Source organism: Solanum stenotomum, chromosome 10 (assembly GCF_019186545.1).
Source record: "Solanum stenotomum isolate F172 chromosome 10, ASM1918654v1, whole genome shotgun sequence".
Taxonomy (NCBI): domain Eukaryota; kingdom Viridiplantae; phylum Streptophyta; class Magnoliopsida; order Solanales; family Solanaceae; genus Solanum; species Solanum stenotomum.
Window position 1 is genome coordinate 25,263,203 of NC_064291.1, and position 60,948 is coordinate 25,324,150.

The 60,948-nt window shown below is 37.6% G+C and overlaps 1 protein-coding gene across 1 annotated transcript; it reads right to left on the reverse strand.

The window, feature by feature from the left end:
- Nucleotides 1-54,732: 54,732 nt before the first annotated feature.
- On the reverse strand, nucleotides 54,733-58,444 carry LOC125878296 (uncharacterized). The gene is made up of 2 exons (XM_049559522.1): nucleotides 58,343-58,444; nucleotides 54,733-55,421 (listed from the first exon to the last, which is right to left on the reverse strand). Exon 2 carries the CDS (start codon nucleotides 55,410-55,412, stop codon nucleotides 54,963-54,965), a length of 450 nt encoding a protein of 149 aa, XP_049415479.1. The 5' UTR covers nucleotides 55,413-55,421; nucleotides 58,343-58,444; the 3' UTR covers nucleotides 54,733-54,962.
- Nucleotides 58,445-60,948: the final 2,504 nt, after the last annotated feature.

Genomic DNA, 60,948 nt, shown 5'->3' on the forward strand with positions numbered 1-60,948 from the left:
TCCAAAGAATCAATTTTGAACATACACCTAGGTGAAATCCCTTTCCTCCCATATCCCTTGATCAACTCATGGCTCAATATAACATTATCTGTTAACATTCTACCAGGTACAAATGCTACTTGGCTTTGGTCTACTAGAAAATTCATTACTCCTTGGAGTCTCTTTGTGAGAATTTTGGATATGATCTTATACATTGTTGTACTACAAGAAATAGGTCTATATTCTTTGATGGAGCTAGGATGTTGTACTTTAGGAATGAGAGTAACTAATGTTCTGTTAATAGGAGCATACATCTGGTTAATGCTAAAGAATTGAAGAACAATGGTAGTTACCTCATCACCTATAATAGGCCAGGCTTGCTTAAAAAAATAGGAGTTGAAACCATCTCCACCTGGTGCCTTAGTATCCTCAATACTTTTAAGAGCAAGAACAACATCCTCTTTTGTAAAAGGTTGGATATCTGTTGAGCTCTTGAAAGTACAGGGCCATCTTTTAAAACTGCTGGCTGGGCTGCTGGCATGAGTGCAGTTGCTTGTCCTAAAAGAGTTTGATAGAACTTCACTGCTTCTCTGGTGATATCTTCTGGATCCCTGATGATTGTGCCATCTTCCCTTGTAAGCATAGTTATTTGATCTTGGGACTTCCTGCTCTTCATACTAGCACAAAAATATGATGTGTTGGAATCCCTAAGCTTAAGCCATTGCACTCTGGATGTTTGTTTATATATTGCCTCTTCAATTATGCTTCATTTGTTCAATTGTGCCCTTAGTTCATTTTCTTCATCTAGCATACATTGAGGAATAGGGACAGTTCTCATGTGGCTTTGCTAATCCATCAGTTCTTTCCTGAGATTGCAGACTTTTCTGATACTCTCATATATTCTCTTTGATTTAATTGCTTCATTTTTCTCCTTACCTCATCAAATTTTTCCAGACCCCTTGCATACCTTTTCCTATTATCTGCCAGCTTGCATTTATTATATTCTTGAACTCGGAATGTTGTGCCAAACAATTGTAATATGCAGTACCCATTCACATTAATCAGTGCTCTATCAATTCTACTAAACACATGTCCATTTGTCCAAGTGAATTTCCTGCCAACTGTAGGTAACTCAGTTAAGTGACAGTCATTGATGCATTCTTAGAAATCTCGTCTCTGCTAGTTGCACTTGACTTCCAATAGGTCTGTCCTCTGCTGTCAAAATGGAATTAAAATCTCCCATGATCAACCATGATTTAGTGATTTGTGTACTTAGCTGTTGGATTGTTGTCCTTATAGAAGTTCTGACAGTTATTGAATGCAAGCTATACACTGCTGTAAACCGAAATTTTGCTTTTCTCACTTGTAATTCCACTTGTCCATGAATGTGTTGTGCATAAATTTCTTTAGTAGTGAAATTAATTATACTTGGATTCCAAACCACCCAAATTCTTCCTCTCACATTAGTAGCAGCATTAGTACACCATTTCCAGCTTGTCATGACTTTATTTATAATACTACTAACGCTATCCTCTCTAACTCTATGTTCACTGACTGCTATTATATTAACTTTATTCCTCCTCAGAAACAACTTCATCTCTTTTTTCTTCACTTCCTGATTAAACCCTTTTACATTCCATGTGACTAACATATTTTATTTGGGGGTTCAAGTTCAATGTTGGATTCCTCTCTTACTCTACTTTGCTGCCCATTTTCAAAAATATGCATCCCTTCCTGCTCAGTATTTTCATTCCTTGTAGATTGCACTACCATTCTCTTACTAGCTAATCTATATCTCACTATTTGCCAGTTCTCCTGCGCTTGTGCATCGTCATTTTGCTTTTGTGCTACCACTTCAAGACCAGGATCATGCTGTTGTTCTGCTTGATTTTCATGATGCTTATCTCCCAATGTTGTTGGCCTCCATTTTTTCCTCTGCCCCTGTCCTTGATCTCTTTTTGGTGGTATTACTTTTGGCTTGTCTACACATGAATGACCCACTTGTAAGCACTTTTGACAAAACATTGGCTTCACTCATACAAGATTTGTTGCTCCAATACCCTTCCCTTAGGATCTTGAATCTTAATCATCTTAGGAAGCGGTCTAGTCACATCCATTTCAATGAGTATCCTCGCAAATGATATTCTACTAGCTAGTGTTGTACACTCATCAACATATAGTGGTTTTACCAAGCTACTGCCTATTTTACTTAATACCACAGAATTCCAGCAGTTAAGGGGAAGATTAGGAAGCTTAATCCATAACGGAATAGTTGTTAGGATTTCCTCTTTGAAGTTAAATTCTGGGAGTCAAGGCTTAATTATAACAGGCCTTTTAAGCAAATAATGAGGTCCTGCACATACCACCTTATCCCTTTCCTCTTCGTTTGCAAATCGAACTACAAAATATCCATCAGAATGGTATAACACCATTGGTTTACCAATAGATGGTGTTACTCCTACAACATATACAACCACCGAAGGTGCCCATTTCATATCATCTTTGGCTACATCTTCAGGCATAATTTCTACTACTTTCTCCCCCTCAGCAATTATTGGAGCTATATAGTTTAAATTCATACCTCTCGCAGCCAATCGATTTGTAGCAAACAAGTTCGCCTAAGAGCTCATTAAAATTGATACTACACAAGTTCAACAATTCTCAACCAATGGGCGAGCTACGACTTAAATGTTGATTCATTGAATCACCTTGGCAAGCTTGATGAAGCTCACCGAACAAGTAATTTATTATCCTTCACCCATTTTTTTCAAAATTCGACTCAATTTTCAACCAATGGTCAATGCACACACACAATTTGGATGATATAAAAGCTACCCAACACATCAATAAACTCTGGGTACTCACACTCCCCCAATTTCGACATTAAACAACAAGCTAACGATCTGCCCTTGAGAATGACATCACTCAATTTATCGTTGGGAAAATTCAAGCCATTTTGTTGTCAATGGATCAATCAGACTTTGCCCACATAATACAAAAGCGATACCCATAAGCAAAGCATAATCAACTTCAATTAAAAACCTCCAATACCCACAAAATTCAACATAAAAACAAGATTTGACATTTATGAACATTGGGCAATCGAACATTCAAATACAATCAATGACCTAATATGATTAAGCACTAAACTAAGCAACAAAATATCAAGAACAAAACAAACAAGTTCATTAAGCATGAAATACTAGAGGTTGCAAAGTTTGAATGGAAGACCAACCTCTATAACCAAGAAAGAGTAGATAAGGGGGCAAGGGTTTGGGCACTACTAATTCCTTACAAATACGCAATCCACATGAGAAAATTGAAGATTAAAATGCAAAGGCCTATTTAGAACAATGTATTAAAGAGTGAGAAAGAAGAAAAGTTATGGAATTTTAAAAGACTTGGCATTTAAACAGTCAAAGACCCTTGGCCTTTCAACTGACGGTCATTTGGCGAGTTGCGACTAACATCGCCGAGCAGATTCAGCAACCCGCTAAAGGATCTCAAGCTCACCAACCTAGCTTGTTCAAATCATCTAACATGAATTTCAATTCGGAGAACACGGTTTATCCCAACAAAGTGGATTGTTGACTCACCGAATGAGATTTTGTCCACCAAAGTTGACAGAACCATTTTCAATTTTTTAAGCTGGCAATGCAAGAAAAGAAAGGCTTGGAAAATCTAATCGATGACTCGCTAATTAGGCGTGCATCTCGCCAGTCTTTCCTGAGCTTGGGGACTTTACTTCCACCAACCCATTCAAGTCACTTTATTGAAAAATACTCAAAACTTGGGTTGCCTCCAAGGAAGTTCCTTATTTAACGTCGTGGCACAATGTGGACATGCCTTCAAGCATCATTCTTCGGGTTGGAAATCGTGTCACTTGGTAAACTCTCTCTTTGCCTTGGATTTAAATGAGTTGAAATCTGGCACATTTGAGCCTCAAATCGCTTAATTGACAGTGTGTGAGAAGTGATAGTTTAGGTCAAAGTGGAGAAATTAGTTTTTAGTTCTTTCCACACCTTGTCCGACCCCTCTACCTTGTTAAAGATTTTTTCCAACATATCTTTGGTCTAAAAATTCTCCGGATCCGCTTTTTGTTCTTTTTTCTTGGGACGATCATGAGGTGGCACGTATCTATCTTTGTTGCCTTCACACTCTGTCCAGTTTATGCCTCTATCATGTCAATCACGTTCACGTTCTCTCTATCCATTATCACGATCTTTGCTCCAACCTTGATTTCCTCTCCACCTTAGGATAGCTTGGTGAGAACCCCCCACTTGGTTGCCTAAAAACTAGACCTCTTCATCATACATAACTTCAAATTTTGCCTCCTCCGGTCGCCACCCACTACTAGCACCAACAACATTCAGAATTGAATCCACCTCCAATGACATGCTTTGACAGCAAGTCAAGTTGGGTCATCATTTATCCATGTTCTTATCACGCTCTTCGTTCTTTCCTAATTTCTCTTTAGTCAAACCCAGATTGAGAGGAGTTATGATGAGTCCAAGATTTAGACTCATTTAGGAATTTGTTTACAATGATTTAGTGTCCTCAAATGCTTATTTTATGTCAATAACTGATGTAAAACCATTGATTTCCAGGTATATGGATTGAGGAACAAAGCGAGCGGAAAGAACGAAGAAATGAAAGTCTGGTGATCGCCAAGTCCACTTGGTGAGTCACCGAATGGCCACTTGACCGCCTAAAGTTCCAGTGTGCCAAGCCCTGAAGGAAAGAACCAAGTTGGCGAGAGAAAGGAGCAGTCAGCGGATCGCCGAGTGGTTCCGCGATGCACTGTTGGATCGCCCAAAGTTACAGACCTTGAGAATGCTGAAAACCAAGGCACAAAGGCGATGGGATTGACCAAAGGGCAGATCAGCGAGTGGATCGGCGAGCCCGACCTACTTCGCCAAGTGACTCTTTGCAACACATTTTTGGCGACTATAAATACATTTTTAAACATTTAGTTTAGAATCAATGAATCATTATTCATTCTGCATCGTATTTGAGTTTATTTTTTATGGTTTTGAACTGAGAGATAAGTTTTCCTTAGCTTTGAAGAATTGAAGTTTTTCACTTTTGAGAAATTGGAAGTGGATCTTTGAGATTCTTCGACTTGGAACATTGTAAAGACGAAATTAATCTTACCCATTTAATGAAAACTCAATTTGGTAACAATTTTTATCTTTTTTATGATGTCTAGCTAAAATCTCAATTCTTGGGGTGTGATTGTTGACACCCAATTTTTGCCTAACATTTTTAAAATTCGTAACTTTTAAGTTTTATTTATTTAATAGTTCAAAATATTTTTTTATAATTTTAAATAAGTTTATCGATAACTATCCTTACTTATCAAAATTTAGGATTATTTATTAGTTAATTTTAATTACGTTATTTCTTGTCATAGCAGATTAAATATGTTCAAATATTTTTTCATTCTTGATTAAAGCATTGGTTCTGTTAAATTGCATTTTTTACATGTCATTAGTTACGTTCATTACATTTTTTTAATATTCATTTTTATTCATTACTTTTATTAATATTTATTTTTGGCGTTTTTAGCACAGCCTAGAAATACTATTAAATTAGGATAATAATTATATATACAGATATTTTATTTAACCAACAATTTTGGGTCATAATCTCAAGCCCACAATTTGAGCCATTGTAAAATTATTTTCCTATATAAGTTTTGATTAGGTTAAAAAATGATGGGGTGGTGAATATTTTTTTTAAATTGGAAGGAAGAATTCAAAATGTGTAAAAAACCCTAATTTATCTTTCTAGGGCTGCTGCCACCATCCAGCTCAAAATAGCAACCCAAACCACTTGTTACTCTCCTCTTCTCCACCGGAACACCACCCCAAAACTCCACTGGAAAGCAACACTCCAACAGTCCCTCACCCACACAACCAATGAAAAAACAACAAACGACCATCGTTCCTCCACCACCACCGGAGAAAAAACCTGAAACAGCCGGTAACAACAACAACACTACCAGATCTCCACCACCCAAACCCACAAAACCCCCTCTTGTTTTCCTGAAAACAGCCACCAAACGAGACCCCAAAACCACCAGTTAATCCACCACATCCCTCAAACCACAACTCCGACCACCGGAGCTTGCTGCTTCCCTTCCCCTCTCACCTTTCACGACTTTTTTTTCTCGCTGCACATCTCTAGCGAGCTTCAACCTCCACAGCCAACTGAACCCATTTCCTACTGTAAACCCATTTCACTCGTTTTCTCCAACGAACAAAGCTCACAATGAGCTATACCAAACCACCCTCGTCTCCGGTGAACTCCCTCAAATCAGTAGCTCCGAACAAACCCCAAACTAGACCCATTTCACATCTCCAACGGAGCTCGAACAACCAGATTCGCTGAGCTCTAAAACTCCAGCGAGCTCGTGAGAAACCAGTGACCACCAGGCGAGTTACAAGCTCCGGCGAAACACCCGTCAATAGTGAGCACCAGGATCTGTTAATAAGCAACAAATAACACCAATAGCTCCATTTACGGCGAGGTTCGCTACTCCAACGAGGTTCACTGTTAATTTATTTCTGATTATCATTGCCAATTAGGATTAACTTTATATTTTGTGTTTTTTTTTAACAATTGCTTTTACTGTTTTTTTAATTTATTTATACTGTCCTTGCGTTTATTTAACTTAATATTTTGTTACATTATTGTATCTCTTCAGTGGTGTTTGGTATGAGTATTTTAAACTTTATCTATAGTGTAATTTAGTTTTCAAAGCTGATTTGTGATAAGCTCTGTGTCCCTGTTTCTTGATTTAAAGTTATTCTAATTTTTATTAATACTTAAATTTGTCCCTGTTCTTAGTTTGATATTGTAGTTATTAAATTTATTATATATTTGGCAGATTAGTATTGCTTTGTTTATTATATTATAATGTTTAATATTGGAATTCATTTTTTTTTCTCTTATTCATTTGTAGTTGCTGAATTTAGTATATCTTTATTCATTTGTAGTAGCTAAATCTATTATATCTTTATTCCTTTGTTGTTTTGTTTTAATTCCTTACATTTCGCCACTTTTAATTTGTTGGGATGGTGGCATAAATTTTATATAAATTTTCAGAGGCTTACTGTTATCATTTGGTTACTGTTTGCACGTTAGTGCATAATTTTATATTGTCTTTAGTTAATTTTATGTGATTTTATGTTTGAAAAGTATTATGTTTATTTGGCAAATGAAAAAATTTCTCCATCGATTTTCGAGGCCTTCCCATTGTAAAAGATGAAAATTTAGTTTAAGTTTATATATTTTGTATGTTAATATTGACCAATGAAAAAATCTCTCCGTCAGTTTTCAAGGCCTGTAAAAGACGGAAATTTAGTTCAAGCTTATATATTTTGTATGTTAAGATTGACTGGTGAAGAAATTACCGTCGATTTCCAAGTCCTCCCATGTTCATAAGACAGATTTTTATTTTAGAGTCATTATTTGAGTTATTCATTTTTATTCTTATTTATTTATTATTAACACTTTTACTAAGTGTGTTTACAGGTACCCCAGAGTCGCTTTCCATTGAAGCTGTTCCAATGGAGTTCAAATATGTTTAATTGTGTATATTATCGATGTTAGACAAATCTTAGGTCATTTTTGATATTATTGTTTTGTTTTATTCCTTGTGTATATTGGATGTTTATTATACTTGTATATTATTTTATCTTTTCTTCAATTTGAAAAATGAATTCAGTCGGGAACCACATTAATGGATTTCGAAGGATGCTTAACACCTTCCCTTCGGAATCACTTAAAACTCTTACCTAGAATCTAATGGTTTCATAGACATTTTTAATTGGTTTTCTAGTTTTCCTAAAATTAGGTGGCGACTCCTTTAAAACTCTTTTTTCTTAAAATTCTTGTATAATTGAATTAATTAATTATTTTTGAGTTACTGTGACATTTCTTCTTATTTGAATAAAGTAGGAATGTAAACAGAATGACGACTCCGTTGGAGATATAGAGGTTCTAAGCATTATGAATTCATTGTTTCAAATTGAGGATGTCTTTCTTTTATTGTGTTATATCTTATGTGTTGTATATTGTACTTGTGGTTTATTCATTATTTGTTTAATTATATGTAAACTGTCATTGCATTCAGGACATTTTCCGACTTGTATGTATAGTATATTAAGAACCATTTCTGCATAATTGCAGTCGGGCTTTTTATACTCGACCCTTTTCCGGAATGATCGACAATTTATTGGTACATCAGACGTCCAATGATTGTTGTGAGTTCCAACTTAAGTTGTCTGCTTGGGTTCCCGGTCTTTCAGAAGCCACTCTTAGTCAACTAGCGTAGAGCGAAACCAAATCCCAAATTTAGCGCATTTTGAGCTAAGTCGACCCAACACCCAAGGCGTGTTGGGCCCATTGGAAGTCCACATTGTGTCTATTTGGTCTATTGGTTAATAAAAGACAATCATGCGTACGTGTTTAAATTTGAATAATCATCGAGCCATCCACCTCGTTACAGTTGAACAATCATTGGGACGAGTTACCATTTCATCCAAAAATGTGGACATCCGGAGATGACAAGAAATCAAATAGAAGGACCGTACATAAAGACATAGCTTAGGATGGTACCCCTGTGTGGGACTTATTATATGTATCCCATTTTCCCTACTATGTATCCTCATTCAGTTTTATTCATAAAGTTTGTATAAATTCAGGTTTTGGGACAATGTTGTCAAATGACGTAATACATCCTTTAGATCGGTAGGCCTATTCTTGGCACAAAAGGGTCACATATTTGTATAGGACGCGCAATAATTATTTGTATTTTATGTGATATAATTGAGTTTGTCTTCAATCAAAATAGCGCTTATGTGTTTAATTAATTCTTTGTGTGATATTTTGCATTATCTATTATGAACACGAACTAACACTTTTACCTTTTGAGTTTTTCTTCCCTTTAAGCTATAGGTTGATTTATGTTAGAATTTGGTGGTCATTGTTCGTCCGAAGTTGCAAGGGACAGGAAGACTCTCGAAATTTTAGTTTTTAGATTTCACAAGACATTAATATCAAGTCAAAAAGATAAATCAAGGGAGTATTTAACTATGAGTCGCACTCAATTTTTTTTTCATGTTGGTCCTGCTCTCACACAATTTCTCATATTTTTTCTGGAAAAATTATCCCCGACAACAGTCTAGGATGGTCATAATAATTTGTGGTTCTCGTAGATAATTGGGAGAAACATCCAAAAAAGAATACAAGAAGTGGTTACTGTAAAAAAAATAGGAGACCACATTCAACAGGCAGTACAAAGGTCGACAGTTAAGAGGATACAAGGAATCGCTCTGAGTTTGTCTAAATTTAAAAATTATTTTATGTCATATCTGAACGAACTATGCGAACCTGATTCTCATCTCGGTGAGATACATAGGCAACCCTTCTTGGGTTCGGTATCCATTTTTGTCAAATTTCAAAAAAATAAAAAGTAAAATAGTTTGTGCATATTTTCAAATCCATATCTGAATGAACTACACGAACCTCATTATCATCTCGGTGAGATACGTAGACAACCCTTCTTGGGTTCGGTATCCATTTTATTCAAATTTCAAAAAAATAAAAAGTAAAATAGTTTGTGAATATTTTCAAATCCATAACTGCACGAACTACGCGAACCTGATTCTCATTTCGGTGAGATACGTAGGCTGCCCTTCTTGGGTTCGTTATTTATTCTTTCAAATTAAAAAAAGTAAAATAGTTTGTGCATATTTTCAAAGTCATAACTACATGAACTACGCACACCTGATTCTCATCTTGATGAGTTACGTAGGCAGCCCTTCTCGGGTTCGATATTTATTCTTTAAAAAAAAACATTGTGTACATATTATAAGAGTTATGTCTTCAGCTCAAATGGGATCAATGCAGTTAGGAGCATGTAAAAATATGTGATTTAATGGAGATGATTGATTTTGTGGTAAACTATAGACTCTTTTGGTACCTCTCATTTGTACTTTCGTGATGCTTTAAAATTCTCTTGCAGGCATTCAAGATAAGAATAAAACCAACCTCATGATTTCATGTGCATGTTGTGGAGAGCTTTTAGATCAAAATTCAACTGCATTGCACTTTTGATCTAGAACTTGGCCTGAATGTGTTTCGAGGCAAAATTCTAAGTAATGTTTGGTTTGGGAAAGGATTGTAGGCATTCTTTGACCCGATTGTGCCTTTCAAAACCTACGAAATGACATTAATCCCTAATTTTCCCACTTCGAGCTTGAAGCCTTTTCTTTGGACGACCACATCTTAGCCTTACCTTTCTAAGTGCTTACATGCACTATTCCTCTCTTGGCCCAACCTTCTTGAGTGCACCAAGAATGCGCAAATTATAAGAGAAGATCCATGTTTGAAGTTGCCAAAGGCAAAATATGCAAATTCTCCCAAAGTCAAGGAAGCAAAAAAATGACTTCTAGAAAAAAAAAGAAAAAAGGGGAAGGCGGAAAAAAATAAAGAAAGACAAAAACACCCCTACCAGGTCAATGGAAGACGAGAAGGAAAAAACTCCAACAAAAGAGGAGAAAACTTCAAAACTAAGGGGTGTAAAAGGAAAAACAAATAAAAATTCAAAAGAAGTAAAAAAAAAAGGGGGACAATAAAGAGGATCAGACGCCAAAGGTGTATCAATCATTGAAAACACATATTCACTGTGACGCTCAAGAAGGAATTAAGTCACTCTTATCCCAAATATATATCCTACCCGTCCCTAAGCCTACATTACAAGCCAATGACAAGCCCTACATGATCTTATTCCAAATGTTCTCACATTAGTGGAGATTTACATAATGGCCAAGCATATAGTATCACAGTTGCATGCATTGAACATTCTTGTGAGTGTGAATGCACTTTAAAAAATGTCCTCAAATAATATGCTTCAAATATGTGTGAAATAAGACTTTTCTTGTTGTGAGGGCAATTGAGACATGAGGATTGGTACGATTCAAAACCTTTGTTTGAAGCAAGATGAACAAATCTTGTTGATCCTTAAGTATGTCTGAGGTACCACTTGAAGTTGTAGAAATTACCTTGAATTCAATCTTAGTTAGGAAAAGAGAAAAGAATTTGCCTTTCTATTTTGGGTTGTTCATTGTGAAAAGTGTCATTAGGCTAATCTTATCAGTATGAGAAGCCTATTTTACTTCATTGGATTGTTCGTCCCAATAATGTGACATATCTTTTTGTCTTTACGCTTTGAATATGACAAAGAATATCATTTTCCTATTTCATCATGTTCATATTGTACATTTTCTACTGATGATTTTGTCTCAGATTATTTGCAGTATTTATTGATAACGTTCAAATATACTTCTTGAAAAGAAGTATAAATGATCATATGCAATATATTTACCCAACTATGAGTCGGGATCGATCCCACAGAGAATAGAAGAATATTGTCAATAGCAAATATTTAACTCGATAGTCCTTATATAAAAATAAGGGGCGGGGGGTTAAATTGAAATAAAATAAAAATAATAAAAAGATAGCTTTGAACTAAGTATTTATTTATATTCAGATTATTAAAAGTAACTAGGAATGTGTTCCCCATAAGCTCATAACGCGGTAATCCTAATAATAATAATCCTTTTCTAGTGTATAACATGTAAAGTGATAAGTTAGGTATCTCTAAATCCTTGGTCCGGCATCTAGAGAATTTCACCCCGCACCTTGGTCCGGCTATGTGTGTATAATTTACTAACCTTACCTTTACCTCATATTAGACATCACATCGATGTTTGGCTTAGTTATTACTTCGCACCAATCGACACTAGACTATTAGATAGTATCACACTAAATCTATGTTGATAATTCTTTTCTTGTTGATTACCTCCTTGGTTCGGCAAGTAGCAACAAGGCGAGTTCTAATGTTTGCAACCACTAGAAAGACTTCTAAACGAAAGAATTATTAATGCATACTTCAACACTATTCAAGAATTACTTAGTTATTATTCATACTTTGTTAATCGCTTAGGGTTCCCACAACCCTAGTTATGAAATTTAGCTACTCATTATCTCAAAAATACAATTAAAATTTATTAAAATAAATATGCTTGTGTTAATCATAAAAAGTTAAGAACAATAGCTAAATTCTCTTTTATTAATCACGAATACAAATAAATAATAAAGAAAAAGAAATAATAAACCACAATTCTCCGGCCTCCACGTCGGCTCTTCCAAAGTTCCTAAGCTAGAAGAAAATTTATATTCTATATTGTATCTTGTTTCTACCCCTTAAATAATTATTTTTATGCACTATTTATAGATGTAGAAAATCCTAAATAAAATAATTGAGTCCACCTTAAATTAGGAATCCAAAACCAAAAAGAATAGAATTCCTTTTCCTTTTTCGCCGCGTGAACAGTAATACTGCTGCCTCAACATAATTCTGCACAATTCACTTGCTGCCACGTGGCAGCAGCAAGAAGCAAGCGTAAAAATTGAAATTCCACAATTTACAGCCACCATTTCCTTTTTTGTATAAATATATTATTTTATTAAATTTAATCCAATAAGATGCGAGCTTGATTTCCTTCTTCAACCTTCCATCTTTAATTCGTTTTAGCTCCAAACTTCTTTAGTTTTCCACCAATTTAATCCTACAAATAAAATATACCATTTAACACAATTCATAAAATTCATGCTAAAAAAGGACAAATATAAATAATAAATGTAAGGATATAATAATTAAAAATATGTATTTTTAGCCTCACATCAATTATCATTTACAAGTTTGGAACTATATTTGACCTGATTCCTATCTTAACAGGATATGTAGGCGCTACGATGGCTCGGTCATATACCCAGTGTGATTTTCTTTTCTCCTTGTAATATAAACTAGGACAAAATATCTCAAAAATTCTCAATAAAGGTACTATCTCCAGCAAGTCAAGATTGAAGATCATTTTGAGATTTGCCAAAAGTTCTAACTGGGATAGAATTTTTGAGAAAGACCTCAAAAATTTCAATAAGTACTGTCAGAAGCTTGATAGTCAACTTCAAATGATCCATCATTGCTTGAAGTTCAAAGTCAACTTGGAAATCTCCAGCATTGTCATGGCGAGCCAGCAACTCCTAGCACAAATCCCCAATAAGACATGAGTCACAATGAACGCAAAGTATTCAAGAGCAAAATGATGGTTGCTCACTTGTGTCAAGATGATCAGACACTTTATACACATTCTCTTGTGAATCTTTCCTTAAAGTTTCTTGATCATGTAACTAGCGAAAGCGATATTGTGTCTACTAATAGTTCCTTTCCTTGTACACGAACAAATGAAAGCATCAAGCGGATGACACTTTCAAGACATCGAGCAATCCACCTCATTACAGTGGACAATCATCGAGCCATCCACCTCGTTACAGTTGACAATCGTCGAGCTATCCACCTCGTTACAGTGGACAATCATCGATCCATCCACCTCGTTACAATTGGACAATCATCGAGCCATCCACCTCGTTACAGTTGGAAAATCATCGAGCCATCCACCTCGTTACAGTTGGATAGTCATCGAGTCATCCACCTCGTTACAGTTGAACAATCATCGGGACATCCACCTCGTTATAGTTGGATAATCATCGAGCCATCCACCTCGTTACAGTTGGACAATCATCGAGCCATCCACTTTGTTATGGTGGGAAATCTTACCCAGTTGATGGAAACTCAATTTGGTAACGATTTTTTATCTTTTTATGATGTCTAGCTAAAACCCCAATTCTTGGGGTGTGATTGTTGACACCTAATTTTGGCCTAACATTTTCAAAATTCGTAACTTTTAAGTTTTATTTATTTAATAGTTCAAAATATTTTTTTTTATAATTTTAGATAAGTTTATCGATAACTATCCTTACTTATCAAAATTTAGGATTCTTTATGAGTTAATTTTAATTATGCTATTTCTTGTCACATCCGATTGAATATGTTCAAATATTTTTTTCATTCTTGATTAAAGCATTGGTTCTGTTCAATTGCATTTTTTACATGTCATTAGTTACGTTCATTACATTTTTTAATATTCATTTTCATTCATTTCTTTTATTAATATCATTTTTTGGCATTTTTAGCACAGTCTAGAAAAACTATTAAGTTAGGATAATAATTATATACACAAATATTTTATTTAACCAACAATTTTGAGTCATAATCTCAAACCGACAATTTGAGCCCATTGTAAAATTATATTTCCTATATAAGTTTTGATTAGGTTAAAAAATGAAGGGGTGGTGAATATTCTTTTTTAGATTGGAAGGAAGAATTCAAAATGTGTAAGAAAACCCTAATTTATCTTTCTAGAGCTGCCGCCACCATCCAGCTCAAAATAGCAACCCAAACCACCTGTTACTCTTCTCTTCTCCACTGGAACACCACCCCAAAACCCCACCGAAAAGCAACACTCCAATAGTCCCTCACCACACAACCAGTGAACAAACAACAAACGGCCATCATTCCTCTACCACCGCCGGAGAAAAAACCTGAAACAGCTGGCAACAACAACAACACTACCAGATCTCCACCACCCAAACCCACAAAAACCCCTCTTGTTTTCCAGAAAATAGCCACCAAACGAGACCCCAAAACCACAAGTTAATTGACCACGTCCCTCAACCCGCAACTCCGACCACCATTGATCGCTTCTTCCCTTCCCCTCTCAACTTTCGTGATTTTTTTTCTCCATTTTTGCACATCTCTAGCGAGGTTCAAGCTCCACAGTCAACTGAGCCCATTTCACTCGTTTTCTCCAACGAACAAAGCTCACAACAAGCTATACCAAACCACCCTCGTCTCCGGTGAACTCCCTCAAATCAGTAGTTCCGAACAAACCCCAAACCAGACCCATTTCACATCTTCGGTGGAGCTCGAACAACTAGATTCGCCGAGCTCTAGAACTTCAATGAGCTCGTGAGAAACCAGAGACCACTAAGCGAGTTACAAGCTCTAGCAAAACACCCGTCAATAGTGAGCTCCAAGATCCGTTAATAAGCAACAAATGACACCAACAACTCCATTTACGGCGAGGTTCGCTACTCCAACGAGGTTCACTGTTTCTTTATTTCTGATTATCATTGCCAATTAGGATTAACTTTATATTTTGTTTTTTTTTTTAACAATTGCTTTTACTGTTTTTAAATTTATTTATTACTGTCCTTGCGTTTATTTAATTTAATATTTTGTTACATTATTGTATCTCTTCAATGGTATTTGGTATGAGTATTTTAAACTTTAGCTATAGTGTTATTTAGATTTCAAATCTGATTTGTGATAAGCTCTGTGTCCCTGTTTCTTGATTTAATGTTATTCTAATTTTTATTAATACTTAAATCCGTCCCAGTTAGTTTGATATTGTTGTTACTAAATTTATTATATCTTTGGAAGATTAGTATTACTTTGTTTATGATATTATAATGTTTAATATTGGAATTCATTTATATCTCTTATTCATTTGTAGTTGATAAATTTATTATATCTTTATTCATTTGTAGTAGCTAAATTTATTATATCTTTATTACTTTGTTGTTTTGTTTTAATTCTTACATTTCTCCACTTTTATTTTGTTGGGATGGTGTTTTCGAGGCTTTCCCATTGTAAAAGATGGAAATTTAATTTAAGTTTATATATTTTGTATGTTAAGATTGGCCAATGAAAAAATCTCTCCGTTCGTTTTTGAGGCCTTCCCATTGTAAAAGATGGAGATTTAGTTTAGGTTTATATATTTTGTATGTAAGATTGGCCGGTGAAGAAATTACCGTCGATTTCCAAGGCCTCTCATGTTCATAAGACAGATTTTTATTTTAGAGTCATTATTTGAGTTATTCATTTTTATTCTTATTTATTTATTACTAACACTTTTACGAAGTGTCTTTACAGGTACCCAAGAGTCGCTTTCCATTGAAGCTATTCCAATGTAGTTCTAATATGTTTAATTGTGTATATTATCGATGTTAGACAAATCTTAGGTCATTTTTGATAGTATTGTTTTGTTTTATTACTTGTGTATATTGCATGATTATTATACTTGTATATTATTTTATCTCTTCTTCAATTTATAAAAATGAATTCAGTCGGGAACCACATTTGTGGATCTTCCCTTCAGAATCACTTGAACCTCTTACCTAGAATCTAATGGTTTCGTAGATGTTTTTTAATTGGTTTCCTAGTTTTCCTAAAATTAGGTGGCAACTCCTTTAAAACTCTTTTTTCTTAAAATTCTTGTATAATTGAATTAATTCATTATTTTTGAGTTACCATGACATTTCTCCTTATTTGAATAAAGTAGGGATGTAAATAGTGATTATGTGATTATGGGTTGATTTAGTTTATGGATATTGCTAATTGTTAGTTTAAATGCTATTTAGAAGTGAGTTCAATCATTAATTGTGGTTTAATTGAAGAATTGTAGTTGCAAATGCAGTTCTACCCTTGTTGTTTTTTGCTTGCTCAAGAGTGGTTTTAAAACCAAGATTATTGATTGATGGTTTGTGGTTATTGAATTGATATTCGAGAGAAATTGACTTGATTCGGGGTAAATTGTTCAAGAGAAATTTTATTTCCTCTTTAGCTTAGCTTACTCACTAATATTTAGCTATTTTCTAAATAGTTGCAATTACCCATTTGTCTATATTAGCCAATAATCGAATCACTTCCCAAGAACTCGTCTCATTATTGTTATTTCGTATTGTTTACTGCTGTTGTAGTTGATAATTTCAAACCAAAACCCCCCATTTGACATTCATGTCACCCCGTAAGTTGAATAATGTTTTTATTCGATAATTTCTATTCCTATGACTGATTTGACCATGTTCATACTTCCTAATTTATTCTCAAACACGTACCGCTCCATGCAGGATTTAACCCCAACTCATTTAGTTGGGTTATATACAGAAATACGATCATTGAACACCTAGAATTGGATGAGGTGTGCTTGAAATGTTACTTCAAAATGGTGCCGCTACCGGAGAGTGGTGTTGATTGAGATTCTCTTTGTGAAGTTGAATTTTGTTCTTTTTAGTCATAATTGAATCTACTTATTTTTAGTTTTTATTTTTGTGTTGCTTGTTGAACAGAGAAAATGAGCATATCTTGTAGCAACGGTGACCCGATGAACCACCCTCCTTTGAGATTGATGATTCTTAGGGATATCATCCTAACTTTCAAGCAATTGAAGGGTGAGACTATTCATGAGTTGTGGCCAAGATTTAAGTCACTGTTGTAGCAGTGCCCAACTCATGGAATTCCATATGAGATGCTACTGGAATGCTTCTATAGAGGTCTTGGTCCTGAAAGTAGAAGAGTGACTGACCAACTTTCTTCGGGTTGTTTGATACGACAACCCTATGAAACAACAACCCAACTCCTTGATCGAATGGCTAAGACCAACAAGGAAACAGAGAAGGACCAAGAATTGGCTACATTGTTGAATCAACTAGATCTCTTGGCTAAAAAGATCATGGAATTGGAAGTAATGTACAAGAAAAATAATACGTACATTCCCTCTCATGAGCGCTGAAATGCCCAAGGAGTATGAGGGTGGGAAAATAAAAGAGGTACTCTTACTCATTCATCACAAAGTCAAAGAACACGACAGAGTGTTGAAAGAGATTAAAGAGAATGCCTCGATGCTAAATCAGATGACTGCCTCTCATTCCATGTCGATTCAGCTACTGGAGACCCAAATGGTCATATGTTGTCTCATCTCTACCCGAGACAAAAGAAGGGGTTGCCTAGTGGTCCTAGGGCAAACCCCAAAAATAAAGCTTGACTGAGGACTTGCGTCGTCCTACGACGTTAACTAAGGTGCTTCCTAGGAGGCAACCCAAGTTTTACTGCTTTCTTTTTGATTTTATAATAACGTGTGTTGATTGTGCAGGTGAAAGAGTGGAATGTTTTTGAAAAGTGCAAGTTGGCGAGCAAACAATCCAATCGGTGACTCGCTGAAGAGGTCGGCGATCCCGACTTGGACCGCCATTAGACTCAAGAAATTATTAGGTTAGAGTCTGTAAAACTCAGCGGCCCCATGAACAAGTCAGTGAATGGCCGAACAGGTTAGCGACCTCGACTTTGTCCGTCGTTTGGACCCCCACATTAACTGGAGGTCCTGTAAAACTCGGCGGGGTAAGGACCCACTCGGCGAGCAAAATTAATGTCGCTGAAAGGGCGAGAACTGGACGGTTTTTAAAGGCAAAAGGTTTAAAATTTCAAACTCTCACATTCCCTCACTTTTGAACTTCACAAAATCACACCCGCACTATATTTCCCACATTTTCGTGTTTTTACTACTTCCTAGTCCTCAATCTTGTGCTTGGAGTTGGAAATCTTTGCCGCCTAACATTTCAAACTATATATTCAACATTAAAGGTTGGTATTTCGAACCCCGAACTTGCATTTAGCGGTTTTACTCAATTGCAATTGTTTTGATCATAGTGATGTGTGCTGGGCCTCTCTGAATCCATGTTTGTGAGCTTGTTTGCCTGTTTTAAATTTGAAATCTTGCCTAAATTGCCTATATTGTTGATTTCCCGAATTTCGTGCTTTAAAATTGATCTAAATTATTGGGTTGTGCTAAATTGTTGTTGGGTCTAGTCAGGTGAAGTCTGAGCAACCCAAAGTTGTGCTAAATAATGCACTTTCCCTGATGATGGAGTGTTTGATGTCATTTCTTAATGGCGTAAATCGTCAAATGGCCAATTTTGGCCAAACTGGGAGAAGTCTGAGTACCCTAGGGGCATGGGTCTTATGGGTCTAATTCTAATTGACTTAGTGTATGTTTTGATTTTGTTTCCGGGGGATGCGGGGTTGATTTTGGAAATTGAGGTAGAAAGTAGGCACGTTGGGCAGTTTGGCGAGCTAGGTCGAACTCACTGGACCACTCGGTGGTTTGCCGAAGACCCCCTTGATTGCCTTTTATTTCTTTGTTTTTGATGCTTTTGGTTCTGTAACTCTTGGCGAGAAGCCTAAGTTCGCCGAGTGCATTCGGCTACTCGCCGATAGTCTTTTTTGATCGCCCTTTCTATGCCTCTAACCCTTAAAATACACTATAACTTTCGGGGGGCTTATCTGTGCTCGCTAAATGCTGTCGGCGATTCGCTAAAGGGTCCATCCAATCACCAACATGCCATTTTTCTAGAAATTTTTGAAGCCAATCCTTTTGGTGAGCCCGATCTAGCTCGCTAAAGTGATTCAACGACTCGCCGATCAGGTCGACGAGTCTGTCTGCAATATAATTTCTCTGATTTTTCCAGAACTCTTTCTAACCATTTTCAATTTTTGTTGCAGATACACCAAATATAGTAGGTCGAGACATGCCATCCCGCAAGAGGGCTAATGAAATCACAATTAATGAGGATGTAGGTGCATCCATGGCAAAGGCTACCAAGCTTCCTACCGCAGGTGGGAAGGGAAAACGGAAAGGCAGGGCACCTGCTCCTGCGTCACCAGAGGTCAGCTCTGATAGTGAAGGAATATATGCCATTCACCTCACCACTTTTGAGAGTGAGGGTGAGCACCAGGATCCTCGGGCTACCACTTCTGAGCCTGAGGATAATGAGTTATTGTCAGCCCAGAGAGGTGAGTTGCGTTCCAGGAGGATGAATGATCCATCTAGGATCAAGACTCCCCAGGTCACCACTCCTCCTGTCCTAGATCAGGCTGTGGTCTCAGCACCATCGGCACAGGGTCCTCCTTCCCGGTCTATGAACAAACTGAAGATTGAGGACCATCATCGAGGAGAAGAGGCTGTCTACTGATGGTGTTATAGACTGGTACCCAGAGATCTATCGCACTTTGAAGGCCCACAAGTTCCAGCTATTCACTCGACCCGGTGGCCCTTATGTTCCAAATCGGGTTTGGGAGTTTTACATGGTTTACGGAGCATTAGTGCCATAAGCGAAAAAGAATGCTGCTAAATTCAAGCTTGTAGATCATGTGGTTGTCAGGGGCAGAAAAGTGAAGTGTGATAGCGATGCTATCAATGTAGTTCTGGAGTGTTCAAAAGAAACTGAGGATGACTGTCAATACATGATTAGGACAAAAACATTGGAAAAAATGAAAAAGTGGTTGGCTCCTCTGATATCTGACGGCATTCCTAAGTGGCTCAAGGTTGGAGCACCCATTGAAAGAAGGACCTCAATGTAGCAGTAAGGTTCTGGTTTGGATTCATCAACAGTTCAATAATGCCATCCCAGAATGAGTCTATCCTCCGCCATGCAAAAGCCATTTTCCTTGGTTGCATCATTGATGGGACAAAGATGAACTTGGTATGATCATTGCATAAGAGATGGTCATGAGGGCCAAAAAGCGCCAAACCTCTCTTTCTTTTTTGGTGTTGATCAATGAGTTGTGCAGATGAGCTCGAGTGCCTGTAAATGAGAATGATGATGTAGAAGTGACTCCCACCTCTTATACTGGCATCTGGAGAATTGAAGTGGAGTACTTGAAGGATGAGGCCGAGAAGAAGAAGGAAGCTCGGTGGATACATCCCTGGTTGTGGATACTGATGCATTACCTGCAGAGGCACCTTTGCCTACTCCGGCCCTTGGGCCTTCAGGTATATCCAGCATTGCCCCTTCCATGATGCCTAGTTCCTCTACAGATCCCTTGCCTCCTAGGTCTGGTGCCTCTACTGCTGCTACTTCCCGACCTCCACTCACCTAGGCTGCATTACTATAGATGGGGCAGCTAGCCCATTCGACTTATAGACACACTTCTAGGCTTGAGGCCACCATTCCTAGCATGATCAAGAGGGATCTGGATAATTCTATGACACCCTTGAGTACATCTATTGATGCCCTTGCAACACAGATAACGGTGTGTAAGCAAGGCCAAGGGGCCACTGATGAGGTGACAGCTCTAAAGGCCACAATTGCTGAGCTTAGGAAGGATGTAGACCAGCTGAAGTCCACAAACATGTCTATGATTTTTAGGACTGTGGAGATCCCTGATATGTCAGCTGATACAGATGTGCCTCCCGCTACCACTGAAGATGAGATTCGAGCTGAGGAGGTAGATGCTGCCGAGTGTGAGGCTGAGACTGAGATTGATGAGGAGCAGCTTGGTGTCGATGATGAGACTTCTTTTGAGGGCCTTACAACAGTTTGAGGAGACCATGGTAGATTCAGCTGTGCAGATCTCATTGGTAGACACACCTATGGCTGACCCTAGTGGAGCCAGTGCAGCTGACGTGACACTGGGCACTGATTTCCCGAATGATAGAGCGACTACGTAGACAAGACTTTTCTTTAGCTCCCTCTCTATCACTTTTATTGATTTTTAGTATTTTGTTGCATTTAAGGACAAATTATTTTTTTATTTGTGGTGGGGTGAGGTATTTCCATACCTACCTTTTCAGATTATTATTTTTGTATATATTGTGTCTTTGTGCGGTAAATTGTGTTTTGACGTTGCTTTGTGGATGTTTGAGCTTGTGGCTCCGTATTATAAATGTAAATGGTTTTGACCCTTTATGAAAATTTTTGCCACCTCTTGTTGTGTTTGATTATGGCTGTTCTTGTGCAAATTTGAGTATCGGTTATGATCAATATTGGTGACTTGAATAGTGCTCTTAATCAAACAAAAATGAATGTACGGCTACAATGAGGCCAAATGAAGTTGCATAGATAATATGTGAACTTTTTGCATCTCATTGTGACTAGCCGGTTACCGAATGAGTCTCTTGTGATGAACATTGCATACTAGTGAAAGTGTGGAGTCTTGTTTGATATTGGTGCCAATTCTTTGTGTGATGAGCTTACAGTGAACCTTGTATGATGACACCTAGAATTTTCCCTGTTGGTCCGGTTGACTAAGTGATGCAAGCTCTTGAAATGATCTTAGGCAACAATTTTGAAGAGTGAAACAATTTAAGGTTATACCTCTTTTGTGGTCAACCTTGTGAGTGTGTGAACCTTTCTTGAACTCCTTTTTTGAGCCTTATCCTTTTCTTGGAAGAAACTTGATGCAATTGTAACCCCTCTTTATCAATTCACCCATAATCCTCATGAAGTGTGGTTTGTTTGAATAGCCAACTTAGGCCAAAAGCCTAAGGTTAGGGTGTGGTAAAAAGAGAAGGTAAATCAAGAAGTGCAAAAAAGCCCCCCTTGATCCATGGTTTTGAGAAAGATGGAACCCCTCCATACAAAATACAAAGAGAAAAATAAAAGAAGAATGAAAAAGAAAAAGAACGAAAAAGTTTTGAAATAAAGTTGTGAAAGTGCAAAAGAAATGGGGTGTCTGGTAGTCCATGAGAAGTGAATAATGGGGTGACTTTTGAGCATGGGTGAAAATGTTGAAGAAAAGGAAAAAAAGTGATGTTCATACAACATTTCATGAGGATAGCAACCATTGAACCTAAATGACCATACCTTTACACTCAGCCCAGTAATAAGCCTTGAAAAGACCTTATTGATCTTAAGTGAGCTGAAATGAATGTTGGTTGGAAAATAAGGGCAAACCTATGGGTAAAGTCATACACGTGTTCATCTTTGTGAGTGTGAGAGTTGTTTGTGATTCCGGAGCTATAAATTGTTGAAAAATAGTGTGTGAATATGGAATCATTTTTTGTGTGAGGGCATTTGAGTACCTTTGTTGAGCTTGAGCTTACATTTGAAGCAAGTATTGTGAACTTGAGAATTTTTGTTAATGGTGAGTCACAACTTGAACCTTTGAGTGCACAATTGACCCTTGCATGAGTAAGTTGAGTCTTGTTGTGTGCATTCATGATTGAGGATGCTGTAAACCAAGGCAGAAAGGCGATGGAATTGACCAAAGGGCGGATCGGCGAGCCCAACTTACTTCGCCGAGTGACTCTTCGCAGCACATTTTTAGCGACTATAAATACATTTTTAAACATTTAGTTTAGAATCAATGAATCATTATTCATTCTGCATAGAATCTGAGTTTATTTTTTTATGGTGTTGAACTGAGAGATAAGTTTTCCTTAGCTTTGAAGAATTGAATTTTTTTTACTTTTGAGAAATTGAAAGTGAGTCTTTGAGATTCTTAGACTTGGAACAAAGTAAAGACGAAATTAATCTTACCTAGTTGATGGAAACTCAATTTGGTAACAATTTTTATCTTTTTATGATGTCTAGCTAAAACCCCAATTCTTGGGGTGTGATTATGGGTTGATTTAGTCTATGGGTATTGCTAATTGTTAGCTTAAATGCTATTTAGAAGTGAGTTCAATCATTAATTGTGGTTTAGTTTAAGAATTGTAGTTGCAAATGCCGTTCTACCCTTGTGTTTTTGCCTTGCTCGAGAGAGAGGTTTTAAAACTAAGATTATTGATTGATGGTCTGTGGTTATTGGATTGACATGGGTTCAACTCGAGAGAGTGAATCCTAAACCCAATTCTTCACATTCAGCTCGAGAGAGTGAATGGACTAAGGTGTGGGCTGTTCTTATTTTGTATGCTTGTTTATGTTTGAGAGAAATCGACTTGATTCGGGGTAAATTGTTCGAGAGAAAGTTTATCTCCTCTTTAGCTTAGCTTACTCACTAATATTTTAGCTATTTTCTAATAGTTGCAATTACCTATTTGTCTATATTAGCCTATAATCGAATCACATCCCAAGAACCCGTCTCATTATTGTTATTTCGTTTTGTTAACTGCTGTTGTAGTTGATGATTTCAAACCAAAATCCCAATTTCACATTCGTTTCACCCCTTGATTTGAATAATATTTTTATTCGATAATTTCTATTCTATGACTGTTGACCATGTTCATACTTCCTAATTGATTCTCAAACATGTACCGCTCCCTGTGAGATTCGACCCCAACTCATTTAGTTGGGTTATATACTGACGTACGATCGTTGAAAACCTAGAATTGGATGAGGTGTGCTTGAAACGTTACTTCAAGAAACTTAATCTTCCCTTGTATGCCATGGACGGTTGATCTTGGTCATCTCATCAAGCAAAGCCGAAGCGACTTCAAATGGTTGTCTCATTATTGCACCTCAGATGAGTTGATCGACTATCCCTTTGCTCACGGTGTGAAGACTCTAGTAAAAGTGTTGCAACAATACTTTATCCGGTAACTCATGATTAGGAAATTGTAACACCAGCTTTTGGAACCTCAACCATGTCTCATGGATAGGTTCACCATCAACTCACTTGAATTTTCGGATGTTTTCTCTAAACATCACCATCCTCAAAGGAGGAAATTTATCTTTCAAAGAACACCTTGGTTAGCTCTTCCACGAAGTAATTGAGTCCCTTGGTAATTCTGCCAACCATTACGTTGCTTCACCCCATTAGAGAGAAAGGAAACAACCTTAACTAAATGGATTCTTAAGTGATATTCTTGAAAGTAAATGAAACACATACATCCACAAAGTTGCGAATGTCGTCATGGGGATCTTTATCAACTAGACCCCCAAATATTCCCTTCATTTGGAGTAATTAGAACATAGTTTTGGTCACATGAAATATAGCACTACCCATATTTGAGGGTAACTGGATATCTCCCCTACTCCCTATTATATTAAAGTTGACGTCGTCCAAATTCCCAACATCATCACTCTGTCCATTGTGATTAACGACATTGTTCCTAATGACCCTCATATCATCACCTATCAAGAGCAACAATAATAATACAAATGGTAGGAGTATTCTACTATGACTAAACCAGTTAACAAAATTACTCCACTACAAGAATTCTAAGCACCACTCACTAGAAGCGCTGCCATTTTTGATAACGCTCAAATTACTCATAAAACAATTTAAATAATAAGCAATCATTAGTAATATAATAACCCAATATACGAAGTTGGGGTTGAATCCCACAAGGAGTGGTATATGGAAGAATTCAATTACAAAGTCAAATTGTGATCCAATTGATTGTAGTAAGATGGTAACAAGTGTAGATAATTCCAAATATAAAATTAAGAAGATTTAGTATTCAATTTTAATAAAAGTAACTAAACTGAGTGTTTTGCAAGCGGAGTAACAATCTAGGAGTGCACGAAAGTGGGTATTGATTTCAAATTATGGATCAATGCAATTGCTCAATAACATTAGTTACCCATGGATAGGCTAGATTAATGTCAAAAGCATATTGCATTTCTCAATCACAACATGCTTATTATAGGAGCTCTTTTCAAGCCTCCCATGTAAAATCTACGAAACAATCCATTTCCTTAACATAGATCTTCTCTTTTAAGCAAATCTTGCATTTAGAAATGAAACTCCAAATTCCTTTACTAAAGAAAACAAACAATTCAAATCTAATATGTAAGCATCAAACTAATTACCCACTTGTTGTAACCTTTTTCAAGCAATACATGAAGATATACAGTAGAATCAAGTTTGCAACCTCAAATCATAAATTAACACATTACAATAAGTTTGAATCCATGGAAACTAATGTAAACCAGACCAATACACAAAATTCCATGAAATTATTCAATACCCAACTTCATTTGCACCATTCAAGAATCGGGGTTCTAGCTAATTGTTAACACTCAAATGTCCTCGTTAAAACTAATTAAGAGGGACATCGTTCGTAGTCAATAAAAATACCCAACAAATAGTCGGGATCAAATCCCACAGGGATTGGTATATCGTAGAGAATTCCTATGAAGAGATTTGGATTTTAAGATTTCTCATTTATAATAGTAAGAACAAGTGGGTGGATGATTCTACCAATTTAATAAAAATCTTTAGTTATCAATTATCACAATTAAACTAAAATATTGATGAATATAAGAGTTAACAAGCAATCTAGGGGTGAGGGGATTGGAAATCGATGTTGTATAGGGGTAATTGTGTTGCTTTATAGTGATGAACATTCATGAATAGGCTAAGTCATCTTCACTGATGCTAATCATCTTTAGATCTCAAAACATCTATGCATAGAATCTCCTTTCGGTCTCATCTAATTGCCAATCTAAATAACCCAATACCTTACTCTATTCTCTCTTTTGAAAGTAGGGCAAACAAATCCAACCCAAAACCTCTATTTTCAAGCAAGCTGCAAACATCAAGCCTAAATTGCTAGTATCAGACTAATTACCCACTCCAATAAATCTCTTTCGAGCATTGATGGGAGATTGAAAGTAGGAACTAAGTTTGTAACCTTAACCTTCAAATTAACCTTATGATAATTAGACTAAACTTATGTATGAACAACAAAAAAACAGAGCATAGCACAATACCCACTACATTAAATCAACACCCAACCCCATAATTACACCCTAGATCTTGGTGTTTTAGCCATCCATCACAAAGTGAAGAGATTATACCTTCCATGAAAGTAGACATAGGTAACATGAAATTAAGAAATTACAAGTAAATCAACTTTGGAATCAACTTCAATTTGTCAATTTCAAGCACAAAGTTGAAAACCCCAAAAGCTAGAAATTATTCTTCAGAAGAGGAAAGTGTTCTCTCTCTAAACTCTATTTTAGAACTCTTTTTTTGATACACACTCTAATATCCTCTTTTATTTCTCTCTCTTTTGGGATATTTATAATTTCCCAAAATTAGGCCTAAGCTCCAATACATGACTCAATCAGCGACATTAGTTGGTCCTGCCAAGCTCATCTGGTGAATCACCTCTTTCTCCTTAGCTGGCCTTTTCATGATCTAGGCTTTAGGTGTTTCAACCTCAGTTGGCAAACTCAAATGAGTCAGCTTTCACATTCAGTGAATTGCTGAGTACCATCTTGGTTCGCATTTGGAGCATTTACTATTTTCTTTTCATATTATTTTTTTGGGTGATGTTAATCAAGGCCGCCATTCTCATTTGGAGCATTACCTTGTCCACTGGAGGTCGCCGACTTGATTCGATAGACACAAGTGCTATGAATGTAAGATCCCGTACTTTTTCTCTAACCGTGCATAATATATGTGGTGTAATATGGCATGGTTATATGAGGTGTATATGACTTTGGATCGTACATTGGAGATTAAGATTGCAAGTAAGTGGCAATATAAGGGAACTAAACTAAAGTTTTAGGTCATAGGGACCCCTCAAACAAAGTTCATGGTAAAAGAAATGGCTCACGTAGAACTTCGCCCGTTTGAAAAGTTTAACTTGTCCCATACCTTGTGGATAAGCCTATGAGTGTAAAACATGCTAAGAATAGTGTGTTATAAGGTATTATAATAGCACAAGGGTATTATGTTAAGTTTGGAAGTCAACAAAATTAGTGAAACTAAAGTCGGCAAAAGTTATCGAAGTTTCTCTAATAATATTTTCTTATCTTTGGGTCAAATGTCTTGGATGTATTCACCCAATATACAAAGAGTTAGAAGGCCTATCACCCATTAAATCGAAGGTCTACGAGTCTGGTTTGTAACGCATAAAACCTCGTATCCAACCGACATCGGAGTATAAAGTTATGAGAGTTTATTACGGACTGACAGGGCAGAATCTGGGTTGGATCCGGGTCGGGTAAAAAATATGGTATGTCGGCTTACTCAACGTTTTAAGCCATGAAAACATTATTTTACTTCCAAACCAGAAAGAAAGCTTAAGAGAAGGTTTCTATGGAGTACTTGTATGATGAAGGTCAGTTTTCGACAATTTCTACCATTAAAGATTTCCCCCGTGCCTAGAAACGTGATCTTTACACGTGGTAATCATTTTCCCTTTCTATTAGCTGCGTTTGGAGCAAGTTTTTGAAGATATAAATTTGTAGTTATTGGTGTTTCTAGAAGGTTTACACTTGGTTAACTAGGGTAATCATCTCGGGACTCTTTTATGATTGCTTTTATGAAGTTCTACGGACATTTCGTCAAGTTGAGGCCATTTGGCAAACCTGCCGATTTAAGAACAATTATGAACTGTTTATAGGTGTGTACCAGCTGTGCATATATAGTGTTTGCGAAGTTTAGGTTGTAACGAACAACTTTCGTGAAAAAGCTACGGCCATTCAAGTGTCCATTGAAAATGTATGTTAAGGCGAAGCTACGTCCCTCATTTTAGCACCACTCCTGGGAAATTCCTAAAACGTCGAATGTGATATTTTGCTATTCTTTTACTAGAAAGACCTTCAGTGAAAGGCATTGGGATCTCAGCATAATTATTTTCATGATTCTATTATTTTGATATTTCACTCGTTCGGATAACTAGAGTGTTCGACATCTACACGTCATTTTATCAGCTTCCTTGATTATATGTCTGCATGTATGAATTCATATTCTTCCTTGGGTTATGTGAATTAAAATGTCACGCGAGACCCTTATTACTTGTGACTAGCCCTCTTTCTCCACTAAGGTTATTATTAAAGAAAAACTTTAAAGTAGCTCAAGACCTTCAAAACTCTCAAATATAATTTAAATGTTAACTATTAGAACACTTGGTTTTTGAAATATTTCTTATATAAATTATCTAGGGACCAAGTTAGGAACTAAGTAAGTCACCTTAAACTTGTTATTAATATCAACAAGGTTAGGTTATCCTTCTAAAATTTGATTCAACTTTTCAAGCTTATTTGGAAGAACATATCAAGTTGCATGAGATTTATATATGTCATACAAAAGTTATTATGGGGTTATGAGAACAAGACTACAAACGGGCCAAGATTGGCAACATGACAACAGTAACTCATAGGTGTTATAAATCCATGACATGACATGCTATGCATTCTACTCCTGAGCTATAATCGGGAGGTATGGGGCCTATTGCCTATATTTATACGTATGAGACGTTGATGGCCACAAGTTGGCGAATATGATGCCGGTTTGCTATAGGAAAGCACCACCATTGCTAGCATTTGGTTGGGTATGCCATGCATTTGCATATATATATATATATATATATATATATATATTCATAACATACTATTATACAAGCATACCATGCATATTTAAATAGTAGGGGGCTAAAGGTCAGCCATGGAGATTATTTGGGTTTCAGTTTCAGGTGGTATCTCTATTACCCTTTTACAGTAAATGTTTATGATTTTTCTTTTCGCTTTACATACCAGTACATTTTTATTCTTATTGATGTCCCTTTGCCTGGGGATGTTGCTCTTTGTTTTGTGCACGCAGGTACAACTAGGGACTCTAATCGACCCACCCGCTATGATTCAGGTTTAGTTGTGAGTTGTTAAGCTCCATCTTATCCTGGGGCTATCAGAGGATGTTTACTTTTGTTGTATAGTTTGGGTATAGTCGGGGCCTTGTCCTGACAGTGCTTAGGACACTCATAGAGGCTATTGTGGACACAATATTCTGGGTATTCTTTTTGTATGTTTCAAGCTCTAGCCTATAGTTTTGGCATGTGTATATAGGAGTCTTTAAGTAGGTATGTTTTGGTTGTGGCCTCGTCGGCTATCTTTATTTTTTTTTTCCGATTTGTCTACCATTATTTGTATGGTTATTCTCTTTCAGGTCATGACCTCTAGGTCTAGGCTTCACTTTTTAGAGGTTGTGTTGCCCAATCTTTTTGCCTCATACGTTTGGTTTAGCTAGTATGTTTCAGTGGGTAACTCGATGTATTAGGGTATTGAGTGCCAGTTACTCCCCCTATTTCGGGGACTGACAAACTTGGTATCAGAGCAGGTCGTATCTTGGGGGGGTCTACAAGCCGTGTCTAGTAGAGTCTTGTTTATAGGTGTGTTGTGCACCACACTTATAATCAAGAGGCTACAGGGCATTTAGGAATGGTTACATTTCATTAAACTGATAGATTGTGCTATAGTGCAAAAGGATAAGAACATTTGAAATCTAAGTCGTGCTTTATTTTTCTTATCTAACAGGCTACACTAGCTCCGGATATGGCAGATCGAGAGATAGGTGTGGATCTAAGGGAAGGTACTAACCGTTCCCCACAGGTCAAAGAGATAGATTTCCGTCGGAGGCACATGGTGGATCTCTAGTACCCCTAGTACCAGCCTCTCCGGCACTTGTTGAAGCCCGAGGAGATGCAGTACCCCCAGCCTCACTAGTTCCATTGGTACCTAAGGAAGCTACGGATACAGGACCTCCAGCACCTATTGTTTCTCCACTAGAGATCTCTGGGGAGCAGGGGATGAGAGAGGCAGTTCAGTTGCTGACTAGGATGGTTTCTATTCATGAGCGACAACTGGAGTCAGGAGTAGATATTCAGAGAGACCGGTCAGAAAGTTCGAAGGTACGAGATTTTCTTCATTTGGCCCCTCTGTTATTTACAAGATCTAGTCTTATTGAAGATCCCCAGGACTTTATAGACCAAATATATAAAGTATTGAGGGTGATGCATGCCTCCATCACAGAGGTTGTGGATTTGGCTATTTTTCGGCTACGTGATGTAGCCATCCTTTGGTATGAGGAATGAGGGAGATCTAGAGGACCTGATGCTCCGCCAGAAGAGTGGGAGGACTTCTTTGAGGCCTTCCTTGCCCACTATTTGCCGCGGGAAGTTCGAGAGGCCCGTCTTGACCAGTTTATCAATCTGAAGGAAGGAACCATGAGTGTGAGGGATTATAGCCACATGTTTAATTCTTTGGCTAGATATGCACCAGATATTGTACGTACCATGAGAGCCAAAGTTCATCATTATGTTGATGGTTTGGCAGATCATTTGATCAAAGATTGTAGGGTAGCATTCATATCAGATAATGTAGATATTTCCCGCATACAGGCTTTCGCTCAGACTATAGAGGACCTTTCTAAACGAATTCGTGATACCCGTAGGGATAGGGAGTAAAGTAAGAGGGCCCATACTATGGGGTCTTATAGGTAGCCACATGGTGATTTTAGGCCCTCTTTCCATCAATATCCACCTTGGCCAGTGGGTAGTGTCTCACCACAGGTGCAGGGATCGCGATTTGATCGTTATAGTCAGTCAGGACCAAGTCAGAGCTCAGGCCAGCCTGAAGGTCGTCGACAGGATCATTCCGTACATGTAAGACATCCCACTCCTCATTGTACATAGTACGGTAAGCCACACATTGGACAGTGTAGACAGGGTTCAGGTGCATGTTATCATTGTGGGCAGACATGACATTTTATTAGTCAGTGCTCGAGGTTGAACAGAGGTGATCTAGTTCAGCCTTCAGGATCCACAACAACATCTTCACCCTCAGTCCGTGCCCCATGACCAGGACACAGTCTACTCAGGGTCAAGGTAGAGGGAGAGGTGAAGGAGATACATGTTCGAGCAATGGTCAGAATCGCTTTTATGCACTCACAGGACGACAGGATTCAGAGGCATCCCCTGATGTTGTTATAGGTATATTGACGATATCTTCTCAAGCTGTTTAAGAATTGATAGACCCTGGCTCTACATTTTCATATATCACTCCATTTATTGCTAGTAAGATTGACATGAAATCTGAGTTGTTGCCACAACCAGTTGAGGTGTCTACACCTGTTGGCGATTATATTTTAGCTAGTCGTGTCTATCGGGGTTGTACGGTATTAATTAATGATCGTCCAACCTCCGCTGATTTAGTTGAGTTGATTATGCTAGATTTTGATATTATTATGGGTATGGATTGGTTGGCAGCTTGTTATGCTAATATTGATTGTCGTGCAAAGATAGTCCGATTTTACTTTCCAGGTGAGCCAGTCCTTGAGTGGAAAGGTAATGCAGCCACACCTAAGGGTAAGTTTATTTCATACCTTAAGACTCGGAAGTTGATTGCTAAAGGTTGCATATACCATATTGTTCATGTACATGATATTGATAAGGAGCCCATGACTCTTCAGTCAATTCCTATCGTGAATAAATTTCCAATGGTATTCCCTGATGATCTTCTAGGAAGTCCCCCAGAAAGGGAAATTGATTTCTCTATGGACTTGCTTCCTAATACGCAACCTATAACGATTCCTCCCTATAGAATGGCACCTGCAGAACTAAGAGAATTGAAGGAACAACTGAAGGACTTGCTCGATAAAGGCTTTATCAGGCAAAGTACTTCCCCATGGGTTTCCCTAGTGCTTTTTGTTCGCAAGAAAGATGGATCCTTGCGGATGTGTATTGACTATAGACAACTAAATAAAGTCACTATAAAGAATAAATATCCTCTTCCACGGATTGATGACTTATTCGATCAGTTACAAGGTCCGAAATGCTTTTCCAAGATTGACTTGCGGTTTGGTTACGATCAGTTGCGAGTCAGGGAAGTTGATATCCCAAAAATAGCATTTAGGATGAGGTATGGCCATTTTGAGTTCCTTGTCATGTCTTTTGGGCATACAAATGCCCCAACAGATTTTATGGATCTTATGAATTGGGTCTTCAAACCATTCTTGGATGAATTTGTGATTGTGTTTATTGATGATATTCTTATATATTCACGGTCGAAAGCAGAGCATGCAGACCACTTGCGAGCTGTATTGTAGACTCTCCAAGATTGCAAGTTATATGCTAAATTCACTAAATGTGATTTTTGGCTTACCTCAGTAGCTTTTCTTGGTCATGTTATTATAAGTGAGGGTATTAAGGTTGATGGACAAAATATTGAAGCAGTGATGACTTGGCCGAGGCCCTTGAATACGACGGAGGTTCGCAACTTTTTAGGCTTGGCGGGGTATTACCGAAGGTTTGTGGAGGAATTCTCTTCTATTTCTGCACCACTGACAAAATTGACACATAAGGCAATGAAGTTTCAGTGGACCGAGGCATGCGAGTAGAGCTTTCATGAACTAAAAAAAAGGCTTACCACTGCACTTGTCCTAACTCTTCCAGATAGTAATGAGGGCTATGTTGTTTATTGTGATGCCTCAAGAATTGGCCTAGGTTGTGTTCTTATGCAGCATGGTAAGGTTATTGCATACGCCTCTAGACAGTTGCGGAAGCATGAGCAGAATTATCCCACACACAATCTTGAGTTGGCTGCAGTTGTCTTTGCCCTAAAAATTTGGAGACATTATCTATATGGGGTTCATATAAATGTGTTCACCGATCACCAGAGCCTTCAGTATTTACTTAAGCAGAGGTAGTTGAACCTACGACAAAGGAGATGGCTAGAATTATTAAAGGACTACGATGTTGACAATTTATATCATCCCGGCAAAGCTAATGTTGTTGCTGATGCGCTCAGTTGGAAGTCCATGGGTAGTCTAAGTCATGTTGAAGCTGATAAGGCTGGAATTACAAAAGACATATGCCAGCTAGTTAATTTGCAAGTGTGCTTGATAGATGCAGGAGGCGGAGATGTTGTCGTTAAGAATATGGCATAATCTTCCTTTGTGATTGAAGTGAAAAGGCGGCAACATGAAGATCCTAAGCTTAGGAAATTGAGGGAAAAGATTCCACAACAGCAACACCCCTTATTTGAGCTAACTGGAAATGGAGTCCTTAGATACCAGGGTCGCTTATGTGTACCGATAGTTGGGAAGCTCCATACAAATATTCTTTCAGAGGCCCATTATTCTAGATATGCATCTCACCCTAGAGTGATGAAGATGTATCAGGACCTTCGACAGATCTATTGATGGAATGGAATGAAAAAAGATATTGCGGAGATTGTAGCTGAATGTCCCAACTGTCAACAAGTGAAAACAGAGCATCAGAGGCCTGGAGGCCTAACCCACTATATTGAGCTTCCGTTATGGAAATGGGATATGATTAATATGGACTTCATCACTGGTTTGCCTCGCACTCCACGAAGGTTTGATTCCATTTGGGTAATTATTGATAGGCTGACAAAATCTGCTCATTTCTTGCCAGTTAGGACGACATATTCAGCTGAAGATTATGCTAGGCTTTATATTCAGGAGATTGTTCGCCTTCACGGAGTTCCATTATCTATTATCGCAGATCGAGGAGCTCAATTTACAGCACATTTTTAGAGATTGTTTCAGAAAGGTCTAGGCACTGAGGTAAATCTTAGCACCATTTTTCATCCACAAACTGATGGACAGGTAGAATGTACTATTTAGCCGGTTGAGGATATGTTACGTGCTTCTGTGTTGGGTTTTAAAGGAAGTTGGGATCAACATCTACCTCTTATCGAGTTCTCTTATAATAACAACTTTCAAGCTAGTATTTAGATGGCCTTTTACAAAGAACTATACGGGCGGAAGTGTAGGTCCCCAATCGGTTGGTTTGAGCTCGGGGAAGCAGATTTTCTAGGTCCTAATCAAGTCCAACAAGCGATTGAAAAGGTTAAGCTTATTAGAGATCGGCTTCATAAGACATAGTGTCGACAGAAGTCTTATGCAGATGTTCACCGACGAAACTTAGAGTTTGAGGTAGAAGATTGGGTTTTCCTGAAAGTATCGCCTATGAAGGGCATCATGCGATTCAGAAAGAAAGGGAAGCTCAGTCCTAGGTACGTTGGACCATATAATATTATTCAGAAGATCGGTATGGTGGCATACGAGCTTGATTTGCCTTCAGAATTGGAAGCAGTTCATCCTGTATTTCATGTTTCTATGTTGCGGAAGTGCATTGGAGATCCTTCACGTATTATGCCCTTTGAAAATATTAGTATGGCTGAGAATTTATCTTATGCAGAGGTACCAATAGAGATTTTAGATCGGTAAGTAAGAAAGCTTCGAAATAAAGATGTAGCTTCTGTGAAAGTGTTATGGAGAAATAACAACGCCGAGGAAATGACTTGGGAAACGAAAGAGGAAATGAGGAAGGAGTACCCCCAACTGTTTACGACTTAAGGTGAGTCACATTTCGATTATTCGCAATAATTTCTTCATAACAACTTAGTTATATTTTAAGTAGCTTGAAGGTGAAATTTATATGTCTTCTTACGAGATAGCTATGCAAAGCTTAGTAGTTAATATTTTCAGAATTTGACTTCAGGTTTGCGACTGTAACAAATATAGAATCGCAAATAAAGTACTATGAGAAAAAAAAGAAAATACAACCAAGGAATTGTTTAGATCCATTCGCGAGCGAATGTTCATAAGGGGGGGAGAATGTAAGATCCCGTACTTTTTCTCTAATCGTGCATAATATATGTGGCGTAGTATGGCATGGTTATATGAGGTGTATATGACTTTGTATCGTACATTGGAGATTAAGATTGCAAGTAAGTGGCAATATCAAGGAACTAAACTAAAGTTTTAGGTCATAGGGACCCCTCAAAATAAGTTCATGATAAAAGAAATGGCTCAGGTAGAACTTCGCTCGTTTGAAAGGTTTAACTTGTCCCATACCTTGTGGATAAGCCTATGAGTGTAAAACATGCTAAGAATAGTGTGTTATGAGGTATTATAATAGCACAAGGTCGTATGTTAAGTTGGGAAGTCAAGAAAATTAGTGAAACTAAAGTAGGCGAAAGTTATCGAAGTTTCTCTAATAATATTTTCTTAACTTTGGGTCAAATGTTTTGGATGTTTTCTCCCAATATACAAAGATTTAGAAGGCCTATCACCCATTAAATCGAAGTCCTACGAGTCTAGTTTGCAACACACAAAACCCCGTATCCAACCGACATCGAAGAATAAGGTTATGAGGGTTTTACTACGGACTATCGGGGCAGAATCCGGGTCGGGTAAAAAATGTGGTATGTTGGCTTACTCAACGTTTTAAGCCATGAAAACATTTCATTTTACTTCCAAACCAGAAAGAAAGCTTAAGAGAAGGTTCCTATGGAAAACTTGCATGATGAAGGTCAGTTTTCGACGATTTCTACCATTAAAGATGTCCTCCGTGCCTAGAAACGTGATCTTTACACGTGGTAATCATTTTCCCTTTCTATTAGCTGCGTTTGGAGCAAGTTTTTGAAGATATAAACTTGTAGTTATTGGTGTTTCTAGAAGGTTTACACTTGGTTAACTAAGGTAATCATCTCGGGACTCTTTTATGATTGCTTTTATGAAGTTCTACGGACATTTCGTCAAGTTGCGGCCATTTGGCAAACCTGCCGCTTTAAGAACAATTATGAACTGTTTATAGGTGTGTACCAGCTGTGCATATATAGTGTTTGTGAAGTTTATGACGTAAGGAACAACTTTCGTGATGAAGCTATAGCCATTCGAGTGTTCATTGAAAAGGTATGTTAAGGCGAAGCTACGCCCCTCATTTTAGCACCACTCCTGGGAAATTCCTAAAACGCCGAATGTGATATTTTGCTATTCTCTTGATAGAAAGACCTTCAGTGAAAGGCATTGGGATCTCAGCTGAATTATTTTCATGATTCTGTTATTTTGATATTCACTCGTTTGGATAGCTAGAGTGTTCGACATCTACATGTCATTTTATCAGTTTCCTTGATTATATGTGCGCACGTATGAATTCATATTCTTCCTTGGGTGATGTGATTAAAATGTCACGCGAGACCCTTACTACTTGTGACTAGCCCTCTTTCCCCACTAAGGTTATTATTAAAGAAAAACTTTAAAGTAGCTCACGACCATCAAAACTCTCAAATATAATTTAAATATAAACTATTAGAACACTTGGTTTTTGAAATATGTCTTTTATAAATTATCTAGGACCAAGTTAGGAACTAAGTAAGTCAACTTAAACTTATTATGAATATAAACAAGGTTACGTTATCCTTCTAAAATTCGAGTTAACTTTTCAAGCTTATTTGGAAGAACATATCAAGTTCCATGAGAATGTCATATGTTATACGAAAGTTATTATGGGGTTATGAGAACAAGACTACAAACGTGCCAAGATTGGCAACATGACAACAGTAACTCATAGGTGTTATAAATCCATGACATGACATGCTATGCATTGTACTCCCGAGCTATAATCGGGAGGTATAGGGCCTATTGCCTATATTTATACGTATGAGACATAGATGGCCACAAGTTGGCGAATATGATGCCGGTTCGCTACGAAAAGCATCACCATTGCTAAAATTTGTTTTGGTATGTTATGCATTTGCATATATATATATATATATATATATATATATTCACGACATACGATTATACGAGCATACCATGCATATTTAAGTAGTAGGGGGCTAAAGGGCAGCCATGGAGACTATTAAGGTTTCAGTTTCAGGTGGTATCTGTATTACCCTTTTACAGTGAATGTTTATGATTTTAGTTTTCACTTTACATACCAATACATTTTTATTCGTACTGACGTCCCTTTGACTGGGGATGCTGCTTTTTATTTTGTGTGTGTAGGTACATGCAGGGACTCTAATCGACCCACCCGCTAGGATTCAGGTTCAATTGTGAGTTGGTAAGCTCCATCTTATATCAGAGGATGTTTACTTTTGTTGTACTATTTGGGTATAGTCGGGGCCTTGTCCCGACAGTGCTTAGGTCACTTATAGAGGCTATTGTGGACACAATATTCTGGGTTTTCTTTTTGTATGTTTCAACCTCTAGCCAATAGTTTTGGCATGTATATATAGGTGTGTGTGTAAGTAGGTATGTTTTCGGTTGTGGCCTCGTAGGCTAGATAGTACATCTTTATTTTTATTTTTTTGGTTTGTCTACCATTGTTTGTATGGTTATTCTCTTTTAGGTCATGACCTCTATGTCCAGGCTTCAATTTTTAGAGGTTGTGCTGCCCAATCTTTTTGCCTCACAAGTTTGGTTTAGCTGGTATGTTTCAGTGGGTAACTCAATTTATTATGGTATCGAGTGCCTATTTCGGGGCGTGACAATGAACTATCAGTTTTAGGTGATGTCGTGCTCATTTGGTAGTCCTCCCTTCTTGTTAGGCGATCAATAATGTATAGTTTGCACTTCTTTTTGCATTTTTGGCCATTCTTTCAAATTGATATCCTTGCCTTGTCCATTTACCTTCATAGCTGCAAATCATCAATATTTTATGAGGATTAGAAACAATAAGGCTGGGCTAAAAAGCCTCGTTCCTAAATCGGCTGAAAAGTTGAGCCCAACCCCATTTAATTCAAGGATTGGGTTGGGCTAGCCTAGCGGGAGAAGCCCATTTCGACAGCTCTAGACCTACAGACCGTGGGTCATTCCACGACTCGTGGTTTGGGTTCCATAGGTCCAAGTCTCAATTTTAGGGTCTCTGATCAACGATCCACGATTGACCAGGATGGATCGTAGGTCTATCCAGGGTCCGTCTACCGTGGTCTCGTGCATCAAGTCCTGGCAGTTATATTAGGGACTTAAGGGTCTTTTTTTGGTTTTAATTAAATTGAAATGGTGTCATTTTGCCTTCATTTAGAACCCATGTATAAACCCTTTTAACCACAAATTCACCCGACCTTAACTTATTCTTCCAATTCCCTTAAGAAAGACCCAAATCCTCACAAATATCCTCTCTCTAGAACTTGAAGAAAAAGAAAGAGATTCAGCTACAGTTTGGAGCTAAAGATCCAAAATTCTCCATTGAATATAGGAAATTGGAGTATAGTATGGTGGTTTTCATCCATGGGTAGCTTTAACCCATGGAGCCCTCTCAAAATCTCCAATTTCAAATGATAGAATTCCCCAAATAGCTAGGGTTTTCTTCATTCACCATGGATTCTTTGATTTACTGATTTTAATGGTTTCATTATTTCTAAATATGCATGAATTCATGATCTACAATGCTTTTATGATGTTATACCTATGCAAACCCTCATGTTTTCCAAATTGTGATATCATAGGTTGGATTGTTGATTGTGAAAAAAGAGTGTTTATGATCTAATATATGAAGTAATAGAATTACATGAAGTTTATGATGAAATCCCAATCTAATTTTAAATTCTCGATTTTGTGATTGATAGTAGCTTTGAACCTTGGAAGGGCAAAGTATGAGTTTATGCATGATATTATGAAACTTATGTAAATTCTTTAAGGATGCTTTGAGAGTAAAGTGTCAATGTTAATTGTGGTGTTGTGTTGTTGAAAGGCTATTCTCATGAAACACTTACAACCATGATGTGAAAGGTTTTCTCACATAGAAAGGATTTTTAGGTTGAAAGGCTATTCTAACCTAATTGAATCTATGAATAAGAGCTATCCTAATGAACTAACTTAGATTGATTGTCAAGGACATCTTTCCATGAGACATGAGTTATGTAAGACTTAATAAGTACTCTGTGGGATTTATGCTTAGCACCAAGTGGATATTGAAATGAGATGGAAGTCTTTTACGTTAGTTGAGTCCGGGCTTCCCATGTATGTCTCATGAGATGGAAACCTTCTACGTCAGTTGAGTCCATGTTTCTTGTAGTAATCACCATATCACATAAACTATGTGCCCCTATAGGTTATCTAGCTAGTGGATCCACTTAAGCTAAGAGTTCATGGTTGTACCTTAGGCAAGTAGAACAACCCTTTTCGGTGTGGGAGACATCGGGTGATCATGTTATAGTTCACATGGTCTCATGTCGGTTAAGGCTACTTCCCACAATAAGAACATGAGTAATGTACTATGGTTACTCAAGAAGCTTTGTATATGAGTTCAAAGGTTTTAAAAATGATGTTGACTTATGTTGTCCATGATTATGACTTACGACTTCTATTATCTTATATGATGTCTAAACTTGGAAAATTGCATGCTTTCAAATTAAATGTTCCCTTTTCATGTTGAATGTCCCTTTTTCATGTTTCTAATGTTTTTATGCAAGGCTACCATACTTAGTGCATTTTTGTACTAACACCTACTTTGCTTATATTTTCCCAAGTGTAGGGTCTGGTACTCAAGGTGATCATACTTGGGGCTAGAGCTTGGATTTTTCTTGTTCTCCCAACCTTGGTGAGTCCTCATGGTTTCAAGGATGGATTTTGTTTCTAGTTTCTTTCAAGTACATTCCCTTTTTAGCCATGTTGTATGGGTTGGGCCTTATTTCATTCAAGATTGTAATAGATGGCTATATTAAGACAAGTCTATACTTCCACTTTCTTTTATGAAAAATTTTTAATACTTGAAATGTGATTTTACTCTTATTGTTCTATTTCTTAGGTTCTAAGGACTAAGTGGCTTGTATGGAGTCTTTCGGGGTTCTATACACCTTGTCACATCTAGGGGGTACCCCTGGATCGTGACAAACTTGGTAATTAGAGAACAATATTTAGAATGGTCCTAGATGATGTCTTATAAGCCACGTATAGTAGAGTTTTGTTCATAAGTGTGAAGCACACCACATTTATGAATGAGAGGCTACAAGATGTTTAGGAAATTTCTCTTTTTCATTACTCTTAAGTCGTGTCTTAGAGTTTAATTATAAAAAGATCTCTCCTAATCCTTGCCTATGTTCTTCAGGATATGAATACTAGAAGGGCTAATGCAAAAACGATGGAGACAATGTGAATCAGGGGGCTCCTCCTCAAGCTCCGATAGACCCTTTGGTTGAGAATGTAACTCAAGCAGAGTAGAGGTCGGCTTTCTAAATGTTGGCACAAGTTGTGACGACACAAGACAATAGAGAAGTGGTAGCCCTCATGAACCCAATTGTGGGTACGGTTGTTTCAAGGGTGAGGGATTTTGCGAGAATGAACCTTCCAAAATTTCATGGCTCCAAAGTGGAAGAGGATCCTCAAAGGTTTATCAACGAGTGTTTATAAGGTACTTGATATTATGGGGGGTGTCCCCGAAAGAAAAGGCGAAACTAGCCGCTTACCAACTAAAAGATGTTTCTCAAATATGGTATGATCAATGGAAGGGAGAGAGACTGGTAGGAGCGGGTCCCGTAGAGTGGGAATTGTTTCAATCGGCATTCCATGATAGGTTCTTTCCCCTCGAATTGAGGAAAGAAAAGGTGAAAGAGTTCATTAACCTTCGTAAAGGAAGTATGAGTGTTAAAGAGTATGCTCTAAAGTTCACCCAACTCTCCAAGTATGCTCCAACTATGGTGGCAGACTCAAGGGATAAGATGAGTAAGTTTATGTCGAGTGTGTTCGACATGGTTGAAAAAGAGTGTCGTACGACAATGCTTCTCCACGACATGGATATCTCAAGGCTTATGGTGTACGCTCAAAATATTAAGGAATCGAAACTCAAAGAAAAGAACAGGGAGGTGAAGAAGGCTAGAACTGGTGATGGGAATTTCCCCAACTCAAGGTCCGGTGGACAAGGTCGACCTAGATTTCGACAAAGGTTTTCCGGTCAAGGTTCCTATAATACTCCTTCTAAGTTCAATCGAGAGAGGGTGTCTAACCCTAAACCACAAGGAGGAAATGGAGGTGGTTCTTATTTTTCTAGATCTACTTGTGCCAAATATGGGAAGAAACATGATGGTAAGTGCCTAGTCGGCATCGATGGATGCTTTAGTTACGGGAAGAGTGGCTACAAGATGAGAGATTGCCCGATGCTCAAGGTTAAGGGGAGAGAGGACAAGCAAGCTCCTCCAAGCGGTTCAAATTTCAATGCCCCAAAGCAAAACCGCTTTTATGCTCTTCAAACCTGAGGTGACCAAGAGAGTTCCCCGGATGTAGTGACCGGTATGTTAAAAGTCTTTCTTATTGACGTGTATGCCTTGTAAGATCCCGGTGCCACTTTATATTTTGTGACGCCTTATGTGGTGATGAGGTTTAATGTTCTTCCAGAAGTGTTATTAGAACCTTTTTTTCTCTACCCCTGTTGGTGATTCTGTGGTGGCTAAGAGGGTATATAGAAAGTGTTCTGTTTCCTTATCCCATAGAGTTACTCTTGTTGACCTGGTAGAGCTTGATGTAATTTTGGGTATGGATCGGTTGCATGCATGTTACGCCTCTATTGATTATAGAACTCGGGTGGTTAGATTACAATTCCCGAACGAGTCTATCCTTGAGTGGAAGGGAGGAAATTATATGCCTACGGTTCAATTGTTGTCTTACCTTAAAGCTAGAAAGATGATCTTGAAGGTGCCCAGGCTCAAAACCATAGTCTACTAGATTTCCGAGGTGTTACACATATTTGCCGCATCATTCCAACTCTGGTTTAGCCTTTTTAGGTCCCACAATGCTTTGTGCTCCAACTCAACAGGAAAATGGCATACATTTCCAAACACTACCTGGTGAGGCGACGTACCTATTGGTGTCTTGAAAGTTATCCGATATTCCCATAGTGCATCATCAAGTTTCCGTGCCTAGTTTGTTATATTGGCATTCACAAACTTTGCACAAACTTATTTGATCTCTCTGTTAGACACTTCAACTTGTCTACTTGTCTCTGGGTGATAAGGAGTAGTTATCGTATGTTGCTTCAGACCATACTTGGCCAACATGGTCTTGAAAATCTTGTTGGAGAAGTGAGATGCCCCGTCACTGATAATGGCTCTCGGTGTGCCAAACCTAAAGAAAATGTTCTTTTCGAAGAACCTTGCAACACTCTTTGCTTCATTATCTGGCAATGACACTACTTCCATCCACTTAGAAACACACTCCCAAGATGTACTTTTGCCCATAAGAGTTGACAAATGGCCCCATAAAATCAATACCCTAAACATCAAAGAGTTACTTCCAGAATTGGAGTCTTAGGCAACTCATGACTCTTTGAGATAGCCCATTGTTGTTGGAATTTATCACAACTTTTACCAGATGGTGAGCTTCTATATGAATAGTAGGCCGGTAATAGCCACATTGAAACACTTTCTGAGTAGTGTGAGCACTATCATGATGTCCTCCAACAGGATAAGAGTGAAAAGCTTCCAAGATACTCAACATCTCTACTACAAGCACACAATGCCTGATCAAATTGTCAGCACACACCCTACATAAGTAAGGCTCATCCCAAAAGTATATATTCACATCATGTAAGAACTTCTTACTTTACCCGTACATCAAGTCTTCCGGCATCACCTTACTAACAAGGTAATTAGCAAAGTCAACATACCAAGGAATAAGATCAACAATAGCAGCCAATACCATCTCATCAGGAAATGAGTCATCGATTTCACATTCAACGCCAGCTTGTTTCTCTGCCTCCAATCTAGACAAATGATTTGCCATATGATTCTCACAATTTTTCCTCTTTGACTTCAAAGTCAAACTCATGTAGCAACAACACCCACCTAATCAGCCTTGGATTTACATCTTTCTTTGACGTCAAGTACCTCAAAGCATCATGGCGTGTATGAAAAACCACCTTGGTACCAATCAAGTATGCTCTAAACTTCTCAAAATCATAAACAACAGCCAACAATTCCTGCCCCGTGACTGTGTAATTTCACTAGGCTCTATTTAGAGACTTTTTGGCATAGTAAATGGGATGGAATATTCTGTTTGTTTTTACCCTAGCACAACTCCCAAAGCTAGCCCGCTAGCATCACATATCACCTCAAATGGTTCAGACCAATCTAGAGAAATAATGATTGGGGATGACACAAATTTCTCTTTTAGGCGCACAAAGGCTTTCAAACATGCCTCATCAAAATTGAACTTTACCTCCTTCTCCAATAATTTCCATAAGGGATGTGAAATTGTAGATAAATCCTTTATAAATCTCCGGTAGAAATCTGCATGCCCCAAAAAACTCTGAATGCCTTTTAGAGAGATAGGCGGTGCCAACTTCACAATTAACTTCAATATTTTCTCTATCTACCTTAGTCTCTTTTCAAAGATCTTATTCCCCAGCACAATGCCTTTCTTCACCATAAAATGGCATTTTTCCTATTTAAGCACTAGGTTGGCTTCTTTGCATCTTTGTAGTACCCTACTAAGATTCGATAAATAGTCATCAAAAGTATCATCTACCATAGAAATCATTCATAAACACTGCCACTATATCTTCCACCATGTCCAAGAATATAGACATCATACATAGTTGGAATGTGGCTGGGGCATTACGCAATTAAAATGGCATGCGTTTGAATGTAAATGTACTATAAGGACATGTAAATGTTGTCCTCTCATTATCTTCAAGAGCAATCAATATTTGGTTTCATCTTGAGTTGCCCTCCAAAAAATAGTACCAACCTCTACCTACTAACCTATCCAACATTTGATCCATGAAAGGCATTGTAATGTTGTCCTTAAAGGTCCAGCTGTTCAGCTTCATGTGATACATATGGACTCGCCAACCTGTCATTGGCCTGAGAGGAATCAACTCATTTTTCTCATTAGCCACTACTGTTATTCCTCCCTTCTTAGGATCACACTTTACAGACTAACCCAATGAATGTTAGATATTGGGTATACCACACCCGTATCGAGCCACTTGATGATCTCCATTTTCACCACCTCCTGCATGGGTGGATTCAATCTTCTTTAGTGCTCCATAGTTGGACAACAGTCATCCTCTAACTGAATTTTGTGAGTACAGATCTCTGGAGGTATGCCTATGATGTCTTCAATTGTCCAACTGATTACCTTTTTCAACCTTTTCAACACCACCACCAATGCATGAACCTGCTCCTTGGTCAAATCTGCAACAATAATAATAGGTAAAGTGTTCCCCTCACCTAAAAATTAATACCTCATATAGTAGGGTAACTCCTTCAATTCCACTGTAGGTGGTTCCTCAATGGATAGTATGAACCCATGCCGGGCAAAGCATTTGCAGTCTCTGTAAAGTCACTTCTAAGATCCTCATCAAAGTTCATTATAAAGGCAGTTAATGTCTCAACTGCCAACCTCTCCTCAATAAACATTTTGATGGCCTCTTCTTCTACTATGTCATTTACTGACACCACACTCATATCTTGTGGTTGTTTCATCGACTAGTAAATATTGAACTTCGCATCTTCATCATTCAAGCTGAACCTCAGCTCTCCACTCCCCATGTCAACAATTTCTCTACCTCTGACAAAAAATGGCCTCCTTAAAATTATGGGAACCTCAAAATCCACCTCACAGTCGAAAATAAGAAAATCAAAAGGAAAGATGAAACTTTCAACTTTCACCAATACATCACAGAGAATACCCACAGGTCATTGAACTTACATGTCTACAATTAATAAATGCATGGAAGTTGGTTTGGGGGCTTCCAAACCCAACTACTTATAAATGGTAAGCGGTACAAGGTTTGTACTTGCTCTCAAGCCACACAATGTTTTAAGGAAATTGAAAGACCAATCATGCATGGGATAGTGAAAGCTCCAAGGTCCTCCTTCTTCTGCACAAGTGACCTTGTAGAAATAGTGTTACAATGGTGAAAATTACCTTCTGACTCATAATTCACCATCCTCTTCTTTGTAACCAAGTCCTTCATAAATTTTGTGTATCTTGGCAATTGTTCCAAGGCCTCCCCTAAATGAGTGTTTACAGAAAGTTGGCGAAGAAAGAATAAAAAATTGACAAATTTACTATATTTAACCTTCTTTTTCAGTCTATGTGGAAATGGTAGTGGTGGCCTAGGTATTGTGTACACAGGTAGTGATGCTTCTCTAATTGGCTCATATGCACTTTTAGTCCCTTCCATGACTTCAAGACTAATCCCAGCTTCTTTAGGTTCTACAACATCAACTGGTACTTCTTAACAAATCTCGTTCTCAACCTATTTGTCCTTATATAATGCAATATCAGCATTCTACTCAATACTTGTAAGTACAGGTCCTGGAAGTTTTTTACCACTCTTAGTCGTAATCGATATGCAGTGCCATCCTTCTTTGGATTTTGAATGGTGTCGCTGGGAAGAGCGCCACTCTTTCTCTGATTCAATTATGCGATAGTTGCCCCATGCTCTAACGACCTGATAGATGTAGAATGTGAGTCTACCAAGTGGCTCATATTAGAGAAGTCACTTTTCAGATCTTTTAATTTTGAATTTATAGATTTAACCCTTTAAGTACTCTTGCTAACATATCTACCATCTTAGAGTTTCCAGGCTCATTACCAACTTTATCCATATTTTAAGGAGGGATATAAATACCTCTTCGATCATTCTTGTATCCATCCTTATTGTTCCAGTTACCTTGTTCTCAGTTTTCAAACCTGTCAACATAACTATATCTTTGAAAGTTACAACCTTAATTTCCTAAATTATTACCTTGATTTCCAGAGTCATAATTTCATAAACCCTCCTAATTGTTTATTGTAACACCCGTATCCAAAAATAGACCAAACCAGTAGATTTCTAGAAGTTCCAGGTGCAACCCGCGATTGCTACCCACGGACTGTGGGTCATCTGGTGGTCCGTGGATGCCACCTGCAACCCTCCCCAAAAACTCAGACTAAAACTATTCCAAGGCATAACCCACGGTCGGACAAGACTTATTATGGATCAGTCCACAAATTGTTGATCCGTCTGTAGGTCAAGACCCTCAGGACCTGGTCTCTAAAGTCGATCAACGGTCGAACAGGATGGATCATGGATCAGTCAACACACCGTCGATTCGTCCATAGTTCAAGACTCTCAGGACCCCTCAGAACCTAGTCTTTGAAGTCGATCAATAGACTGACAGGACGGATCAGGGATCAATCCATGGACCATCGATCTGTCCGTAGGTGGCTTCAGCAGATTTTAAGTCAGGGGTCATTTGGTGTTTTCCCCTATGCGTTAGAAACCTAAACTACGTTGTTTAACCCCTAAACTACGTGGTTTTGGTCAGTTTTAGCCTAGTAAACTAATTAGAACCTAACCTAATTAGTTATTCACCAAAAATTCATCAAACATAGAGAAAAATAGAGGAAAAAGTCAAGCAGCCCTAGTTCAAGAACACAACGAGTTTTCATAAGTTCCAGCCCTGAAATCAAAAGATTTATCCATGGAATTCATCACCAGGTATATGGGTTTTCACTAGTGGGTTCCTTTCGACCATTAGGTCCTTAGAATTCAGTCAGATTCTTGATTCCCTTAATATTATCTAGACGTAAGGTTTCTAGAATTTCAACATATCAGTATAAATTAGTTACTTTAATGTTCCTAATCAGATTTTCATGATTTTAGTATTGTTTGGTATAAATTCCTTCATAAATTCAGAATCCTAGCTATGTAGTTCTTCTAGTTCATGAATTGCTCATGGTAGGTTAGTTTATTCAGTTATACATGCTCTAGTTATGAATGTTTCATTATCAATACATTAATGATGCATTTTCAGTTAGCATGTCAAGATTTTGAGCTATTCAGTATTACAACATTTTAGTTATAAATTGCTAAATTACATAACCAATTGGGAGAAGCTTAATACCGAGTGGACTAGGGTCACTAACCTGTAAGTCCCAGAACTACGTGCCCCATAGGTTGTAAATCCCCTCTGTGGGAATCATTTTAGTGATCACGCCAGTTTTGCCTCTATACCTCTAGAATGGTATATTGGGTCCTCTCGATGGGGTGTATACATCGGACTCCACATTTAGCTCATGTGATTTTATATCGGTTATTAGTAGCTCCCACAGTACAGTCAGATTCTATTGTATTGACCATGTTATCAATTACAGTCAGATTTAAGTATCGGCATGTGTTAAACTTGGTCATTGCATTCAATAGTTCTTGATTCAGTGTTTTTAGTTTAGTATCATGTTTATCTCTTATCATTGATCAGACATTATGCTTTGGTTCAGTTATGTTATTGTTCAATTTTACTCTATCCTGCATGCTCAGTACCTTTCAAGTACTAATGCATACTCTGCGCTACATCTTCTCGTGATGTAGGTTCAGGTTCTCAGCTTCCAGATCACACATAGATTGTTTCTCGATCTTCAGTTCAGCAGCATCAGTGGTGAGTCCTCATTCTTCGAGGACGAGTGACATGATTATCTTCCTTTGCTTTTAATCTTTAGTTTCAGTATTTTCTAGATCTAGATGGGGCATGTCCCAGCATTTCTAGTCAGTAGAGGCTTACTTCAGACATTGTTAGTTTCAACTTTGGTATTTGAGTTTGACTTTTCAATTGTTGTTAAACTATCAGTATTTATATATTCAGATTTAGTATGGTATTCCCCATATCTTTAGATTATTCATATGATTTAGCTTCCGAACATTATTTATTTATTCAATTTATTTAAGTATAATTATGATATGCCAGCAAGGTTAGCTTGGGGTCACTTGTGATTCTAGCTCTCGTGTCCGCGTCCTGGGGGTAGCTTCGGGGAGTGAAAATCTTGGTATCAGAGCACTAGGTTTAAGAGTCTTAGGATGTCTGAAAAGGCGCACTAAGTAGAGTCCTGTTTATGGGTATGAAGTGCACCACATCTAATGAGAGGGAGGCTACAAAGTGCTTTAGGAAAACTTCATTTTCTTGTTACTCTTATCGTGCGTGAGGTATGGTCCAACTTCTCGTTCTAATCCTTCGTTGTGCGTTTCAGATCATGCCTCCTCGTAGAGCTTACACAAGGAATGTGAATGCCAAGAATGCAAACGCAACTCCTCCAGTCCCAGATCAGGAAGTTTTGAATGTTGAATTTTGGAACACTATCCAGCTGTTGGCTCAAAGTGTGACCAACCAGAACAATCAGTAGGTTCCAGTTCCGACAAATGCTAATATTGGGTCAGCTGTAGCTAGAGTTCAGGATTTTGTTAGGATGAATCTGCTTGAGTTCTTAGGATCACAAATTGGTGAGGATCCCCTAAACTTCATTGATGAGGTCAAGAAGATCTTTGAAGTGATGCAGGTAATCGGGAATGATCGAGTTGAGTTGGCATCTTACCAGCTTAAGGATATGGCTCATATATAGTATACTCAGTGGAAATAGAACACGGGTACAGATGCAGCTCCTATCACTTGGGAATGCTTTAGTGAGACCTTTCTAGATAGGTTCTTCCCAAGAGAGTTGAGGCAGGCAAAAGCTCAGGAGTTCATGAACTTGAGGCAAGGTAACACGACAGTCCAAGAATATAGACTCAAGTTCACCCAACTTTCAAGGTATGCTCCTCACATGGTTGTTGATTCCAGGGCTCAAATGAACAAGTTTATGTATGGAGTGTCAGACTTAGTGAAAACAGAGTGTAGGAATGCTATGTTGCTAGAAAATATGAACATATATAGGCTCATGACTCATGCTCAGCAGGTTGAGGGAGATAAGCTTAGGGAACAGGCTAAGGAGAATAAGAAGGCTAGAACAGGTAACTATGATTATTCTCAACAGAAATTAGGTGGTAGAAATCGCTCACAATTTCAGCAGAAGTCTACAGCTCCAGCACCTTCATCAGCTAGTGTTCCATCCTCCAAGTTATGAAATGATCAGAAAGGTAGGGCAACAGTCTCTAAGTCTCAAGGTAACATTTTAGGCACCAGAACCAACCCAACTTGTCCTAAGTGTGGTAAGAGCCATCCGAGTGGGTATCTTGTAGGAAAGGACGGATGTTTTGGGTGTGGTCAGTCTGGTCACAGGTTGAGAGATTGTCCTTCTGCTAAACAGGGTCAATGAGGCAATAATAGTAGAGCTCAATCTACAACTTCAGCAGCACCAACAAGTCACCCGACTCAGCAGGGTAACTCATCTGGTACAGGTGGCAGATTACGCCAAAATAGGTTGTATAATCTTCAGGCTCGCCAGGATCAGGAAAATTCTCCTGATGTGGTCACTGGTACATTACGAGACTTTAATCTAGATGTTTATACTTTGTTAGATCCAGGGGATACTCTTTCCTTTGTAACTCCTTATATAGCAGTCAAATTCGATGGTAGTATAGAAACTCTCTCAGAGCCCTTCTCAGTCTCTACTCCAGTCGGTAACCCAGTTATATCTAGACGGGTATACAAAAATTTCTCTGTCACGGTCTCCCAGAAAGTCACCTTAGCAGATCTTGTAGAGTTAGAAATGGTAGACTTCGATGTCATTCTAGGCATGGAATGGTTACATTTCTGTTATGCCTCAGTCGATTGTAGGACTAGGATTGTTCATTTTCAGTTTCCAAACGAACCAATCTTAGAATGGAAGGGTAGTAGCTTAGCACATATGGGTGGATTCATTTCTAACCTTAAGGCTAGAAAATGATCTCTAAGGGTTGTCTCTATCACCTAGTTCGGGTTAAGGATTCAAGCTCCGAAACCCCAACTCTTAAGTTAGTTCCAGTAGTCAATGAGTTCCCAAAAGTGTTTCCAGAAGATCTTCCCAGAGTTTCTTCCGAAAAGGAAATTGACTTTGGAATTGATCTCCTTCCAGATACCCAACCTATTTCTATTCTTCCTTACAGAATGACTCTAGCTGAGCTTAAGGAATTGAAAGAGCAATTGAAAAACCTTATAGATAAAGGCTTCATCAGACCTAGTATTTCCCCATGGGGTGCACCAGTGTTGTTCGTGAAGAAGAAGATGGTTCTCTCAGGATGTGTATTTATTATAAACATTTGAACAAGGTCATAATCAAGAATAAGTACCCTATCCCCAGGATTGATGATTTGTTTGACCAACTTCAGGATGCTAGTTATTTCTTCAAGATAGACCTAAGATCTGTTTATCATCAGCTCAGAGTCAGAGATAGTGACATCCTAAAAATAGCCTTCAGAACTCGGTATGGTCATTATGAATTTGTAGTTATGACATTTGGACTAAACAATGCTCCTACAACTTTTATGGATTTGATGAGCATAGTGTTCAAGCAGTATTTGGACTTGTTTGTTATCGTCTTTATTGATGATATCCTCATTTAATCTAGGAATGAGGAAGAACATGCAAATCATTTGAGGGTTGTCTTGCAAACTCTCAAAGATTGCTAGTTATTCACTAAGTTTAGCAAATGAGAGTTTTGGTTGCAATCAGTTGCTTTCCTTGGGCATATTGTGTCTAGCGAAAGGATTCGAGTGGATTCTCAGAAAATAGAAGCAGTGAAATAATGGCCCAGACCTACCTCTCCTACGAATATCAGAAGTTTCTTGTGTTTGGCTGGTTATTACAAAAGGTTCGTGGAAGGATTTTCATCCATAGCCTCTCCATTGACTAAGTTAACTCAAAAAAAGGTTAAGTTTCAATGGTCAGATGACTGTGAGAAAAGCTTCACAGAATTGAAAACTAGGTTGACTACTCCTCCTGTTTTAACTCTACCAGAGAGTTCAGACGGTTATGTGATCTATTGTGATGCATCCAAAGTCGGCCTAGGTTGTGTGTTGATGCAGTGAGGTAATGTTATAGCTTATGCTTCCAGACAGCTTAAGGTGCATGAGAAGAACTATCCAACTCATGACCTCGAGCTTCCAACAGTGGTGTTTGCACTTAGGATTTGGAAACACTACTGGTATGGTGTTTATGTAGATGTGTTCATAGACCATAAGAGTCCTCAGTATGTGTTCACCCAAAAAGAGTTGAATCTTCATCATAGGAGATGGCTTGAATTCCTCAAGGATTATGATATGAGTGTGCATTACCATCCGGGTAAGGCCAGTGTAGTAGTAGATGCTCTTAGAAGACTATCTATGGGTAGTGTAGCACATGTTGAGGAAGAAGGAAAATAACTAGCGAAGAAGGCTCATATGCTTTCTCGCTTGGGAGTTCACCTTATGAGCATATCAGATGGTGGTGTAACAGTTCAGAAAGGGTCAGAATCTTCATTGGTAGTGGAGGTTAAGGAAAAGCAAGACAGTGATCCGATATTGCTTCAACTAAAGGGTGCAGTCCATCAACAGAGAGTTGAGGTTTTCTCTCTAGGGGGGAGAGGAGTAATTCGCTATCTGGGTCAATTTTGTGTTCCTAAGGTGGGTAAGTTGAGGCAGCAGATTATTGCAGAAGCCCATAATTCTGGATATTCTATTCATCCAGGCGTCTTTAAAATGTACCATGATCTGCGGGAAGTCTTTTGGTAGAATGGCATGAAGAGGAAAATAGCAGATCTTGTGGATAAGCGCCCAAATTTCCAACAAGTGAAAGTAGAACATCAGAAACCAGGAGGTATGAATCAAGAGATCAATATTCCTACTTGGAAGTGGGAAGTGATCACCATGGACTTCATTACAGGATTACCTCGTACTCGCAGACAACATGACTCCATTTGGGTGATAGTTGATAGAGTTACTAAGTCGACGCGCTTTTTGGTTGTTAAGACTACAGATTCGATGGAGGACTACACCAAGCTTTACATTAATGAGATATTCAGGTTGCATGGGGTACCTTTGTCTATCATCTCAGATAGAGGTCCTTAGTTTACCTCTTACTTCTAGAAGTCATTTCAGAAAGGTCTTGGTACTCAGGTTAATCTTAACATAGCATTTCATCCACAGACGGATGGTCAGACAGAGCGTACCATTCATACCTTAGAGGGCATGTTGAGAGCTTATGTGATCAACTTCAAGGGTAGTTGGGATGATCACCTTCCTCTTATAGAGTTCACCTACAATAATAGCTACCATTCTAACATACAGATGGCCCCTTGTGAGGCATTGTATGGGAGTAGATGTAGATCTCCAGTTGGTTGGTTTGAAGTAGATAAAGCAGCCTTGATAGGACCAGATTCAGTTCATGATGCTATGGAGAAATTGCAGCAAATTAGAGATAGACTAAAGACAGCCTAGAGTCGCTAGAAGTCCTATGCAGATGTAAGGAGAAGGAAATTAGAGTTCCAAGTTGATGATTGGGTTTTTCTAAAAGTGTCACCTATGAAAGTGGTGATGATATTTGGCAAGAAATGAAAGCTTGGTCCTAGATATGTCGGCCCTTACAATATCTTGAAAAGAGTTAGTAAAGTGGCTTATGAGTTAGAGTTGCCAGCAGAACTAGCGGCAGTGCACCCGATTTTTCACATTTCGTTGTTGAAAAAGTGTGTGGGTGATCCAACATCTATAGTACCTTTATAAAGTGTGGCTGTGAAGGATAGTCTCACTTATGAGGATATGCCAGTTGAGATTCTTGATCATCAGGTTAGAAGGTTGAGAAACAAAGAAGTCGCTTCAGTTAAGGTTTTGTGGAGGAGTCAGTCTGTAGAGGGAGCTACTTAGGAAGCAGAAGCAACCATGAAGGCCAAGTATCCTCATCTCTTTACTTCCAATTCCAATCCAACTTGAGGTAATAGTTCCGCTTCAGTTTTTCAGTCATGTGCAATTCAGTCTTAAAATCATGTTCCTTCAATTTGTACTTGCATTTTCAGCGTATTTGCATGTTCTTGGAACTTAGTTCAGTCAGTGTCTAATAATTAGAGGCAGGGTTTGCAGCTCTTTCCTTCCCTTTCCAACTAGTTTAGACTTCATTCGAGGACGAATGTTCCCAAGGGGGAGATAATGTAACACCCCGTATCGAAAAACAGACCAAACCAGCAGATTTCCATAAGTTGCAGGTGCAACCCATGGTTGCCACCCATGGACCGTAGGGTGACCCACATCCCATTCTAGTGGTCCGTGGATAGCCACCTGCAACCCTCCCAGAAACTCAGACAAAAACTATTCTAAGGCATGACCCACGGTCGGACAGGATGGATCGTGGATCAGTGCATGGTTCATCGATCCGTTCGTAGGTGAAGGCCTTAGGACCCCTCAAAACCTAGTCTCTGAAGTCGATCGACGATCGTACATGACGAACTGTGGATCAGTAGACGGACCGTCGATCCGTCCGTAGGTCAAGACCCTCAGGACCACTCAAAACCTAGTCTTTGAAGTCGATCAATGGACAGATAGGATGGATCATGGATGAGTCCACGTACCATTGATTCGTTCGTAGGTGGCTTCAGCAGATTTTAAGTCAGGGGTCATTTTGTCTTTTCCCCTATACGTTGGGCACCTAAACTACATCGTTTAACCCCTAAAATATGTGGTTTTGGTAACTGATGTGAGACCAAAATGCATATTTTTAATCATTATATACCTCACATTTAGTATTTATATATTTCCTTTTTGAGCATGAATTTTATGGATTGTGCTAAATAGTGTATTTTATTTATAGGATTAAATTGGTGTAAAGTTGAAGAAGTTTGGAGCTAAAACAAATTAAAGATGGAAGGTTGAAGAAGGATATCAAACAGACAACTTAATAGATAAAATTGAATATTATATAAATATTTATATATATTGAAAATATCGGCAAAATTCAAATTGAATTGCTGCCTGCTGCCACGTATCATTCACCTGAGGTGAAACAGCTCCAAAGCTTGAGGCGGCGATACTCTTTCACGTGGAAGTCGAATTCCGTTTGGTTTTGGAATCACAGTTTGTTTTGGACTCAATTTATTTATTTAGAGTTTTCTATGTGTATAAATAGTTCATAAAAATAATTATTAGAGGGAGGAGGATACAATGTGAAAATAACTTTTGATTTAGGGTTTCATCTTTTCTTTCTCTTTTATTTTAATTTACATCTTTTCTTTGAATGATGGGTTGTAATTCACTACAAAAAACCCCTGAATTGCCAACAAAATTATCGGTTGGTAAATTGATTAAATTGGTTAGCAAATGAATTTTCCAACTGAATACCAACTAATGTTAATCCGTTGCTAAAAAGCTTGTCACTAATTTTTACCAACCCATTTCAGTTAGTTGGTAAAATTACCGACTAAAATTCAATTGGTAAACACATAAACAATTTGTTGGCAATTGTTGAAATGTCGCCTTCGAATTTTCGTTGGTAAATTCACCAACCAATTTTCGGTTGGAATATTGCTGGTAAGTTTACTAACGAAGAGCAAAAGAGTTAGTAAATTTGGTTCTTCATTATTCAATTTTGTTAGTAATATGTTGGCAAATATACTAAAATAAAATAAAATGTTGTTACTATTCCGTTAGCAATTATATAACATATAACAACTTGGTTGGTAAGTTCGATAGTAAATTCACTAAAATGCATTGGTAATCGATTAGCAATTCCAGTTAAGAAAAAAAGTGTGTTGGTATTTCGTTAGTAAATTACCAACGAATTTTAAATCTGTAAGTAAGTATGACTATTTACTTTTGTAACTTACGTTACTAATTGGTTAGTCTTTTAGAAACACAAAAAGCTCATTACTAATTTGTTAGGAAGCTTACTAACTGATTGTTAATTTGTTGGTAATGTATATCATTTATGTTCAATATTTGGTTAGTGATTGATTGGTAATGTATATTGACATATTACTGACTAAATAGTAATTCAATAGTAAAGTTTCACTTTATATATTTATATTAATCAATAGCTTTTACGAATCTTAAAAAGTCTGGAAACATACACTGGTTCTTTGATAAATTATAACTTGAATAAACAATGCAAAACCAAAGATTAATTCAAAATAAATACAGAAACAGGCAATGCAAAACCTAAGATGAAGAGTTCAAAATAAAACCAAATAAGGAAACAAACAATGCAAAATCTAAGATGAAGAGTTCAAAATAAATCCAAATACGGAACAAACAATGCAAAATCTACTTAGGATAGTTTGAAAAATTTAAATGACTCATATCATTATTTGATAATGGGTCATGTCTAAGCTAAGGTGGTGTACCAGTTGGAGGTGTACCAGTGGGCAGTGTACTAGGGGGTGGTTTAGGCAGCCCAGCTATGAGGATGGGCAAACGTTCTTGGAGAATCTTATCAACTTGCTCTTGCATTTCTAGCTGCATTTCATGTTTCATTTCTTCACGCAATTCATGTCGTATCTCTTCTCTCATCTCATGCTTCATCTCCTCTTTCATTTCTTGAACATATTCCTTCACTCGAGCATCAAAACTACAATATTGAGGTTGAGTAGTTGAAGCAGACGATGAACCAATGTTCTCATAGAATACTGCTTCAGAACCAAGACCATATATACATGCCTTCTTAACCTCACCCACTTCATCCATGTAAATCTTTGAAAAATCTACTGTCGGTGACTCACCAGATTCATCTACAAGTTGAGATTCATCTACAAGTTGAGATGCAGATGTGATCTTAGACATTACAGCATCCTGAAAAACAAAATATATGATATTATGTTAAGAAAAAATGAATAGCGATTATGAACATATAAGACAATTGATATGAGTCGACAATATTTGTCCCTAACAACACCTCCTCCACCACACTTATCATTTCTACAATTGCAATTGGCATTTATTTTGACACGTCTACCTGTAGTTCAGATTCAGTGTACAAAATTAGTCTTCTCGGCACTAATGTATCTTTCCAAATTACAAGTTATCTCCTCCCAATTGTGTCCCAAGTTGATCTTTTAGAACTTGCAATTTCTACTTCACTTAGAGTAAAAGAAATATTGGTTAAATTCTTGAGATACATCAGTACCATACGTTATCCCACATCTTACTCTCCAAATTTCCCAAGTAGTAATGATAGGAATAATTTAGAGATCAAAGCGATCAAAGAATCATGGCTCCTGATATTTAAATAGTTAACTAAAATTTGTATGTAGGGAAGTTTACCAATGAATACCAAACACGCTACGTACGATTTTCTATAGTTTCTGGACAAGAACACAATTATAGAAAAAAATGTTCCATTCCATAAGCAGGTGAGGTGCAACAACAACATCCAGAAGATTGGTTAATCCCCATCTTGATAATCCTATTATTTGTGGGTAATCTGTCCCTCTAAGCTCTCCAAACAATAATACATTTTAAAAGGCACACTTTTTCCAGGTCATGGAGTTCAATCCGTATTTGATAAAATTCTCTCTTAAGAAGCTACCAGGTTGAGGCTCAAACGACTAATAAAGAACCTTTTACATCAATGAACCAAACAAGAATATCAGGCTTAGTAGAATTCAACGATATTATAATAAATTAGGCGAGTTGGATAAACAAAAAGGGTAAGGAGCATACACTAAAAGTAATTTAAATAGAGCAAGTGCCAGCTACATGGGGACCTATTGTTTATGATAAAATAAAGCTAGTGACAGCGACTTGAAAGGTTAGGAATTGGTTAATTTTTAAAAAGAAATTGTAAATACGAAAGGAAGTGTGCATTACATTTGTCTTTAGTATATTTTTATGGTTCACAGTAACATACTTCTCTGCATTTTTTTGTAATAACACAGATCCCCTCTAATATTTATAGAGATGCAACATAAGGTCAGATGAATCTGCCAAGAAAACGAAGGAGGATAGCAAGGAATATCACATATTAATGGCAATCCAACCGACATATACATGAATACACTCAACAGGAACAATAAATTTTACAGCAGTCACAGGCAACCTTCTCGAGTACACTCCAAGTCCAGAACAAAGTCCAAGACAAGAGAAGAGTTCAATGCCTACTAGAAGAATTGGAAACCCACCCCTGAATTCAGTAAACTTCCCTATTCTTAGTAAGCCTACACATACTAAGAATAGCTTTGAAAAGTTGGCCAGTGGAATTGAGGAGTCTCATAACATATTCCCTGATAGAGGTGGGTGCCAAAGTACATATCTATGAAATGGTTATGTTGGAATACAAGAGGTGCCAATAAAAGATATAAGCAGAAATCGTTGAAGCACTATATCTATAGTAATCATATTAACCTAGTAGGTCTAGTAGAGATTCGAGTGAAAAATCATAAAAGTATTAGGATCTTCAATAACTTGACTTCAAATAAGGGTAGCCTGCATAATTATCAGAAGGCAACAAATGAGCGGGTATGCATATTATGGAACCCTTAATGGTACGACGTTATCTTGATTGAAAAGGAGGCGCAATTCATTTATTGCTTAGTTAAATGAATAATTGATGGATCTGAAGTCGTGGTCACCATAATCGATGGTTATAATAACTTGGAACAAAGAAAGTCAATGCGGGTGAATCTACAGTAACTTGGCCAATTTATGAATAAACCTTGGTTGCTATGGGGTGATTTCAATGTTGTACTCTCACCAAATGACAGACTAATAGGGAATCACATGACTCAGGGTGAAACACAAGATTTCTTAGACTATATACAACAATTATCTCTCAGCGAACTACCATGAAAAGGAGAATTTTTCACATGGAAAACAAACTATCAGAGGCTGATAGAGTATGGAGTATGCTGGATAGGACTTTTGGTAATTTTGACAGGATGATGATCTATGGACATGTGCGATTGGAGTACGACCTGCCAATGAATTCTGATCACAGGATGATGAAAAAAGTATGGTTTAAGCTGAGGGAACTAAAGCCACAACTCAAAAGGTTGCATAGTAGAGAATTTCAGAATATAAACCAACAAATTGATAGTGCCAGGGCAAAATTTAAGGTAGTTCAAGAACACTTAAGTATGCAGTGTATTAATGGGATAATAATTGAAGAAAAGGCCCTCTTATTAAATTTGGAGAAGTGGTTTTTAATAAAGGAGAGCATCTTGTAGCAAATGTCTAGGGCGAGGTGGATTAAGCTTGGAGATTCCAACACAAAGCATTTCTCTGCAGTGATGAAGCTAAGAGCTCACAGAAAACAAATATCTGAAATTATATCTTTATCAGGAACCAAGCGTACCACTCTTGAGGACACACATACTGAAATTGTTACTTTTACAAGAGTCTTATGGGTTCTGAAACTCTTAGCTATAAGCAATAGACAAATTAATTATAAGAAGGAGACCTACACTTTCTCTAGAAAAACAAACTACTCTATGTGCTGATGTAACCGACCAAGAGATTATAGATAGTCTCGGTTGCATTGATAAAGTAGGGCCAGTAATCCACAATGATGTTTTGTTAGCTGTTAAAGAGTTCTTTCACATTGGAAAGTTATACAGAGCCATCAACTGCACCACTACGACATTAACTTCCCTCTTTGTTAATCTCCAATTTTATAACCATGTGTTTAATGTTTGGGATAAACATGATGGATGAAGATTAAGCGAATCCTCAACAAAAATTAAGAAAGATAATCAGTAATGTTTGGCATTACTTACATATGTTCTCTTAGACTTCAGATCCACAAACTCATCGTTCCTTTGGTATGTGTCTTCTTCAAAAGTTCATGCGGATAAGGTGGTCGTCCAAGAACATTCGCCTAAAATTGAAATCACATCTATTAAAGTTATTACATAAGGAACAACTTTAAAATAACTATAACTTGACAAAATGAAAATAATTGTACCAGTTGTCTTGCATGCTCTCGGTGAGTCTGGGAGCCTCCAGTATGGCGCGAGGGACCAGATCCTTCACCACATTTCTCACTTAGTCGATTTTTTGAATATTGTGCAGATTTAGCCTTAAAATCCTCAGTATCATAGTGAGGCTTCCAGCTCTCCCAAATAGATTTTGGGATATTTTTTCGTTTCTCCTCAGAGGATCTTGCTTCACATAACATACCCCTGCATTGTATTGAACATTTTTTCATAAAATGATCCTTTATGGAACCTTCAGTTGTAATATTCTAATGGAATCGCTTCTGTTTAAGAATATAGAGAAAAATATCACATAAATTGATATAACATAAATTCTAAATGAATATAATACATTAATAAAATGATAGCAAAATGGAATTTATGGGTATAATGAGTACATGAATATTATATTAGAAGGAGACACAATCAGGTATCGAAAGGTGTACCAAAAAAAGTATCATGGGTGTTGAAAAAAGCTTGGAAAAGAGGGAAGTATATTGAAGAAGCTTGAATGAACATGGATGAACTAGGAAGTAAGGCAAAGTTCTCTGATAGGAAATTATATATGAAGCTTAGAGGAAATTATCAAAAAGTCTCATGCATGAGGTTTAGTTGCAATATCAGTGGTCCACCTAAATGGACCTTCATTCTGTACTTGGCTATATTGGGATGATTACACACAATAAATAGATTTCTTGGATAGGGCATTGTTGATCATATGAGTTGTCCAATGTGCGGGGATGCAAATGAAACCATAGAGCACTTGTTTTTTCAATGTATTCCTCCCACAACATATGGACTAAGTTTCTACAGTGGCAGGGCATAACAAGAGCTCCTATGGGAAGGAGGGATGAAGTAAAATGGGTGAGTAACTTAATGAAAGGAAAAAGTCCCAAAGCAGATATATATAGAACTTTCTAGGCTGGTAATGTATACCATATTTGAATTGAAAGGAATCCATGTGTTTTCAAAGGCACACAAAGACGACCTGAAGTTTAGTTAGACAAGTTATCCAAGAGATGTTTCAAAAGAGTAATAACAATAGGAAATCGACTGCATTGTTCGAAACTATGAACTTGTATCTCTAAATATTTTCTCTTGTTCTAGATGTAGCAGATGAAGCAACCTAAGTTTATCTTTTAGCTAGTTGTAGTGGTTCTATTTCATCAACTATGTTTTTATTTTGTTTTTGTTTGAGCTGTACGGTTTTACTTTCGTAACAAAATCAATAGTTACAAAAAAAAACCAGATAGAAAATACTTATATTTAATTAAGAGTGATATTAAAGTAGAAGTAATAAATGGTAATAATTTTTTTGGGTTTTGGTTTGTTAAATTAAAATTTAATAACATTATATACGAACCGAAGTCAACTTTGGCTGAAATCAAACGTCTAAGTTAAAACGCCTAATGACACAAATTAAAAATGAAAGCCTCAAAACCGGAGTTAATCGCGCTGATAGAACTCTCATCCAAGAACTTTTACCAAGAATGATGACCAAAGTCAAACTCTGGTCAAAACCTCGAAGTTAAAACGTCTAACAACACAAACCTAAAGTGAAAGCCTCGAAACCCCAACCAACCATCCCACTAGAACAAAAAGTACCTTTCGGATCTAACCGTCCTGACAAAATTTTCATCAGACCACATTTACCAAAAATGTTGACCGAAGTCAAACTTTGGCCAAAAGTTAAAAGTTAAAACGCCTAACGACACAAACTAAAAACGAAAGACATAAAACTTGAACTAACCATCCTATTACATCAAAAAGGACTTTTCGGATCTAACCGCGCTGATGAAATTCTCATCCGAGCATTTCTACTAAGAATGTTGACCAAAGTCAAACCTTGGGCAAAACTTAAAAGTTAAAACTCCTAATGCCACAAACTTAAAATGAAAGCCTCGAAATCTAAACCAACCATCCTATTAGACCAAAAAGGACCTTTTGGAGCTAACTGTATTAACATAATTTTCATCCAATCCTTTTTACCAAGAATTTTGATCGAAGTCAAATTTTGATCAAAACTTTAAAGTTAAAACGTCTAATGGCACAAACTCAAAATGAAACCCTCCAAACCCGAACCAACCATCCTACAAGACCAAAAAGGACTTTCCAGAGTTAACTTACATAATACTCATTCAAGTATGTTTACCAAGAATGTTAACAAAAGTCAAACTTTGATCAGAACTTCAAAGTTAAAATGCCTAATAACATTAACTCAAAACAAAAGCCTTGAAACCCGAACCAACCATCCATTTGGATGAAAAATGATCTTACGGAGCTAACTGGGCTGATGAAATTCTAATCTGAGCACGTTTACCAAAAATATTGACCAAAGTCAAATTTTGGTCAAAATATAAAAGTTAAAATGTCGAACAACAGAAAGTGAAAATGGAAGCCTTAAAACC

Bases quoted from the DNA above. Each gene is read 5' to 3' on its own strand.
- LOC125878296 (XM_049559522.1), bottom strand. From the start codon at position 55,412: ATGTCTAAGATCACATCTGCATCTCAACTTGTAGATGAATCTCAACTT.